The 72,089-nt window shown below is 35.3% G+C and overlaps 1 long non-coding RNA gene across 1 annotated transcript; it reads right to left on the bottom strand.

Annotated features, from left to right (window-relative positions):
* Positions 1-8,170: 8,170 nt before the first annotated feature.
* On the bottom strand, positions 8,171-45,245 carry LOC311599274. The gene is made up of 4 exons (XR_014779850.1): positions 45,188-45,245; positions 28,777-28,876; positions 9,735-9,795; positions 8,171-8,289 (listed from the first exon to the last, which is right to left on the bottom strand). It is a non-coding gene; the product is annotated as an uncharacterized lncRNA (long non-coding RNA).
* Between the last annotated feature and the right edge of the window lie 26,844 nt (positions 45,246-72,089).

Raw genomic sequence — 72,089 nt, forward strand, 5'->3', positions numbered from 1 at the left:
TCAGGTGATTGATTTTGCTTCTTCTCAAGTCTCAAATCTTGTTGAAGACCAAATAGTTCAGTTTCACAATTAAATTTGGTTGTCTTGGGTTTAGGATGTTTTTGTGTCTACATAGATGTTTTAAGTTGAGAGAAATGAGAAATGATACATATTGAGTTACATTAAGAATTTTAGACTCACAGAGATAAGAAAACATTTTCTTCAAGGTTGCCAAATACTAATAGCCAAAATACTATGAATGTAACATGAATGTAATTCCTGATAGTTCTGGGGTTCTTCTTGCTGTATGTAGTTTCTTTATATGTGTAGTAACGTAAATGTATATGTAAAATAAATAGTTAAAAATATATGATAAAAAAGTAACAATAAAACAATTGAGTTGGTTCTTTGAGAAAATCATTATAATTGACACATCCTTAGCCAAATTAACTAAGATAATTTGATACAAAATTAACAAAATTAATGATGTTAAAGTGGGGCAAACAGCAGAACAAGCCAATCCAGAGAATTATATGGACATACTTTAGTAACCTGTCTTTTACCACATTGGAGCACCTTAAACAAATATGTAATTTTCTTGAATATATATGGATTCCTGAATATATTTCTTTTCTACTTAATCACTTTACTGCCTAATATCAGCCTCTTCCCATCTTCTCTCCTATTGCCACCATCTTGCCCCTCTCCCCACTTCTCCCTCTCTTTCTCAGAGTAAAGGGGATCCCTAAGGGGTACCAACCCATACTGGCATCTCAAGTCACAATAAGACTAATTGAATTCTCTCCCATTGAGGGAGGAAATGCAGCCCAGATAAGGACAAGGGGTCCAAAATCTACAGAGTTAGAGGCAGCAGCTACTCGCATTATCAGGGGAACCGTATGCTGACCACACTGCATATCTGTTACATATTTGTAGAGGGTCTAGGTCTGGCCCATGCAAACTCTTTGGTTGGCTGTTCAGTCTCTGTAAGCACCCATGGACTCATGTTAATTTATTATCTAATATAGTTCTTACTGTGGTGTCCTCCTACTCCCTCAGTCTGTCTTCTCACCCTTCCACAAGACTCCATGAGCTCAGCCTATTGTTTGGCTGTGGGTCTCTGCATCTGTTTCCATCTGATCTTAGATGAAGTCACTCCGAAGGCATATGATAGGATCGCGCCCGAAAGCATAGCAGAGTGTTATTAATATTGTCATGGGTCGGTTCTCGCCTGTGCGGTGGGCCTCAAGTTGGGACCGTCACTGGTTTGCCATTGCCTCAATCCCCGTTCCGTCTTTATCCCTACATTTCTTGTAGACAGGGAAAGGTTCGTGTCAAAAGTTTTAGGGGTGCGTTGGTGCTGCCCTCCCTCCATTAGAAGTCTCACCTGGCTACAGGAGGTGGCAACTTGAGGCTCCAATATGCCCCTCTGCTAGAAATCTAGGCTAGGGTCATCCCCATAGACTCCTGGGAACCTCCCCTGTCCCAGAGAGTCTCCCCCACTATTGTTTATTATCTTTCCCTGTCCTTCCCTCCCTTTCCCTGCTCTCCCCATACCTGATCCCCACTCCTGTTACACTCTTCACACCCTTTTCCACCCAGTTCACTCTCTCTATCTACTTCAGATGTCTATTGTATTTCTTCTTTTGAATAATATTCAGGTATCCTCCTTGGGCTCTCCTTGGCTTCTTTAGGTTTGTGAATTGTGTAGCATGGTTATCCTCTACATTATGGCTAAAGTCAAATTACATGGAGAGAAACTCGCAGCAACAGAACTTTTCGTAATAGTCTCAAAAATTTAAAATATCTTGGGTTAACTCTAACCAAGCCAATAAAAGACCGCTATCATGAAATCTGTGAGACATTAGAGAGGAACACTGAAGAAATATCAGAACATTGAATGATCTCCTATGATCAGAGATTGGTAGGATTAATATATTAAAAATGGTCATGCTACGGAATGCCACTTAATGCAATCTACATCAAATTCCAACACAACTATTCACAGATCTTGAAAGGACAGTTTTCAGCTTTATATGAAGACAAAAGTACCACAGAACCTAAACTGACATTGAATAATAAAATAACTAGAGGTACCACCATCTCTGATCTCAGATTGCACGACAGATCTATAGTATTGAAATCCACTTAGTATTGGCATGAAAAACAGAAATATTAATCACTGCAATAGACTTGAAGACCTACACATAAATCTACACACATTCAGTCACATGATTTTTGATAAAGAAACCAGAAATACACACTATCTACATATATATGTACATATGGTATACATACACATCAACAATTAAAGAAAAAAGGCCATATTAAAAAGAGAGCAAGACGAATGTGCATGCAGGAAGGCCAGGAAGAAGGAAAAAGAAGACATACATGATATAGTTGTATTTTATAATTAAAATTGTTCTTATGTTCCCAAATACAACTTATGCTTATAGTATAGAAGTTTCTTAATGACAAAGGTATCTGGTTTGTATATTGGATGCTATACTGCAATGTTAAATACTTTACTGGGTAAAGCCCATCGGGAAGTGTTTAGGTACTAGACAGAGAAATTCAATTTATTTTTTCTTGACTTTCAAATTGAAATTTAGTTCTTTTGCATTTTTTCAAAAAGATATTGTTAGAAATTAGTGTCTCATGTACAGACGCTTGCTTTATCAGTATATGTACAAACTCACTGATTCAAGCACATGTGGTTTGTACCAACCACTTCCTCCGTGATTGTTCTTTCAATTTTCATGACCATACACAGGTAATTGAAAATTGTAGGATGAAATGACACAAATTTGGGTTGCACATGAACCTAGACTTAAGAGAAGTTCCAGCAGTAACTATATAATCAATATCAGAAATACTTCATGCATACTATCATTAACGGGATATTCATAATTATTATAATAGATGTGAACATACCCAGTGCTTGTTTTATAATTTTCAGAAGAAAAAGAAACAGTATTTAAATAAAATTAAATAAGCAAAGAGTACTCATGGAAAGGTCTATGCAAGTAGAAAGTATAGTTTGGATCAAAGAATCATCTTCTTAACTGTTCTAGAAAAATATCACATAAGTAGTAGAGACATTTTCCTCCTTTCTGTAGGATCATTTTTCACTTGATTGATGGTGATTTTGTTTTGTTTTTCTGTACAGAAGCTTTTAGTTTTACGTGGTCTTATTTTTTTAAATTGCTGGTTTCACTACCTCTGCTATGAGAGTCCTGTTGAGACAATTCTTTCTTATGTCAATGAGTTCAAGCATAACTCCCACTCTCTCCTGGTATTCAGGATCAGGTCTCAGTTCAAAGATCTCTAGTTTTAACCTTCTACATGTAACTACCATCACTATTAGCCGAAAATATTATGTTCTCTCAAGTGTGTATTTTTGGCTTCTACCACAAATTGGGTGGCTATAGATGCGTGGGATTTTATCTGCATCCTCAATTCTTTCTATTGATCAGTCCAGTTTTATGTCAGCCATTTTTATCACTATAGCTCTATAGCATAAGGTGAAGTCTGTGATGGTGGAGCCTCTGTTATTGTTTCTATAGTATAATTATAGCATAATATTGATTCATATATCCTGAATTTTGTGTTTCCATATGAATTTTAGTTTTTTTCAAATTCTTTAAAATATTAAATGGGAATTTTTATGGCCATTACACTGAATAGGAATATTGATTTTGATAGGATAGTCGTATCCTAATATTAATTCTACCAGCCCATGAGTATGGGAGGTCTTTCTATCTTTTGTTAGATTCTTAAATTTCATTCTTCAGTTTCTTAAAATTTACATTGGTAAAGTAGCCAAAGGCATAAAAAACTTATTTTTTTGCCATTCATTTTCTATCATAATCAATAAAATATAAATAATCTGATTGCCACTAAACTTTCTGCTTACTTGTAAGACACTTCCTTGCTGGATTAAAAATAATCACACTTTTCAACTCATGAATGAAAGAATGTGAAAAATTTGAATTCATATTCCCTGTCAATTCTTGTGTGAGGCATCAAGATTAATCTTGTCTGTTAGATTCTTTAGCACATTGTATAATCTCCAATATTTGCTTGATTATATAAAATGTATATATTGCTATAAGGTATTTGTTCTACCATGAACTATAAGGTTACTGTGAAATCTTTTATCGCAAGATATTTTATCCAGGACAAATTTTATTTTCTTTTATTTTTTTTAAGCAAAACCATTTTAATGTGATGATTGAAAAGATCAATTAGAAAAGATTGCCTTTTTCTTATTTTTAATTCATGTTCTCTTTTTTATTAATTGTTTTTACATGCATATGTATATGTATATTTCATTAAATATATTCCATTTTTTATTAATTTATTCATATTACATCTCAGTTGTTAGCCCATCCCTTGTATCCTCCCATTCCTCCTTCCCTCCCACTTCCCCCCCTACTCCCCTCCCCTATGTCTGTGACTGAGGGGGACCTCCTCCCCCTGTATATGATCATAGGGTATTGAGTCTCTTCTTGGTGACCTATTATCCTTCCTCTGAGTGCCACCAGGCGTCCCCATCCAGGGGACATGGTCAAATATGGGCACCAGAGTTTGTGTGAAAGTCAGATCTCTTTCTCCACTTAATGGTGGAGAATGTCCTGTCCATCGGCTAGTCTGGGTAGGGGTTGGCAGTTTACTGCCTATATTTTCCTTGGCTGGTGCCATAGTTTGAGGAGGACCCCAGGGCCCAGACCTGCCTGTAGTTTTTCAGGACCCTCTGGATCCTTCTATTTCCTCATTCTCCCAGGCTTCTCACACCTAAAGTCTCAATAGGATATCCTCCCCTCTGACCCACTTTCCTGGTAGGTAAAGTTTTTCATGGGGACATACCCCACGGTTTCAGCGCAGAATTCTACCAGTCCTTCAAAGAGGAGCTAATACCAATACTATTCAAGCTATTCTGAAAGATAGAAATGGATGGAATATTACCAAATTCATTCTATGAGGCCACAGTCACATTGATACCTAAACCCCACAAAGACCCAACAAAAAAAGAGAATTTCAGACCAATTTCTCTGATGAACATTGATTCAAAAATACTCAACAAAATTCTGGCAAAGCAAATACAACAGCATATCAAAGACATCATTCACCATGACCAGATAGGCTTCATTCCAGGCATGCAGGGATGGTTTAACATACGGAAATCCATCAATGTAATCCACCATATAAACAAACTGAAAGAGAAAAACCACATGATCATCTCTTTGGATGCAGAAAAAGTATTTGACAAAATCCAACACCCATTTATGTTTAAAGTTCTGGAGAGACCGGGAATACAAGGCACTTATCTAAACATAATAAAAGCTATATATAGCAAACCAATAGCCAACATTAAATTAAATGGAGAGATACTCAAGGAAATCCCTCTAAAATCGGGGACCAGACAAGGCTGCCCATTTACCCCATATCTCTTTAATACAGTTCTTGAAGTTCTAGCCAGAGCAATAAGACATCAAAAGGAGATCAAGGGGATCCAAACGGGAAAGGAAGAAGTCAAATATCCCTATTTGAGATGATATGATAGTGTAAATAAGTGACCCCCAAAATTCCACCAGAGAACTCCTACAGCTGATCAACACCTTCAGCAAATTGACAGGATACAAAATAAACTCAAAAAAGTCAGTAGCTTTCCTATATACAAATGACAAACAGGTAGAGGAAGAAATTAGGAAAATTACTCTATCCAGGACAAATTTTAACGTGAAAAAAAATCATGCTTTCTAATCTGAAAATGCATTCTACTAACACTAAGCAAGATTTGGACTGTGTATTTTATATCCAGTGTTTCAATCATTTGTTTTATATACAATGGTTTATAAAAAAAAGCATGTGTTAGTCTACTAACCAGTAATTTTAGTGATAATATTTGAGGTAATATTACAGATAATCCTTAATATCTTATTTTTTTCTTTTGAAAATCTCCCTATAAAAATCATCTTTAATGTATATAGTTCAAACTTGGCCTTAACTATATCAAATATAATATTACTATAGTTTTCATTAGACACACTGATTTAAAATATGGTTTGCAGAAGTTTAAAAGAAAAACTAATGTGATTATTTTAAATCTTTCACTGTCATTCATACATGTCTCTTCTATCTATGTAAATGAGTGTTAGATGTTAATGGATAATTGGACTATTATTAGTGATGAAATGAAATTAAAACAGATATTTTTAAAAGCTCATTTTTATTATTTCAAAAGTAGATTTACAATGAGACAAGTTAAGTCTTGGCAACACCCAGCCTAACTCAAAGAAGATAATGAGCATCAAAGAACCTCCGTATGGAGATGACTTCAAATGTGGTAAACAAGCCACTGGACAAAATGTCCTCATTTCTACCACAGACCAAATTCTGCCTAAAAATGGGCAAGCTTGGATGCATGCAAAGTCAACGGCCAAACTCTGCTAAGACAGGGTAAGCAAATCCTCAATACTTCCTGCCTCAAATATTTGCCTGTCAGATATATTGAGCCAGAAGGCTGAAGATGATGCTCCAACATTATAGAGAATTTTGGATGACTGTTCAAGCAGCAAACTGTCTTGGTCATCTTCTCATTTGGAAAGCTGCTAATGTGTCCCCACTATATACTCTGGTAATCAATTTTATTCCTTCTCAAGTCTCTGATGGGGTTGAAGACCAGATAGATTAGTTTTACAATTAAGGTTACTTGTTTAGGGGTTAAGATATTTTTAGGTCTAGATAGATGTTTTAAGTTGATAATGATGAGATATGATAGATATTGATTTCCATTCAGAGTTTTAGATACACCAAGATAGGAAAGAAGTTTACTTCAAGGCTGCCAAATACAAATAGCCAGAACACTGTGAATATAACATTTATATAATTCCTGATTGTTTCATAGTTATTCTTGCTGTAGGTAGCTTATTGTACATGTGTATAATAATATAAATGCACATGTAAAATATTTAATGAAAATTAATTTAAAAAGCTCTTCTTCTTGCATTATATCCCAAGTATAAATATCACTGGAAGAAGTTTTTTATTTTAGTATATATCTTTCTTACATACATTCAGTGATGATTCTAGTTAATTGTTATGCTTTCATCAATTTTCAAAAATTTGAATTTATGTTATATACTCCTCAGTATTTTATAACAAAAGCATAAACACAGAAGACAGACATCAAGCTTTTTTCTACGCAGGTCAGAAATTAATTTATACATTGCAGATACTTTATTAAGTCAAGGAGGCAGTTGTTGTGTCTGGAATTCCCAGTAAAGCAAGAAATTGTGATCAGTATTGAGAAACAATCATATAGATATGTGCTTAAGTGAAGCCTCTCTGGGTACAAACAGAGACACAGCCTGTGTCCTTTCTGAGTCATACCTGCTTCATCAGCTACCTAACTATTAGGAGAAATCTGAGCTAACAGCTACTTGACCCTTGCACTTACTTTATCCTTATTTACAAATACTGCCTCTGAATTATTTTCTGTCATATTTGGAGCCAAAGACGAGCCATCAACAGTGATGAATTTTCAGTGTTGTTCTTGGAGTAGCAGAGAGAGGGCTTTCAGTGCTCTTTTGTGGGCATCCTACCAATAATGAATGCCCTTCCAACATCAGATTACTAAAGTGAAATGTTTAAAAACCTCTCAGTATGTTACATAAATTTGGAACTGCCTACTGTTTTAGTCATTTGTGACATTTGAGAACCTGGCATGTAGACAGAACTCACACAGGTTACACCTGTGTCAAGCACCCTTAATTAATTGTCTTCATGGAAGTAAAATATAATAGATTTTACCTGATCTTTTATTACTACTGCTTTTGTATAAGAATTTCACTGGGGTAGTCAACACATCAACGGTATGTACTTTTAATTCACATTCATGAATGCTAAATTTTAAAACTTAAAAGAAAACTATTTAGTAGAAAGTTATTCTCTGGCTTAATTTATTCTACAAATGTATTTCTTATTTTCTATTTCTGAGAAGAAAGAAGGCATTGTTGGGGAAAACAGATGTTAATTAATCATATTTGAACAAGGTTTCTATTGTGTAGTTTGATTTCTGTTGAAAAGTACAAGTAAAGTCCAGGTAAGGTGAGGATGTGTAATGCAAACAGTGCTTATTGTTTGTGCCAATACTGAATACTTACAAAAACCATCTGAAGGCTTCAGTCTGTTTTCTGTTGGTAACATTTTATGGTTGATTAAAGCTGTCAGAACTTTATACAAATTAAATGCAGAGGCAGGTCATTTAGCAACAGAGAAGCATGTTCAGTCAGCCAGCTCTCAGCACTGCAGCAGAAGGCAAGAGCACTAATTATCTGAGTCCCTCCTGAAGCTTAAAAGTGCTGCTTTATTTTAAAACAACAACATTAAGTTTATATATGTATATTTTTATTTTATGATTACATATGTCATGTTAGCCTTAATTTGACTTTTAAATCTTGGTGTCAGAATCTATTATGAAAGAATTATGATTTTGGATAATTTCTTAATAATGAAACTAAAAACAATTTAACAAATGAGATAGTAAGCTTAAACAGATCAATCTCATTGAGGTATCATATCATTACGGAAATGTAAGTTACAAATTGTTAATAAATCCTTAATTTTTATTTTTCTCTCAAGAATTAAGTGTGTTTGCATGATAAAGAGTACTAAAAATCTACCCAGATCTACACAATGGACAGGGCATTCTTCACAGTTGAGTGGAGAGTGGGATCTGACTTTCACACGAACTCTGGTGCTCCATATTTGACCATGTCCCCTGGATGGGGAGGCCTGGTGGCACTCAGAGGAAGGATAGCAGGCTACCAAGAAGAGACTTGATACCCTATGAGCATATATGGGGGAGGAGGTCCACCTCAGTCACAGTCATAGGGGAGGGGAGTAAGGGGAAAATGGGAGGGAGGGAGGATTGTGATAACCATTGAGATGTAATATGAATAAATTAATAAAATATATTTAAAAAGAAATAAAAAGTTCACCTAACAGTCACGTATTTAAAAATTATAACATTAAAATGATTTTTTCTTATAGATTACTGTTTTTGAGTCAGAAGCACACTTTGATTTAGTAGACACTGAGTGTTTCTCCATCTGACATTGGGTAGTGTCTGACCCGTTCAGATCCACAGCTGCTGTAGACTGGAAAGAAGGTTGGGTGAGTAGAAGAGCTAGGTGGGCTTCCGGGATGTCATCCCTTCTGCTAAATTTCCAGTCACAGGTCACTACCCCCACCAACTACAGGACACGTTGCAAATGGAATCAATAAAGCAAACACAAACTGAAGGAAAAAAATTAAGAACACTAATAAGAAATATGAGAAGGTGTATTTTATGAGCAGAATACAATAGATGAAAGAAAGAATCTTAGGCAATGAAGATAACCTAAGAAAGTGATACCTTGGTCAAAAAAAAAAAAAAAAAACCCAAAAAACAAAAAACAAACAAAACAAGACAAAAACTGGTAAATCTAAGAAAACAGCCAAGACGACATTGAAATTCTTAGTCTTTATGCACCAAACACAAGGACACACAAAATCATAAAAGAAAAACACCACTGCAGGTTAAATACCATAGTGACCCTCACGGCTTGATAATGGAAAAGTTCAACAACCACCCTTTGCCAATAGACAGGTCATTTAGACAAACACAAAACTGAGAAATGCTGAAGCTAACTGACATATAAGTTAAATGAACTTTACAGAATATTTCACTGAAACATAAAAATACATACCTTCTCAGCAGGCCATGGAACTTTCTCCACAATTGGCTGCATACTTGGATACAAATCAAATCTGAACAGAAGCAGAAAAATGCACTCTAATTGCTGTATATTGGGAACAACAGATATAATAGAAAGCTCACAAGTTAATAAAATCTGTACAACTCACTACAATATGAAAAATGGGCCAAGACCACAATTAAAGAAGAAATTAAAAACGTTCTAGAATTAAATGAAAGTTAAAACACAACATACCCAAACTTATATAGGGCAATTTAAAAAGTTCTAAGAGGCAAATTCACTGCACTAAGTACTTACATTAAAAAACAAACAAACAAAAAGTAAGTAAAAATGGAGAGATCACTCTAGCATACCTGAAAATTGTAGAACAAAAAGAAGATATAACATCCCCAAGGAATAGATCACAACAAATAACCAGACTCAGAACTTACATCATTAAATTAAAAACAAACAAATTAAAAACTTGGTGCAATAAAATAATGAGCTTTTTTTTGAGAAATTGAAAAGATTAACACAACCAATTTAACAAAAGGTTGAAAGAGAAGATTCAAATTAATAAAATCAGAGAAGAAAAGTGGGATATAACAACAGACATTCAGAAACACAGAAATCATAAGCACTTACATTAAAAACCTGTAATCCACCAAATTGGAAACTCTAATGATAATTTTATCATTATATATTATCTACCAAAGTTAAGACTAGATAATTAATTTAAGCAGACATGTAACCTCTATTGAAATAAAAGCAGCAACTAAAGTTTGCCAATCAATCAAGGCTTGGGGCCAGATGTTCTTAGCTCAGAATTCTCCTGGACAGTCAAAGAAGACTTAATGCTGATACTGATGAAGTGTTTCCACAAAACAGAATCAAAAGGAACATTGAACAGGTCTTTTTATGAGGACATAATTACCCTATATCTGAAACCATATAAAGACCATGCAAAGAAAGAATTACAGACAAATTTCCTTTATGACTATCAACGCAAAATTTCTCATTAAAGTACTTGCAAACTGAATCCAAGTACATACCAAAAATATCATCTACCATGATCAAGTAAGCTTCATTCCAGAGAGTTCAGCATATGCAAATTAATAAAAAAAAACAGTTCAGCATACACACAAACTGAAAAAAAAAAACACATGATCATCTCACTAGATGCAGAATGGAGCTTTGGGAAAAAAATCCAACACCCCTTTAAATATCCTCTACATTAGGGATGCAAGGAACAGACTTGAAGATCATAAAGACAATTTACCACAAGCCATAGCCAAAGTCAATTTAAATGGAAAGAAACTTAAAGCAATTTCATTGAAATTAGGAATAAGACAAGATTGTTCACTATATCTATTCGATATAGTGTTAAAGTCTTAGCTAGAGCCATAAGATAATTACCAGGGGATACAAATAGAAAGAGAAAAATCAAAGTATTATTTTCAGACAATATGATAGCATACATGTGACCTTAAATATTTACTGGGAAACTCCTACAGCTGATAAATACTTATAGCAAAATATCTAGAGAAAATTAACTCTTAAAATCAGTAGCCTTTCTATATGCAAATAACAAATGACTTAGAGAGAAATCATGGAAGTAATACCTTTAACAATAACCTCAAAAATATGTTGAGGTAAATATTACCAAACATTTCAAAGTCTTATAGTATAAAAAACCTTTAAGATATTAACCAAAAATCTTGAATAAGGTAACAGTGTTGGGAAGATCTCCCACGCTCATAGATTTATAAGATTAATATAGTAAAACTGTCTGTCCTATCAAAAGCAGTCTACAAAGTCAATGCAATCCACATCAAAACTCAACACAACTTTCCACAGACTTTGAAATAAACGTTTTTAACTTCATATGGAAAAGCAAAAACCCAGAATAGTTAAAAACACTCCTGAACAATAAAAAACAGGTAGAATTCTAATCATCCCTCGTCTCAAATTCTACTATAGAGATATAAGAGTAAAAAGAGCACAATATTGTCTTGAAAAAAGATATATTAATCAAAGGAATGAAATTGAAGACTCAGATATAAGTACATACATATTTGATCACCTGATCTTTTTATTTTATAAAACAATCCAGAAATACACACTGGAAGAAAAGTGACACCTTCAATAAATATTGCTGGTTAATCTGTATATCTGCATGTGGAAGAATTCAATTTGATTCATAGTTATTACCATGTTTAAACTCAACTAAAACTGTATGTATCAAAGACTTTAACATAACAGCAGATACACTGAATCTGGAAGTAGAAAAACTGGAGAACAGTCTTGAATTCATGGATAAAGGAAAAACTTTTTGTACAGAACATTGATAACAGAAGCACCAAAATAAACAATTAACAAATGGATCATGATGAAACTGAGAAGCTTCTGTATGACAAATGACCCCATTATTCAGACAAAAAAAGCAGCCTATGGAATGGGAAAAGATTTTTACCAACTACATATCCAATATAAGGCTAATATCCAAGATATATAAGAAAACCATGAAAAATGGACAGCAAGATAACAAATAACCCAATTAAAAATGTGTACAGGTCTAAACAGAAAGTTATCAAAAGAAGGAATCTAAATGGCTGAGAAACACTTAAAGAAATGTTCAACATCTTTAGTCATCAGAGAAAAGTAAATGTAAACTACATTGAGATTTCATCTTACACCACATAGAGTGGCCAAGATCAATAATACAAATAACAGTTCATGCTGGGAAGGTTGTACATTAAAGAGAACACTCATCTGTTAGGTGGGCGTGAAAACTTGTAAAGCCACCATGAAAACCAGTGAAGTGGTTCCTCAAATAGATGAGCATTGATTTACTCCAATACCCACCTGTAACATTCTTGGGCATATAACCAAAAGATGTTTCATCCTACCACAGAGACATTTGTTCAACTCTGTTCATTGCTGCTCTACTCATAATAGCTAGAAATCTAAAGCAATTGAGGTGTTGTTCAGCAGTCAATGGATAAAGAAATGAGATACATGTACACCATGGATTACTCCTCAGTTGTTAAGAAAACCATTTAATTATGAATTTTTCAGGTAAATGGATAGAACTCAATAAAAATCATCCTGAGTGAGGTAGCCCAGACCCAGAAAGAGAAATATGGCATGGATTTGCTTGTATGTAGATATTAGCTGTTAATTCAATGTCAAGCAAGCTGCAATCCACAGAACAGCAGAGATTTAGTATAGAGTAAGTGTCTAGGTGGGCTGCTGTCAATTTCCATAGGCAAGGGACATAGGATAGCTATGGATGGATGGGGCAGCTGGAATTGGAGAATCAAGTTGAAGGATCTGGTAGAGAGTTACTGGAAAGGGAATAAGGGTAAGACTATTAAAATTAAGGATCATTTGTGTGGTTGTATGGAAATACAATACAGTTAAAGCTTCCTAAAGTATATTGGTGACCTCAATAAAAGCACAAAATAATTGTCAAGACAAAGCCCCAACTGGACGATCCTCATCACCAATTGAAGCTTCTAGTACTGAAAAGGAGTTACATTTTACTCAGTTGTTAGTCAAAGGAGTCCCATGGGAACCCTCAAACAACACAGGCTACAGGCAAGGTAGAAGTTACTCTTCACAAATGAATAGCAAAGCCCTATTGCTGATAAGAACACCTATAGAATTCATTGAATATGAGGAAGCCGAGCTGCTGCCTATCTACTTCTTTAATTTGATGGGCTAGTGTCCATGATACCAGAGGGTCCTCTGCATGCTACCAAAAGAGAAGCATAACCACCAACCCAACTACAACCATTTATTCTACAATGGTATCTTTCCAGCAAAGTATGCTAGTACAATGGTGGCATAATCCATATTGGATTAGTCCTCTAATGTCTGGTTGGATATAAGATTACTCCATGAGATGGAACCCATACTCTACATTACTTGTGTGGCCAAAAATCCTATACCAGATAGGCCAGGGACCTAAGGAAATAGCAAACACTGCTGTTCTGCTAAATGAATGTCGTGGCAAAATGACTCCCAATGACATTCTGCTAAACTCAGAGGTCAGTGGATTGCCCAGCCATCATCAGAGAACCTTCCTCCAGCAGAAGGTGGGAATAAATAAAAAGACCACAGCCAGACAATATGGAAAGAGTGAGAAACCTTGGAACTCTAAGCTGTAAATTGATGGATTCATCAAACCCTTCGCCTTAGTGCTCAGAATCTGTGGGAAAGGATGCTGAAATAGTAAAAGAACCAGAGGTATCACTAAATCAAGCCCCTTTAGACACAACATGGCTAGTGTTCATATCAGTTGATATAGGAATCAACAAGCAGTAGAACAATCAATACTTCTGTAAATAGGCTTATTACAAATTAACACATTAATCTATACATATTCAGCTGGAAGAGATTCTCAGGGGTTGTCTACATCATATCTATCTGTATAACCAATATCTATCTATCTATCTATCTATCTATCTATCTATCTATCTATCTATCTATCTATCTATGGGATTGATTTAAGTTTGAAGTAGAAAGAGCAGCTACTATGGTGGCTTTATTCTGTGGCTAGGGGAATCTGAACTTTGTAGGTGTAAAGAGTCTACTGAGCACAAGCCTTTGCATATTAATGAATATTTTTCCCGATTTTTGAGAACTGAAATGGATATATTGAGGCCTGATTCCTCAAATTGAGATCATATGTTTTAAGGTCTTGGTGTGATTTCCAAGCAACAATGTATTATAATATGGAACTGTGACTTTAAATAAAACCCTTTCTTCCCTAAAAACAAACAAACAAAAATCAAAGCACCACATCTTATTAAACTCCAGCTATAGGAAACCCAAAAGAAAGACAAAGTAAGCATTAACAATTAAAGAAGTTGATCCAGCAAAGTCCCATCTATTCAAGAACCACATCTCACTATAGAGCCACTCTCTATGGGCCTGTGGGGGCCATTTTCTTTCATGCCCCCACAGAAGCTAAGTGAATTAGGTATAGCTAGACAAGGCAACGATTCTTCGGCAAATGCAAAACTTGTACCTTTTCATTTCAAAGGGAATAATTTGTTTGCCATCTTTACATGCTAGCGTGGCTTCATCCTAAGAATAACTCGAGGTCCAAAGGCACTCTGAGTTCTGCTGTGCTGAATTTAATCTAGCCCTCAGAATTCCAAATGACATTATGCTAATGTCTTATGATATTAACAATTATGAACACTTTTCTATATAGTTTGGTACTATCCTCTTTTCATTTATTTCATTTATCAAGAGTTGTAAAAACACAGAGCTTCACAAATAAATTGCTTTGAAAAAATACCCATTATATTTTAGAAAATTTACATGACTCAATAATTTCTAAATATAGAAAAAAACAAAAACAATGTATGACTAAAGACAATGTGTTGATTACTCTCATTTACATTCTATAGAAGATGTGTATATGCTAACTTTATGGAGGTGAGTTTTGTTTGGGATGAGTTGGCAAGCAGAGTATCTATTTATATATTTATTTAGCACATGTCTGGAGTGTTTGGTGCCGATTAGATGGCTGTTTTAATAGGCAGCCGCACTTTTGTTAGGATGGTGTTCAAAAAGCAGAATGTCCATGCTCCAGGTACCCATGAATGCTTTTCCAAGGAGATAAAATATGCAATTCTGCGGTTTATGCTGAACTTTTCATGTGTACATCTGAAGGGCATTTATTATTTTGGTGACCTGAAATTGTTAAGATATAAGTAAACTCAAACAAATTTAGTGGAAGCTAATCCCCATTACTCATCCATTTATTTTATACACATTAATTCAGGTACCTTGCGGTGTGTTTTGAATCACTTCCCGTCTCCTCCCTGAGTGGGGTGCTGACAGCATGAGGATGCCTATAATAGGACCTTGCCTCAAGGAACTTGTGGTGCTAGGGCAAGACAGGAGTGATAAACACTACAAGTTCAGTTCATTCTTAAGCCAAACTCATTTCTGTACTCAAAGTTTAGGAGGACTTCCTTCCACTAACTGCTTCCACTAACTTCCATCCACTAATATGCTTGTCCTGCCCTAAAACAGAATCGAGGCCAAAATCTTTTATCTCTCATGACTTTATAAGAACTTCCTAAATGATCATATGGTGTACAATGTCAAATAATATAATCTGTTTTTTTCCTTTATTAATTTATTCTTGTTACATCTCAATGGTTATTCCATCCCTTGTATCCTCCCATTCTTCCCTCCCTCCCATTTTCCCCTTATTGCCCTCCCCTATGACTGTTCCTGAGGGGGATTACCTCTCCCTGTATATGCTCATAGGGTATCAAGTCTCTTCTTGGTAACCTGCTGTCCTTCCTCTGAGTGCCACCAGGTCTCCCCCTCCAGGAGACATGGTCAAAGGTGAGGTACCAGATTATGTGAGAAAGAAATATCCCACTCTCCACTCTACTGTGGAGAATGTTCTGTCCATTGGCTAGATCAGGGTAGGGGTTTAAGGTTTATCACCTGTATTGTCCTTGGCTGGTGCCTTAGTTTGAGCGGGACCCCTGAGCCCAAATCTGCCCATCATAATGTTCTACTTATAGGTCTCTAGGACCCTCTGGATCTTTCTACTTTGCCATTCTCCCATGCTTCTCTCATCTAGAGTCCCACTAGAATGTCCTCCCCTCTGTCTCAGTTTCCTGGTAAGTGAAAGCATTCCTGGGACATGCCCCTTGGGCTAGTATGCAGATATAAGTGCGTATATACCATTTGAGTCTTTCTGCTTCTGGGTTAACTCACTCATTATGATCATTTCTAGCTCAATCCATTTATCCACAAATTTTGGGAATTCCTTGTTTTTAATAGCTGAGTAGTATTCCATAGTGTATATGTACTACAGTTTCTTTATCCATTCTTCTACCGAGGGACACTTAGGCTGTTTCCATGTTCTGGCTATCATGAATAAGGCTGCTATGAACATGGTTGAGCAAATTTTCTTGTTGTGTGCTGGAGCATCTTTTGGGTATATTCCAAGGAGTAGAATAGCTGGGTCTTGAGGAAGCCCTATTCCCAGTTTTCTGAGATAGCACCAGATAGATTTTCAAAGTGGCTGTACTAGTTTGTATTCCAACCAGCAATGAAGGAGTGTTCCTCTCTCCCCACATCCTCGCCAGCATGTGGTGTTGCTTGAATTTTTTATCTTAGCCATTCTGATGGGTGTAAGATGGAATCTCAGAGTTGTTTTGATTTGCATTTCCCTGATGATTAAGGAGGTTGAGCATTTCTTTAAGTGTTTCTCAGCCATTTGATATTCCTCTGTTGAGAATTCTCTGTTTAGTTCCATGCCCCATTTCTCAATTGGGTTATTTGGTTTGGCTGTATTTAATTTCTTGAGTTCTTTATATGTTTTGGATATTAGACCTTTGTCAGATGTAGGGTTGGTGAAGATCTTTTCCCAGTTTGTAGACTGTCGTTTTGTTCTCTTGACAGTGTCTCCTGCCTTACAGAAGCTTCTCAGCCTCATGAGGTCCCATTTATTAATTGTTGACATTAATGTCTGGGCTGTTGGTGTTCTGTTCAGGAAGTTGTCTCCTGTGCCATTATGTTCCAGGCTCTTCTCCACTTTTTCTTCTAAGTGACTTAGTGTCTCTGGTTTTATGTTGAGGTCGTTAATTCACTTGGATTTGAGTTTTGTACAAGGTGACAAATATGGGTCCAGTTGCATTTTTTTACACATAGACATCCAGTTAGACCAGCACCATTTGTTGAAGATGCTATCCTTTTTCCATCGAATGGATTGGGCTTCTTTGTCGAAAATCAAGTGACCGTATGTGTGTGGATTCATATCTGGGTCTTCGATTCAATTCCACTGATCAACCAGCCTGTTGCTGTGCCAGTACCATGCTGTTTTAATTACTATTGCTTTATAGTACAGTTTGAGATCAGGTATGGAGACTCCTCTGGAGCACCTTTTATTGTACAAGATTGTTTTAGCTATTCTGGGTTTTTTGGTTTTCCATATGAAGTTCAGAATTGAACTTTCAATGTCTTTAAAAAATTATGTAGGTATTTTGATAGGGATTGCATTGAATCTTAGATTGCTTTTGGTAGGATGGCCATTTTTACTATGTTAATTCTCCCGATCCATGAGCAAGGAAGATCATTCCATCTTCTCATGTTATCTTCAATCTCTTTCTTTAGAGTTTTGAATTTTTTTCAAACAAGTCCTTCATTTGCTTAGTTAGAGTAACTCCTAAGTACTTTATATTGCTTGTGGCTAATGTGAAGGGTGTAGTTTTCCTAATTTCTTCCTCTGCAAGCTTATCATTTATGTATAGGAAGGCTACAGACTTGTTTGAGTTAATTTTGTATCCAGCCAATTTGCTGAAGGTGTTTATCAGCTGTAGGAGTTCTCTGGTGAAATTTTGAGGGTCACTTATGTAGACTATCATATCATCTGCAAATAGGGATAATTTGACTTCCTCCTTTCCCATTTGAATACCCTTGATCTCCTTTTGTTGTCTAATTGCTCTGGCTAGAACTTCGAGTACTATATTAAAGAGATATGGAGAGTGTGGGCAGCCTATAATCTGTTTTTTTAAAGGCTGTTTCTTGAACTTTATTATTAGGCATGTATATTAGTATAACAAGTTTACCTCATGATTAGTGAGATCTTTGAAAGTTCCAAATTGATTTTCTTATTTTCCCCTTTCTTCTGCAATATATGCATATATCTGTGATCTAATTCTATAAAACAGAAATATATATGTGTGTGTGTGTGTGTTTCCAATTTTACAGTATTTGTAAAGCATGTTTAGGAATAGTTTTGTATTTGATTTTAGTTATGAATTATGAAATTTTTTACTTAGCACCGCTCTCATAGAAAATCTTCTAAAGATCTGAGATATTAACTTAATATACTTATTTTTACTCCAAGGATAACATTTTTAGGAAAATTGGTGGCACTGCTTTTAAAACAGATAAACAAAACTATTAAATATTAAATTTAATCTGCCTTTGGAGGAGAATTTCATACTAGGCATCTTGTCAATCAGAACTGGAAGGTGTTAGAATGATTCTTGATTTAGGATTAAGTGATGTCCTTTCTGTTTTATGTGTACTAAGTTGGAGTTGAGGAAATCTTGTGATTGTTTTAGATTAATCAGGGCTTATTTTCAAAATATTAATTATGTGTGCATGCATGTGTGCAAGTGTGCATGCATGCATATGTGTGTGCATATGTGTATGTCTTTCCATGTATATGTATGAGAGTGTATGAATGAAGACAAGGTTTTGGTTTTCTTCTTCCACCATGTGGGTCCTAATTGTCTTAGCTAGGATTTCATTGTTGTGAAAAACATCATGATCAATGCAGCTCTTATAAAGGAAAATATTTAGTGCGGGATACCTTACAGTTTCAGAAATTTAGTTAATTATGATCATAGTAGGAAGCATGCGGTACATAGGAAGACATAGTAGTGTAGCTAGCAGCTGAGAGTTCTACATCTTGATCCACAGACTATGTCACTAGGCAGGTAGTTCTCCAACACGGATAAGAAAAAGTCGCATGAGGTCCCACCACTAATGGTTCTACTTTAGGCAAGCGATGACTGCTGAGGGATAAACTGATATAGTCAGTTTTCTTTATTATTGTGACTTATGGTGTATCTCCTATGCTCCGTTGAATGGGACTACACCAACTAAAATAGGGATATTTTTCTTAGTTATGGTTTGTAGAAAAGAAGAAGAAGAAGAAGATGGAGAAGAGGAGGAACAAAAATAAATTATTGTTTTGAAGTTGGGAAGAATATGAAGAGGTTCTTGAAGAGACAGAAGATGGTAACTGAGGTATATATAATCTAAATGTACTGTATTTATGTATGAATTAAACAAAGAATATATAATTTTAAAACTTCTTTTGTAGTATTGTAGTTACTAAAATGATTTACAATTAAAGTATAAACTTGTATTTTTAATTTATTGAAAGTATCTAAATATCGTTTGTTTAATAGATGTATCATTTGAAATTATTAGCTCTTTCATAAGATCTTATATTGCAATTGTAGAACTCAAGTATTGGCGAATTATTGGCAGATCAAATTACTTTTAAGAGAAAAAAATTAAAATAGACCAGTGCATGAGTTGAAATGCATACTTTTTTACATATCCAATTTCTATTGATTGAACCATAGCGGAATATTTTGTACTGAAACAAATTTTGCAGGAACATCACTGTGTGGAACTCTGCTGGGTAAAGTTGAAGTCTGACATCTCTGGATAACCATTTGCACTTGGTCTATCATGGTGGACTTCCTTTTCTCAGTGGATTTCTCACTCCACCTGACCTTGTAACCTCACATCTTGTAAGGAGCATCACAGAGCCCTCAGGGATGATTACAGGCCTGACCCTTTCCTAGGAAGAAAATAGTTTAGGAAACCCCATCCTATACTAAGGAAATCATAGCCTTGAGCAAATGACCTTTAATCTTACCCAGTAAGACCAGGAACCTGGCCTGGCACCCAGGCCATGGGCCTCACCTGAGCACCCTAAGCTGCTGCTCAGTATGAAACGGGACTTTAGGACGTTTGATTAGGTCTGCGTGTTCTTGTCTTGAAGTAGTCAGGACCTAGACCAGCCTAACAGACACAGAATCCAAGCCATCTTCCGAAAGCTGAACAACACTATATCAATAACCATTGCTATTTCAATAATTGAAGTTGAGGAGTTTACATAATGGTGAATTTTAAAGTTTATTGGCATAAGAGAGAGAGAGAGAGAGAGAGAGAGAGAGAGAGAGAGAGAGAGAGAGAGAGAGAGAGAGAGAGAGAGAACGCTTGAAAACAAGGCTAAAGAAACAAAGGCTACATCACTAATAAATTAAAACAGAAACTCCAACAACCACTAATTGTTATTTTGGAACTGAGTCAAAAATTCAAAGATCTCTTTCAGAAGTCAATCCTCTCTCTCCTGGCAGAGGAGATGACATCATAAAACATACTTGCATCTAGGAAGACACATTTACCTTCAAATTCTAGAAAAAGGGTGAATCAGATTTCTTGCTAAATTTTTTTGAGCCTATAAATAGGCAGACAGATATGGGAGGGCAATGAAAGGCTCAGAGCTCAGAATGAGCAGGTACATGAGTTACTAAAGTGCTTTCCTTGTAACTGCAAGGATCAGAGATATACTTATCTCACACTTTAAAAGCTGGGATTTTTTTTTAAGCACAGATTGTTGGCATGCACTAATTATCACAGTGCTGGGCATGCAAAGATAAGTAGATTCCTGGGTTTCACTGGCTGGTGTGTCTAGATAATTTGTGAAATTCTAGACTTTAACAAACTCTTTCTCAAAATAAGGATATTGACCAATGACCTACTGCTTGTGGCCTCATAAAACTACATGCTCAAACTCCTGTGTTTCTTTACTTTTTTGACTTTCTTAAACCACCCACCGTTCTTCAGGGACCCTCTAGCAGCTACAAGAGGCTCAGTAAGTGCATCTGCGATTGATCTTCTCAGACTCTTCCCCTGGGGACTCTCAAAACATTCACCTGGAGCCTTTCCATGAAGCAGAAGCCATTGCAGAAGACCAGATAATAGCCTTGCTTCTATTCTCAGTTCTTCTCTCTCAGTTCTCCCTAAAACATTGCACTCCATCTTCCTCTTCCGAGATCTCACAGCTGCTGTTTTTGACTGTATAGGAACGTACGAGGCCTAGGGTACTGTCCAAAACACCAAACAAGATACATAACCAACAACCTACCTAACTAACTGTCTAGGTTCCTAGATAAACAAAATATTGAGATTTAAGCATTTCATAGTTGACTTAATATCAGCCGAGATCTTGATTCCAGATCTGGAAGACAGCATGCAGGAGGGACTTCAGTAGACAAGGGATCTTCCTGAAGACAGCCTACCATTTTGCATGGATGTGATGGATGCATCTTGGAGAGGCATGACTCCAAATGGTTCATCTTCATGTTGCTTCTTGCAGCTGATACTCCTTATCATGTTTGCCATTGCTATATTCCTTATATATCTAGCATGGTATGATTATAGATGGGGAGACCCTCACTGCCTATGGTCTGGTGCCATTGTTTCCTGGAAGACAGTCCACTCATTCGGGCAATTTTCCTGCAGATCAATATGAAGATGAATTTTCATAAAATAATATTGTTTAAGTGAATTAATTTTACAGAATTTCTGAGTCCTAGGTTAAGATGTTTTTGTCAATAGCTCTGATGCAGAAAATCCTGAGGAACAATTTGAATTTCCAAAAAGTACATTTTTAATAGTTGAAATGGACACGTTTTGAGGTTAGTGAGCAATAACAATAAACCAATTAGCATTAGCTGACTTTCTCACTGAGGCTTGGCTGGTGATCGAGGTGATGACTAATTTCTTGTACCCATTTTTACCTCAGCTTCCTGATACAACTTAATAAAAGTTGTTAGTGAGTACATGTGCACCTTGAGGATTTAGTAGAAATCGTTTGTTTTTTTGTATAAAAGTTTAGATTTGTGATGATTTTAAGATTTTATATGATTACTCTTTAAGATAATTGATTCTGTTTTTATCTACAAATTGTAGCCTGCAAGCAAAAAAAGAATGCCTTAAAATTTACCTTGCTTGATTGCATTTTGTTAATTCATAACAAGTTGCTTAGTTACAAATGTATGTGAGTTCTTGAGAATAATTTGTTCCTCGCATTTGTTTTTCACCCATAATACCTAAAACATTTGATCATGTGAGGGTATTTGGGAACATACTTTGCACGAATACTCATTGTAATTCTTCACTTAAAGAAAAATGGAATGTGTAACCATATTGTTATTCTTATACTGCTTGAAAGGTTTTCTTGGGGCTTATAAGCTATGTGAGAAAAAATAAAGTTGTTGGAGCATTCTCATTGGAATTTTACTCCATCCACAAAATGGGTATATATGTAAAAATGGTTGGAGCTTGCTCCTTGGAGTTCTTCTGTATGTATATATGTATGTATGTATGTATGTATGTATGTATGTATGTATGTATATCTATGAAGTTATTGAAACTTGTTGGAACTTGTTTGTTGGAAGATATCTTGCTTCAATCACTAAATGTGTGTGTGTGCTCCTTTTCTTTTCTTCTTATAACTAGGTGGCCCCCAAATATTTCAAAGTGTCGAGTCTTTTTGCCAGTTACAATCAATACTGACCTCTAGTCACCAGGAGCCATCAGCTTTGGCCACCACCAACTCTATACACACCTTCTCACTCTGCTCTGACCTGTTGAAGTCAGCCATCAACATGGATCCACACACTCATTCAACACACAAGGTCCAGAAAGTCATATAAAAGCCCCATGTAACATTCTAAGTCCAGTTACCCTGTACTTATTGCATAAACATTAGAAACATCAAAGCCAAGACAATATGTCCTGTCCTCAAATCACCAATCCCATAGTAATGGTCCCAAATGAGAACAATCTAGATAAAATTCAAGACACAGAAACCAAAGGAACAGCTGTAAACATCTTCATAACATTTGATGAATACAAAAAAGACCCAAATGAACTCCTGAAAAACATTAAAGGGACAGGAATAAATTCCCAATTTTGGGTGGGTGGGGAGTAGACCAATAAACAGTGTAATTAAATAAAGATCACTATACAAGATATGAAGACAGAGTTCAATAGAAAGCAATACTGAAGAAATAAAAAGATATATTGAAACTTAGTAATTATATTTTCAGTATGCCAAATAAAAAGCATATCACAAAATCTCACCAACAGAATGGATGTGAAAACAAAAATGAAGACTCATCAGCTTAAAAATGAAAATAATTTAAACCATCATGAATGTAGTATTCAGGATATATGGAACACCATGAAAAGACTATGAGTAACAAGCAGGAGATGACATATAGAATTACAAACATACAGAATTCAACCCCCCCAAAAAAAACATAGAAGAAATTTTCCTATTCTGGAAGGAGATGCCCATCCAAGTTCAACAGACATATTATGGCATAGACAAGAACAGAAAATAAAGCCCTCACATCCCATCATTAAAACACTGACATAAAATAAAGGGCACTGAAAGATGCAAGGGAACATGTCCAAGTTGTGAGAAATGTAGGGCATCGTAAGATTTGAATTCTCAGTGAAAGCTTTAAACTATAGATCTTGGAGCCTTAGGATTCAAGTTCTGAAAGACCACAAATGCCAACCAGACTGTTTATCCAGGAAATCTATCAATAATAATTGAAGGATAAGGAGAACATTTTCATGACAAAAGCAGCCTAAAGGAATTTATGACCTCCAAGCTAGACCTACAAGGAATGTTGGAGATAACTCTGAATATTAATGCATTTATTCAAGCAAATACAGTGGTTAACTGATTTGAGTAAAGAAAAATATGCTTTATTCTTGTCAATATGGAAGAGTACCTTCCAAAAATAGTACCTTTAGAGCAAATGAATGGAAAATATTCTAAGGAAATAGGCTGAGAATACAAGAAATTGTCCCTGCTTATAATATCTGACAAGATAGAGTTCAGCACAAAATTAAGCAGAAGATATAAAGAGCTTCACTTCACTATGATCTAGGAAGCAGTGCACCAAAAGGTATTACAGTTCTAAATATATGCACACCAAATTCAATTGCACCTCATTTTGCTAAACAAATAGTACTAAGCATCAAGTCACAGACAGAAAGACAAAAGTAATAACTTTATTAATAATTTAAGAAGATTTTTACAATTTATTTGATCACATTCAGTTGTTTTCATGACTCTCTGAATATAGATTTACTCTTGCTACCTACCCAATTCCTGCTCTCCCGCCCATGTGTGTTTTAAATTCATCAAGTTCAATATGTGCTTTCTAAATACTCTTTGGTTTGGGAACCTTCACTGGAGTTTGGATATTCTTCTAAGGGTCACATCCTTTAAGAAGAATGAGAGAAAGAAAGAAAGAAAGAAAGAAAGAAAGAAAGAAAGAAAGAAAGAAAGGAGAAAGGAAAGAAAGGAAAGAAAGGAAAAAAAACCAAATCTTTTCCAGCAGCTGTCAATTACTTCTTGTACTTCAGCTAGGGATGGACTACATGTTTACATTCATACTTCCATACTTAGATTTTGTCAGGCTTGATATTCTACAGGCTTTGTGCACACTGTCACAATTATTGAGAAATCATAAGTGCAATTGCCCAGTTGTATTCAGAAGACACTGCTCCTTTAAAGTCACTCTCCATCTCTAGGTCTTACAACCATCCCATGGTGGTCTTTTGGGAAGAGAGTTGTGATACAGACATTCCTTTTGTTGGAGACTCTCTTATGCTCTGCATATTGAGCAACAGTGGGTCTCTTTGTTAATCGTTGTTATCTGGAAGAAGAAATTTCTCTGTTGAGAGTTGAGGGACATTAATCTATAAGTGTGAAACTATGTTATTACAGTCTTTTTACATAGTAGAGTGGTATTAGGTTCTCCTTTATGGTCAATGACTTATCTGTCCACATATTGGTTTGTCCACATGATGACATTTGAGTTTCATCTCACAGAGTTTTCCTTAAATCCAGTCATAAAATGGTTGGCTAATTTGATGTCATTCATGCCACTATTGTATCAGTGGCCATATTTTACCAGAACAGTTGTTGCTGTACCTCACAGAATTTAGAGGTCATTAAGACTAATGATTTCCTCTCTCTTCTGGTGGAATTAATAGCACATTCAGGCACTTTGAAAACTAACCAATGGTGTTAAAGCATATAGGTTATTAGGAACTTGACTTCACCATATTTTTACTCAAAAATATGTTATCTTCAGCAACAGGGTTTGGTTGCCAAGTTCTGGAGGCTAACAAAAACAGTCACAAATAATGTTTGATGGCCCATGGGATCTCCCTGGCTAGCAAATCCAACAGAGGTAAACCAATTACTAGTACTATATTTGTTCCTATGTGGTGTTTAATTGAGATTTAGCCATCATTACATTATAGGGTAATTACACATAACTCTTTAGATAAATATATATGCCTGTATTTAAGGAAGCTTCTATAGTAGTAGGTATAGTGACAATTTTGGTTTCTTTAAAAACCTAGTTATATTCTGTGAATGTGATTTGGTTTGGGTCTCAGGCGTGGGATATGGAGCTGTTTCAGATTGTCCACAGGCTCTGATTATGACTTGTCTTGTGATCTAGGAGGAGAATGATTTATGACAGCTGCAGATAGTCTGCATTTGGAATTTTGGGGACTCTTGAGAGGGTATACATTCAAGATGCCCAAGAGAGCCTGTAGGGACTGCTGCTCCTCCTGCCGCTGCCCCTGGTCCCTGCTGCTGCTTTTGCTATTGTTGTATTGCAATATTGCTGGATGTTTACTGGGTTGCTGGTTGCTGGTATGCTAAAGATGAAGATTGGATTTGCCCCAAGGTCTCAATGCTTCTAATCAGCAGCATGTAGTCTAAGGATATCTACATCCTCCTTCCCCACTGCTAACCTTCTTTCTTGCCTACCTAGTATTGGGGTATTAGGGCTGAGAATGGTGGTAAATATAGGAATCCAATAAAGTAGCCAAAAGCTTGGTTACAAGTATACCATATGACATTTTTTTTTCAAATGAATGTGGCATTGGTCGTCCCTCCCCACACTCCATTATTTACCTTCCCCTTTATTCTTACTCCACTTAAACATTACCATTTCATTAGTTATCCTTCTATCACCTCTGTGTGCCTTCCTCTTAAAGATTTCCCCATACTTCCTTACTTCCTTAGTCTCTCAGTATTCCAAATGAAACACCCACACCTAAACATTCAAAGCTAACTTCCACAAATGAGTTGTAGTATTGTTATGGTGGTTTCTTATTGCATTTAAGGGCTGTTTCATAAAAGAGAAAAATGAACAATGCTGTAAACCTGATCAAATAGTCACAGGAAGATGGCAGGCCCATGCAAGAGATTGAGCCTTCCATAATTTCAGCGTGGATAAGGTAGGGACTCATGATGTCCCACCTATAGGTGAGAAGGTATTGATATTTGATGGTTTTGAGGGAGGAAGATTAAATGATTAAATATTATTTGCAAGTGTGGCTTTCTGCAGATTACACAAGATCCTGTGGAATACCCCATACACATATACATGTAGGCTGCACTAATTTGATTTAGTGTGTTATCAAAAATAAGATGTCATGAGAGTGAGAAGAAGATGTGTTTGTGGGATGTGAAGCAAGAGGGAAGGCCAGTTAGGGTTGATATGAACAAGATATATTGTATATATGTATGAAACTGTCAAAGAATAAGTAAAAGAGTTCAAAATAAAACACACAAAAAAATAAAAAATATATACAAGATAATCAGCACCATAGTAGAGCTAATTAACAGACAGTTACAGAACATTTCACTGAAACAATACAAGGATTTATTCTCAGTTATCCAGGCAAATTTCTCTAAAATAGATCAGATATCATAACACAAATAGAACCTCAGTAAGTACCAAGACATTAAAATAACTCCCAGTATCCAGTCAGCCTGCAATGGAATAAAATTAGAACTCAACAACAAGAAACACTTTTTATTAAATACTTTTATTTTTACATATACATTTATATTTTTACACATATATAAATAAACTACCTACAGCAAGAAGAACCATGAAACAACCAGGAATTATATAAATGTTACATTATTAGTGTTTTGGCTATTTGTATTTGGCAGCCTTGAAGAAAACATCTTCCCTATCTTGGCGAGTCTAAAATTCTGAATGTAAATCATTATCTATCATATCTCATCATTATCAACTTAAAACATCTATCTAGACCTAAAAACATATTAAGGCCTAAACAACTAAGCTTAATTGTAAATTTAAAGTATATGGCCTTCAACACCATCAGAGACTTGAGAAGGAATAAAATTGATTACCTGAGTATACAGGGAGTGCAGGTTAGCAGCTTCCCAAATGAGAAGATGACAGAGACAGTTTGCTACCTGAGAAGTCATCCAAAATTCACACAAATTCACAGGGAGTAAGTAGCATACTGTTGGATGGTGGCTGTATCATTGATAAAATCAAGAATAAAAATTTAAAAGTTCTACAAATGAACAATAATAAAAGTACAATGTAACCAAGTCCACGAGACACAATTTCCAAGAAGGAAACACATAGTTCAAAGTTATTACATTAAAAAACTAAAGAGACCTCAATTTGTTGAGTTACTGATAATACCTTAAAAACATTGCCGAAACAAAATCAAATCAAACTTAAGGATCTTCAGAAAGAAATGGCTAAACGCAAGGAGGAAATAAATAAATAGAATAAAAAAATCAAATAAAACTATGACTTAAAAAATCAATGAAATATAGGATTATTTTTGTTGGTGTGTATGTTTGTTGGTGTGTCCAATTAGACCAGTTAAAAGTTTCAGAACTGATTGCAGAAGGGGACTCCTGGGATTCCAATCCTAACTCGGGAGCTATTGGCCATTTAAGGCTTTTGGAAAAGGGAAGGTGTCTTAGGGATCCTACTGTTGTGGCGAGGCAGAATGACTATGACAACTTTGATAAAAGAAACACTGAATTTGACCTATCTTACAGTTTGAAAGGTTTAGTCCATGGAGGGAAGGATGGGAAGGCAGGGAGGGAGGGAAGGATGCAGCATGCAAACAGATATCATACTGGAAGAACCAAGAGTTTTAATTCTTGATCTTCTTGCATTAGAAGGAGACTGTGTGCCACACTGGTTGTAGCAAGAGCATAGAAGAACTCAATTCTCACCACCACCGTAATACACTTTCTCCAAAAAGGGCACATTTACTCCAACAAGGTCACATTTCCTAATAGTGCTATACCCTATGGGCCTAGCACAGAGCACCATTTCCTTTAGTAATATGGCCATTAGTAAGTTTCCCATACCTAAGGAAATTTGGGTAGCACCAACTAGACTCTATCAATTAAAAATAAATACAGACATAAATAAAAATTAATAAAATTATGACATTAAATTGGAAAGGAGATGTGATTGGGATAAAGGTGTAAGTTTGTGAAGATATAATCAAGATATTCTATATGACCATTTTAAGGGCTTTGTGTATATTTCTTGTGCTTTTTTTTTGGTGTTTTATTTACCTTTACTTAATTGTTTGCTTTTTTGTTTTCTTTGTTTCTTTTCCACAGAGAAAAGGAGAAAGAAAGTGTGGAGGATGATCAATCAGGAGGTAAGAAAGACCTGGAAAGAGATGGGAGAAACAAATGATGAGCAGAATAGATTGTATGAATTTTCACTAAAAAGGAAATGTTTAAAGCATGCATAAAACTAAAAATGTGTTCATATTCTATAATATAGACTATTGGAAAATCAATCAGAATCTGAGGAATTTCTTGTGGCATATCATCTATCAACTAAACCAACACTGAGCTGGACAATTTAACAGACCAACAACAAACCACAATATTGAAATAGTAATAAAACATCTCTCTATTATTCAAGCTTCAATTCCAATATTTGGTGCCAAATTTCATTAGAACTTTATAGAACTTAAATCTGTGCTTCTTAAAGTATTGCATTTACCAGAAAGGAAAGGAATATTTCCAAATGCCTTCTCTGAAACAAGTATTACACTGATAAATCATATAGAGACAACAAAGAAAATTACAAAATAATCTATTTGATGAATTTAGAGGCAAAAATAATGAATAAAATACTTACAAATCAAAGCCAAAATCATATCAGAAAGATCATTTATCATGACCATATTATCTTGATTCTATAGATGCTAGAATGTACTCAATGTAATTTATCATATAATGGCCTCATATGCAGATATTAAATGCTCATCTCAATAGATGCAGAAAATACTGATAAAAATTTAACATGTATTTATGGTATGAACCCCTTGAGCACTTAGGAAGAGAATGAACATATCTGTACGCATCACAAAACTATAAACAGTATCACATATGTTGGAGAAAATAAATGGAATCATTTTATATCATCAGGAAAAAGAATGAGTGTCCACTTTGCCTAATCCTATTTAATGTAATACTCTTCCTGTTATAGTTAGAACAGTAAGACAAAAATAAAAATTAAAAGTAAGCAAATATGAAATGAACAATTAAAGTATCAGTACTTGAAAATGACATGATTCTATACATAAAGGATCCTAAATATTGTTTTAAAACCCATAAAGCTGATCAACACTTTCTTCCTTGTGCCAGGGTACAAAATAAATATTAGGAAAATGAGTGTCCTTCTGACATACCAATTTTAAACCGATTTAGAAACAAATTAGAGAAGCAATGCCAGTAAAATAGCTATAAAGTAGAAACAGAATGAGAATACACATAAAAACACCACAACACACACACACACACACACACACACACACACACACACACACACACACACACAATCTTGAAATAAATTTAACCAAGGAAAGGATGTGTCTCTAAATTTAAAACATTAACATAGTGAATGAAAAAAACCAAAGAAATAAAAAAAAAAAAAAAAGGAGACTTTTCTTACTCATAGATCTGTCGAATCAATAAGTGAAATTATTCACTGTCCAAAAGTAATGTAGAGAATCAACTTGAATCAAATTCCAGTTGATTTTTTTTTCATGAAAACAAAAAGTATATCTTAGAAATATTGTAAAATATGTGAAAATATCACATGATCTTGAGCATAGGAAAGATGTGGAGAAAAGGGAATACTCCTCGATTTCTGGTGAGAGTGCAAACTTGTTCAACCACTTTGGAATTCAATCCAGTGCTTTCTCGGAAAATTGGGAACAGCTCTACCTCAAGGCCCGCTATACCACTCACAGGCATATACCCAAAAGGTGCCCCACCACACAACAAAGACATTTGCTCAACTATGTTTGTAGCAGATTTATTCATAATAGCCAGGACCTGGAAACAACCCAGAAGTCCCTGTGGTACATTTATGTAATAGAATACTACTCAGCTATTAAAAACAAGGAAATCTTGAAACTTGCAGGCAAATGGATGAAGCTAGAAAAGAACATCCTAAGTGGAGTAACCCAGTCCCAGAAGGACACACTTGGTGTATACTCACTTATAAGCAGATATTACCCATATAATACAGGATAACCATACTACAATCCATAAACCCTGGCGAGGATGCTTAATTCTTATTCAGAAGGGCAAATAAAATAGACACTGGAAATGGTTGAAGAGAGAGAGCAGGAAGGGAGCCCACCATAGATGTCCTCTGAAAGACTCTATCCAGCAGCAGATCAAAGCAGAAGCCAGATCTCACAGTCAAACTTTGAGCAGAGCACAGGGAGACCTACGGAAGTGTGGGGGGATAGAAGGACCCAGAGAGAGTAAGAACTCCATAGGAAGCCCAACAGATTCAACAAATCTGGGCCCAGAGTCCTGACAGAGGCTGATGCACCAAACAAGGACCAGGCATGGAGAGGATCTAACCCCCTCCTCTGATCTCAGATGTAGCCCATAGGCCATTCAGTCTTCCTATGGATCCTCTACTAAAGGGAGCAAGGGATGTCTCTGCCACGGACTCTGTTGCCTGCACTTTGATCAGTCCTCCCTGGAGGGGTCCCTTACCAGGCCACAGTGGAAGAGGATGCAGGCAGTCCCCGATGAGATTTTAGAGCCCTGGGTCAGAGGAATACTCCCTGTCTTTGATGGCTATGTAAGGGGAATAGGAGGAGATAGGGAGGGAGGGTAGGACTGGCCGAAGAGGGAGAGGGCTATGACTAGGATATAAAGTAAATAAATTTTAAAAGCAAATTTAGGTTAAAAATAAAGAATAAAAAATTTGAAACTTAGAGCTCATATATGCAAAGATTTCATCTTACCATTGAAAAAATAAATGTCTTTGTGATATGCCAAAGATTCAGTCAAGTAAAGTTTTAAACTTCATAAAATCATGTGCACATCACACCAGAGGGATCTCACCTATGAGAAGACTGAAAGGAATGGAAATAGGAAAATTCGTACTTTGCAAGTCAAACTTGGTGCCAGTAAGTGATGCTAATAAGCTTGTAGTGATGATTATTTGTCTAATGTGGAAAGACATTTTTATTACAAAATTTAGGTACTTGACTAGTCAAAAGAGTTATGGTTTTTCATTACTCTACTAAATGATCTAGAAATTAAAATTTTATGCAATATATAATGATAGGATTTAAAATAGGTATACAAACTTAGAAAAATTAAAATCAATGCATTTTATCACTTATGTGAAACATAAGTAAAATTATTAACACTTAATGAGAAATATAACACTAAAATCTGTTATGATGGGTTTCCCCTTTCAATTAATCTAATCTGTATAATTCCTCAGAGATGTGCCTGTATCTTTGTCTCCTGTGTGATTCTAGATTTTCTTAAACTGACAATCAATATTAAACATATACTCTTTCAATAAATATTAATGTGATTCTCTGGAGAGAGCCTTTTTTCATACTGCTCTCTGTAGTTACAACACTGATAAAGCTTTGCAGGGGATTGGAAAAGGAAGAACAATAAGCGTTTAAGAACATGCAATATATTTCAAAGGGTTTTAAAAATGTGTAAAGAAAACCTAGGGTAGACAGTCATAATAAGAATATTATTTTGTCTAAGTGCCACCGACAAAATGATATTCTTGTTATGACTGTCTAGAGGAAGGATAGGAGGCTACCAAAAGGAGACTTGATACCCTACGATCATATAGAGGAGGAGAAGGTCCCTCTCAGTCACAATCATAGGGGAAGGGAATAGGGTGAAAGAGGGAGGGTGGGAGGAATGGGAGGATACAAGGGATGGGATGGCAATTTAGATGTATTATGAATAAATTAATTAAAAGTAATTAATTAAAAGCCATATGCCTACCTAAAAGAAGGAAATTGGTTATAGAATCTACTATAGTTAGAGAATCTCATGAAGCAGCATAAAATTTTTAGTTATAGCAATACTTAAAACAGCTTTAAATTTGAAAATTGTGTATAAGGTCATGATTCAAAATAAGACTGACATCCTAAACTCCTGAGTATTAATAAGTAATACTCTAAGCACAGTGTACTAATGAATTATTTGTTGTGGAGGAGTAAAGTTATCTTTTGCTACAATATCTCTGAAATTCCCAAGCTACTGTTACTCTATGTCATGAAGCTTCACTGGGGATGTTTTTTGTAAAAAATTGGAATTTTGTTTCTTGGTTTTTATTTCCATAAAATGTCATAGACTAATCTTGCATAAAAGCATATTCTGAAGATATGTGAATCTGAAAAAAATTCATCATTTTATCAAAGTACTTTCATTACTCATGCAATTAAGTGGCAGTTAAAATAAATCTTTGAGGTCCTTAAAACACCATCATGCCTTGGTGCTTTTACTCTTTGATGAGATTAAACTGCTGAGGAATAGAACAATTACAAGAATAGTTTCTCCAGCTCCCATCTGATTCTGCAGTCATTTAGATTTAGAGTGATTGGTGAAAACTATCTCCATTTGGAATAACATTGTTTGAGTGAACATTATTTGATATTTCTTTATATATTAATAAGAGAAACAGTGAAGAATTATGTTTTACCTACTCAAGAAATGAGCACTGGCAGAAACTTTGGAAGTTTTCTGCCAGGGGAAATTCTTCAAGTTCTAAAACTTATTGACTTACTGAATTATTTGGATTAGTATAGACTGTTTGACACTCAATTTAAATTCTTGGATTTAATAAAATATTACACAATAGCATCTATCTATATGTCATCTATTTTTCTATTCATCTGTTTGATGAGATTATTTCAGCTCTCGACATTTAAAATCTTATTATCACCATGAACATTGCATTACATTCTTCTTATATAAATTGAGTTTTATAATAAATTGTCAAACTGTCTTCCAACTGTCTACTCTTCCAATTTCTATAATTCTTCAATATTTGGCATTGTGAATATTTGTACTTTAGGCATTCTAACATGTTTTCTACAGACAGATGATGTTAAGTATATTTTCAAATTCTTTTCTTTTTTTTTTAAAAGAAGCTGTTTACATGCTTTTTCTGTTTCTCTCTCTCTCTCTCTCTCTCTCTCTCTCTCTCTCTCTCTCTCTCTAACTAATGCTTTGAGGATATCGTATGATTTGTTTTGATCATACACTGTACTCCTACAACCCTTCTCACATCTACTCTTAATGCACAAAATGACTCTTTGTCATTTATCTTTGAGTCCAATTTATGCTGCCTGTATGTAACAGATATGTAACTTGTCACTGGAGTTTAGGAAACTCACCAGGAACTACTCTTAAAGAAAACTGTCTCTTTGCTTTCCAGCATCTGTCTACTGTCAATAGCTTCTCACCTAGAAGGGGGAATTTCATGCCCACAAACACTGTCCAAGCTGGAGTTTGTTGTGGCTTGAGATTGCACAGGTCTGGTATATGCTGTAGTGACAACTGTGAGTTGCTATCATCAATTGCCCTGTTGTGTTCAGAAAACAATTTCTTTGTAGTTAGAAATCTTTGCCTCTGGTTCTTACATTCTTTTCAAAGTCTCTTCCACAATAATATATAGCCTTTGGAGTAGGGTGTGATAAAAATGATGTACTCATGTATAAGAACTCTACAGTCTCTTATTCTCTATAACTTGACCAGTTGTTTGGTATCTGTGTTGATTGACATCAGCTGCAAATAGATGCCTCTGTGATGAGGGTTGAGAGAGGCATAAATTTATGTGTAGAAAGACAAGCCATGTTCATTTAAAAGAATCATAGGAGTTTCTCTTCTGGCATCCAAGATTAATCTTAACTCTTTGCCAGATGATGATAGAAGGAATGCGTTTCTTCTTGTGCAGCAGGACTTAAATCTACTAGAATGTGGTTGTTTACTCACACAATGTTTGCTTCACAACTGCACTCATGAACAAACTGTGTTTGAACTGTAGTTACTGTGGCTCATAGGTTTCACAAGAGGGCAAGTATGGCCATTACTCCGTCCTTTGTTGGCATGTGTGGCACCTTCCAAAGCACAAAAGGTAGACAGTGAATGAGGCTGGAATGTCAGTGCAAGCTTGATATCTCCATATTCTCAAGTATGTGATGTTTTCAACCACAGGATCTTACTCTCAAGGTCTCAAGAGTAACTAAAAATGTTGGCAATCACCAGTAATGTTTGGGGATTTATGGCATCTCTCTGGCCACAAACTCCAAAAGAGGTTAACCAATTTCTGGCAAAAAGAAAAACAACAATGAAACAACAACAAAAACCCAAAAAGAAAACAAAACAACAAAACCCAAACAGCACCAACTTTTGTTTATCATCTGGTGATGTTTATCAGCGGTGTTGCTCATCGGTTGTAGGTTAACGCCATTTAAAATTAGTTATCTCCAGTGTTGTCTTCTATATTTACAGGTACACAGTTTATATGTAGGACTAAATTAAGTTATTTTTAAAGATGCCAAATCTATAAGTTTTAACTGTGTGTGACACCAATTATTTTAGTAATATCCCCCACCACCTCCTGCACCCCAAGTCTCCCTTTTCTGTTGATTTTGCATGCCTTAGTATTTGTTGAAGGATGTTTATAGGCTCAGAGAATAATTATCATTTCTGATATATTTCTTCTAATTCATTTGAGTGATTCTCTAAAGTATTAATCAAATACAGCTCTCCTTATACAATTTCTCTATATATCCAGTGAGAGCTTGTATCTATTTGTGCTCTTTTAAAACTCAGTTTATCTCTGTTAAACAGTAAGCATTTAATCTCTCTAAGATACTCACAACTGAGCAATTCTTGCCCAGTACAGCTTTACAATATAAAAAAAGAGTAGTGCTTTTGATGTCTTTAGGCTGACACTGACTGAGAGATTTATTGCCTTTTGCCCCATTGGTAAACCCAACCTTTTACATGACCACTTTGAAGTAGTTATTTCTTAGTGGCAGGGCTAAATATTATCCCCAATATCTGCCAAGAATTATTCTCACCACAGCTAATTACTAGCTGCATTGATCTCCATGCAGAGAATGGATGCTCACAAATGGGCACCTTCAAAAAAGGTAAGACAGATCTGGCACAGCAAAGACAATTGCCTTTAAAAAAATTTTTTTTAATTAATTTATTCATATTACATCTCAATTGTTAGCCAATCCCATGTATGCTCCCATTCCTCCCTTCCTCCCACTTCCCCCCTACTCCCCTCCCCTCCCCTATGTCTGTGTCTGAGGGGGACCTCCTCCCCCTGTATATGCTCATAGGGTATCAAGTCTCTCCTTGGTGACCTATTATCCTTCCTCTGAGTGCCACCAGGCATCTCCATCCAAGGGACATGTTCAAATACGAGGCACCAGAGTTTGTGTGAAAGTTAGATCTCCTTCTGAGAAGCCTGGGAGAAAGAGGAAATAGAAGGATCCAGCGGGTCCTGGAAAACTACAGGCGAGTCTGGGCCCTGGGGTCCTCCGCAAACTATGGCAACAGCCAAGGAAAAAATAGGCAATAAACCTCGAACCCCTACCCAGACTAGCCGATGGACAGGACAATTGCCTTTAATATATGTTACACTCCTATGCAATTGCCAGAAATTTGCCTTCTAAAAATTATCAGTAGTCTACCACTAAAAAATATTTTGATCATTTTCTACTGCTTTTTTTGAGATGTTCAAAAATCTACCTTGGTTTTCAATTTTTACATGATGTTTCAGGCCTTATTTAATTAGGGGGTGTAATGATAAGTATTCAGAGTAAACAGATCTTTGAGTCTCCAAATTCGAAACAGGTAAAGCTCTTACAACTCATATTGACTGAATAATTATTTATATATTAGATACTGGTGTTTTAAAAGAAAAACTACCCAAGTTTACTCAAAACTAAAGTAAAAAGAGAACTCCATATGCCCAATACCCATATTCATTAATTATCTGGATTCCAACACATTCTTTTCATCATTTTTTTCCTAATTATTTAAAGGGATGACTCTATGCTATTCAACTCCTACACAATTCTACTCACATTTCTCAAAATCATAAAACATTTCCTTCATTTGAACAATTTTCTTATCACATTAATTTGGAAATATTAACAATGGTTCTCTGATAAATTTTATATCAAATCATGTTCAATTTGAAATGTGTCAAAATTATCTAAATAGCCACAGGGGTTTAGGTTAAAAGTAGACTTTAATGTTTCCTGGGTCTCTGTTGCTTTACAACCAACCTATTCAACCCTATTTTCTTCAGTTATATTCTCTTAAAGTAGTAAACAATTTATCTGACCAGTGGAGGTGACCATACTCTTGGTGTCTCATTTTGAAGGCAATTAAATTGATGTAGGGACAGTTTTTCCTTAAAGGCTCAAGATTTTTCCTATGTTTTACTTCTAGGTTCAATATGTTTTGCTGAGAACAGGACATTTTACTGCTTTCTTTTTATCCTTACTACCTTATAACACTGCAACCAAGACATAACCATGGGAAAATCTCAGTTGGACCCTTCGAGCTTTGCAATACTCGCATTTCCCTGAAGTTGAGAAAAATGCATCTGGAGTGTCTCATTAAAAGGTGTGAGTTTTATATGCCAAGGACAATGTTAGAACTCTTTGGATGCCATGGAAATGTATTCGGTTGGATGTCTCAGGGCTTCCTTTTGTACAGAAGGAAATTGGTGGTCAGGAGGCACATGTAACATCCTGACCCTAGCTCTGAAATGTGTGCAGGGATCTGTAATTGAGATAGAGTCTGGCCAATGTTATTAGTGAGTAGGATGCGGTCTTTCCAAGAACTCTCAAGAAGGGTGGTATCTCCCAAGGCTGATACTTCTGAGTTAGGGAACTGGTGCCCACACACTCTCCACCCAAGTTCTCTGCATGGCCCGTGCCTCTATGTTGAATGGAGGACAGTTTAGTTCTTATATGATGCAAAGTGTTGATTTCTCACTCTGAATCCAACCCACATGTGCATAGTGATGGCTAGTGTGAGAGACAACCAGAGCCCACTGGCCTCACAGCCTGGCTGCTTCTCTGTCTTTCTTTTTAGGGAGTAGCCATACCTGTTTGATGATACCTACTCCTAATAGTTGCAAATATCTAGTTATTTCACTTTTAATAATGGTGTAATTGGGCCTGGATTCTAATCAGAAGAATCTGATTCTTCTTTTAGCCTGTCCTCAACGCTGCATTCAGTTGTTGTTGTTTTTTTTCTTCTGGTAGAAACAATTATTTCTTAGAAATGGAAAATTATATTATTTTTAATTTGGCATTCCATCAATAGTTATTATAAACTTCTACAAAGTTTCCTTTTCTTTATTTGTTGTGGATCATGCAAAATATATATGTGGCGACTGTAGCTAATTAAATCACTTTGTGCCATTTAAAAAAAGTAGGTGCCTTGAAATTTATCCAAAATTAAACATTATACTTTGTTGTGATTTTGCTATTATCTTTAAAGTTTTATAAAAGTATGATAATAGCTAATACTCACTCTATATATTCACAGTGACTATTTTCTGCAGCACCTTGCCAATTATTTACATTTTAATGCTTTGCCTCATTCTCCCAAGTATCACAGAGATTATATTTTCACCTGTTTTATAAACGAAGAGCTTGAATTTTCTAAATGGCTTCACAGTCATGATGCGGTGGAGAAGGAGCTCCAGTTCCAGCATTAAATGCTCGGTTCTCCATCCATCACTGCATTTTTCTTGTTGCTGTGACAAAAATAACTGATGGCAACAACCCAAGGAAGGCAGAATTTGTTTGGGATCAAAATGAGTGGGTTCAGAGCATCATAACCAGGAAGGTGTGACAGTTAGCGTGGTTGGAACAGTAACAGCAGGATGCTGAACTGGCTGGTCACGTTGCACTCACAACAGAGATACATGCATACTCGTGCTCAGTCTGTTCTCTAGGATTTACTTAGATTAGAACCCTAGGCCAGGGGATTGCCACTTACACTCAGAGTTTAGTCTTCCTTACTCAATCTTCTGTGGAAACTCAGAAGTGGGTGCCTTCTATATGACTTAAAATCTAGGCAATTAAGAAGAAAGATTAAACATCGCACTCAAATACACTATTTGCATGACTGTATCCTCTTGTTAATATAAATTTATAAATTTCTGGAGAATATAAGCAGTGTAGGAAACATTTTATTCCTAGTCTTCAGTGAGATGCTTGATGCAAAAGCACTCAACATATGCTGAAAATTGAACTAATATTTGATAAAGCTAAAAAATAATAATCCTCATTTATATGAAACCTACTATACAGTGAGGGATTTTTTTTATATTATTGGCACAAAGAGTAATGTAAGCATTGTAAGTTGCAAAATCTAAATGTGATAATAATAAATATTAAAATAACTGTTTGGTTAGAGGATAACCATTAGAGAAGAAAAACATGAAACAATTAAGTGACTTATAATTAACATTTTTCAGTTCACATATTGACATGAGACTTTCCATGTTCTTTAAAATGAAAATTTTCATTTATTAAAAATTTCTTTTATTATAGTTGTTGTATAACCAGGCTTGGTGATATGCTAAATTATAGTCTCGGCTTTAAGAGAATGCTTATGCTCCGTAAAAAAAAAAAAAAAAAAAAAAAATCACAAAATAGTCATAAGTAAATGGAAATGCACAGGGAAAGGCCACAATAGATTTATCCATTGAACTTCTGGAAGGGGTAGCCAGTAGCTTCAGTGATAAGAATTCATAATGTTCTTATTGACAAGGCTGCTGCTGAGGAAAAATGGAAGTGGTGGTTCTATGCAGCCTCCGGCCTTCCAGGCACCAATAGAGACATGAATATCAAAATGTCCCCTTGCTCTGAGCAGTAGTCAGTGATATCCTGTCTGAAAAGAGATTAAGTAACTCAAAGAGGTAAATTTCCTGTAACTCTGAAAATTTTTATTCATCTGCCCTTCTGCATCTCTCTTAAAATTATATCACTAATAAGGTGACTCCCCTACGAAAAAAAGCTTTGTGACACCTGCGACATTGACATATGGGTTTCTTCTATAAGTTCTGAATTGAGATTACTATGGGAGGAAAGAGAAGAGAACATTTCTTAGACATAGAATCACACACACAAGGTTACAATCTGCATGAATTAATATATACTAACATATTTAAGAAATAGTACATTTTGTCCTACAAAAAGTGCAAGAAAGGAAGGAAAAATGTTTAAGCCAGAGTGATAACTTTGGAGTTGACAGTGACTTGTGGGCAGCAAGAAAAGAAGTCTTAGCTAACAGGATTCAGCTCACAAGTCAAATAAGCACGCTGAATCTCTAGTAGGAGTGGATATGGAAAATATAAGGCAATAGATAGTGAAGCGTCTAGGACCTGTGATTTAATTATATTGTAACCTACTGCCATTAACATTTGAATTAGGAAAGTCCTTTTTATCCCGAGTCACTGCCCTTTCTAGTAACCTTTGGCTCCTCTGTATTTATTCAGATAGCAGAACAGATTTTGCTTCTGATAATTTAAAAAAGGATATCTGCAAGTAAAGTTTTTATCTTAAATAAAATGTTGCCTGTTATTACTGTTGTTTAACTAAACTGGCATATCATCAAGCTGCATATTAAATGACCATGCTCATACACTAGACACAGTAAGCTTCACCAGCCTTAATCAGAAAAGGCCCTCTTGGCAGATAATCATGGGGAGGTGAATGCAGACGTTTACGGTGCCCATGGTGCTAAGAATAGGTGCCAGTTGAGAGCCAAGCCTAAACAAGTTATTTAAATATCCTATAAGGTTCATAAGCCATTGTTTAAAAAAAGCATGGGAAGTACATAGTAGATAGAAGATAGGGTGAGGGGCTGAAAAATACCACCTGCTACACTTAATACAACTATTAGAATCATTAAATCAAAGAAATTATGGTAACTGAGCCCACAAAGACTAGCCCTGTCAACAATGAGTCAGAATAGGTAGGAGCTCATGGAGGCCTACCTTTGATGTATCAATATCGGCTACTGTCTATATACCCACTACTGTGGTATAGTTACCATGCGTCTACTAGTTACCAACAGATAGGACAAATCCGGGTTAAATATAACTGGTCACAAAACAAGTAGACATGAACATGAGAGAGAGAGAGAGAGAGAGAGAGAGAGAGAGAGAGAGAGAGAGACAGAGAGAGAGAGAGACAGAGAGAGAGAGAGACAGAGAGAGAGAGAGAGAGAGAGAGAGAGAGAGACAGAGAGAGAGAGACAGAGAGAGAGAGAGAGAGAGAGAGAGAGAGAGAGAGACAGACAGACAGACAGACAGACAGACAGAGAGACAGACAGAGAGAGAGACACAGAGAGAGAGACAGAGAGACAGAGAGAGAGACAGAGAGACAGAGAGAGAGGGGAGAGATGGCATGAATAGGGGTGATAGGGAGATAGGAGAAGGTGGCAGGGATGAGAGGGGTTATATCTATATCTGCAGTGGAGCAGGTGGAGGCATAGCCAGAAAGGACCAGATCTAAATGAAACATTATGTAAGTTTGTTTCATAGTAGAAATTACTGTCCAATCTGAATTATACTTAGTATACTCAGTAATGTGCATTCTCCTAAAAGGGCTTTCATTTTAATAATGACATTATATATCAGATATGAAGTAAACATCTTGTTCAAAAGTATCAATTTAAGTGATTAATAAATGAAGAGTTTATTAATTCATGAACAGTTCATAAGTGACCAGATCCACACTCAAACTCTTGTGTATCTGACTATAAGGGATGAGTTCTTAAGCATTGTTCTTCAGGACGATATGCTAGGATTATGAATTCCATTTTATACATCAATCTCATACAATATACAGAAAAGTATGTTCATAAGGGATTGAATTTAATATTCATTATTTGTTTCTCTGTTCCATCTCTGGATACATAGAACTGTTCATACAGACACAGCTCAACATATATATATATGTGTGTGTGTGTGTGTGTGTGTGTGTGTGTGTGTGTGTGTGTATCAAAGTAGCCTAGTTATTATAATGCAGGGAGTCAAGAACTTCATTTTCATCATAATATGCTTATAATGGAATGCTGTATATAGTGTAGTCTCATTGAACCTGCAGATTGAGACAGGAGGACAAAAAATTCAAAATCAACTCAAACAACTTAGAAAGTTCCTGTTTAAATAAATAAATAAGTAAATAAATAGTAAATAATAGTATAATGAAGCCTGAATCTATCTTGTAGCTCTGTGTTTTGTCTCTTGCCCAGTATGTACAGTGTCCTGGATATGATTGCCTGAATCCTAACAAACAGTTACATAAATGACACAAGTAATATCCTAATAAACTTTTCCTCATTCTTTTGTTATGTCAAATCATTTCCCACATTTTCTATTTCTTTATGGCAAATGTCAATCTTTTCCATCTTAGGCAGTATCCCCTTGAAGTAAGTTGATTTCCTGGGAAAGGCACAGGGTGGGCGGCAGTAAAGTTTACCACACATGGTATGCTGTGCATTCTCCTCTGGCATGACCAGTGACAAATTATAGACTGTGGGGTATATCTTAAAATATTGTCTACTAAAGAGACCACAAATTTTGCTTTTACTGTGTGAATATATTTGTAAAAGATATTTTAATGACCTGTTTTGTGAAGATAATATTGGTGCCAGGAGGAGAACTGAGTATATATGGCCCACTGTAATGAATGTAACTTTTCCCCAGGTTCTTTTGCTAAGTTTCATTGATAGTTTTTGTTTAATGAGTTAAAATGTTATTTTGGTATTGTGTGTGTGTGTGTGTGTGTGTGTGTGTGTGTGTGTGTGTATGTGTGTGTGCTTGTGTCCATCAAATAATTTTATTCAAATAATTTTAAGCCATAATATATTTGTGTTAGGATGATTTATACCTTTTTTTCAGCACACATGTTGGAACTCTGTGAGGAGGTTATACATATTTTAGCCATATTTAACAAGCCAGAGAGAAATGTCAAACTCTATTTGGAAAAGGTAAAAATATCTTCATAAATCTAGTCCAAAGCCTGAAAATCTTATTCTGTTGACCACCAGGCTGCAGAAACAGCTTTTATAAATATGTTCCTTGGAGACTCCAGAATTGGAACCAAGATGTTCTGATTAAAAGTGAAATGAAATTTAAATGAGATGAAATGTACTCTAAAATTTATAGTCTTTAATATTTCTAGGATACTTAGCATGTGAACAGTGGCCGAGGGAAAGCCTAATTCATCTGCGGGGATACTCAACCCAAAACGGTTGCCAGACTTACTTCTCATCTTCTTATGGTTCTGTGTGGGATCAAAGGTAGACTTGGTCTCTCAGAGACAGTCCTTTTTGTAGATCAAGAGTCAGAATATTGATACCTTACTGGGGAGGGCCCATGATTAATTTCAACTCTTTCCTTGTGAAGCAAAAGGTTCTCTGTATGTAATGGTGCCACAGTACACATTTTTAAAATAGCAATAAAAATGACCCCATGATAACGCTTTTGCCATCATCAGAGAAGGACAGCAAGAAACAAAAGCATTCTCCACAGTTGTGTGGAGAGGGAGGATTGACTCTGACATGAACTCTGGTGCTCCATATTAGACAACCTCCCCTTGGTAGGGAGGCCTGATGGCACTCAAGGAAAGAATAAGGAGGCTACCAAGATGAGACTTGATAGCCTATCACCATATAGTGGTGGAGGAGGTCCTCTTCGGTCTTAGACATAGGGGAGGGGAATACGGTGAAAGCAGGAGGGAGGGAGGAATGGGACGATACAAGTGATGGGATAACAATTGAGTTGCAATCTGAATAAATTAAGAAAATTAAAATTAAAATTTAAAAAGCATGAAGCAAACAAAACAAACAAACAAATGCAATTTAAAGTTGATGAGAAAGATTCTCCAGTGATAAAGCTAGATTTACAGTCTTTTTTTCACAATCTCTGCCAACATAAGAGAGATACAGAGTTTCCTGCAAATAATGTACATGAATAAAGCTACATTTGGAAATCAATGCAAAGAAAAGGTATATATTTTAGTTGAAGGCTTGGAAAGCTTGTCTGGAACATATAAGCAGAATGAAAGTAAAAATTATTTCACCAAAAAAGCTCTGTTAAGCATGAAATACAGTAAACAGAAAACTAGAAAACAGTTGGAAGAGGTTTCGAAAAGCCCAGACCCTGGTTCATTGTAAGCTTCAAACTCTTTGACAGTACCATGTTTAACTTACTAATTATCTGAATTTCCTCTTTTGTATAACTATAGTGAAATTATTCATTTCAAAGTGCTTTATAGAGTTAATTTGTGTTTTAAATGAAAATATTGGTGAATATTTTCATTTCACATTTTAGTTAACTGATAAAATTTAATGTAACATATATTTTGAAATACACGCACATGGTGTTGGTTATGGTTATGGTTCTGTGGCTGTGAAAAGACACATTTATCAAGGCAATTCATACAAGACAACATTTATTTGGGCCTTGCTTCAGAGGGTTAGTCCGTCGTCATTCTTGGCTGAGAGCACCATGTAGGCAGACATGGTGCTGAAGAAGCAGCTAAAAGCAATATGCTGACCAACAGTCAGCAAGAATCAGCAAGAGACACTGGGTCTGCCATGAGCTTCTGAAACCTCAAAGCCCATTCGTAGTGACTGATTTTTCAACAAGGCCATAACTCCAGACCCTTTCCAAACAGTTCATCAACTGGGGAGTAAGCATGCAAGTACAGTGAGGGCCAGCCTCATTCCAGCCACCAAAGTGTGTTCTCTAAACCTAACCATATAGTAAAGACATTGTCTTAGGCGTGTTTCAGTGGTAAGAACATGTAATCTCTATTCTATTAACATTGTAAAAGAATGGAATATAGTATTATTAATTACTGTCACATATCTACTAGGTCTCTTGAAATTCTATATCTATACGAAAGGAAATAAATTAAAGTTTTTCAATCTTTGGATAATATTTTTCCAGCCCCTACAATTACTCTGACCATTGATGTCTACTATTCTCTTAGTGTTTTATTATGAATGAGTTGAACTTTTCTTCATCCCATATATAAAATTAAACTCAATTCAAATGCATTAAAGACTTAAATAGATGTTTAAGATGTTAAAAATACCATTTATACTAAGTATTGTTTATCTAATCTTAACTTGTAATTGTTTTAATAATGAATAACCATTTAGAAGGGACACATTAGCATATTTGGGAAGATTAACTCATCATAGAGGTATGTAATATCTTTTAGTGATGTTGTAATATTTAACAAATTGCATGACTTGGTGTCCAGCTAAATTTGAATATAGCTGAACACTGAAACCACTTTAGTGTAAATATGTCATAATATTTACTGTATATCTTTATGTTATTCAGCCAGTTTTACCCCATCCCTGTCCCCCTCATGGAATAATACTTTTATTTTTCTGTACTTCCAGGACATTTTCTGGATGTTATTTACTTATCTGGCTAGAAAGAATATCTTGTATTTATGCTAGATTCTATGGCAGGAGATATGGTTTGAGCAGTCTTACCAAGAAGTCATAGGAGTGATGTATAAGCTTTTTGGCAAGCCTAGTCAGAAAGAAATAACCAGGGCTTTTGGATGAAAGTACTGGAAAATAGAAACAGTTTTACCTGTGGGTGTTGGAAACCAAGCTGTTAGATTTTGATCCAGAGTTGGCAGGGTGAGCCTGTGAAATAAGGGACAAATTAAACCAATATAGAAATGTGAAACAAAATAGCAAAGATATGGGAGAGAAAGAACAATTTTCATTTCTCTAAAGTGTCTCTGAGCCTAGAGATGGGTGACTAGATTTGATATATACATACCCTTTCAGTTATTGGAGCCATTAAATTTTGTGCTTAACTAACACCTATCCTCCACAAAAGTAATGGATAATTGTCATCTGAAAAACAATAAAAATCTTTCCCTATTGTTAGGAACTACAGAATTGTACAAAGACAGTGGGGTACTAGGTGAGAGAGAGAGAGGATAGATGTGAAAAATAGATATTTTATTTTTTATTTTAATATTGTTTTACATATGCATTTTATTCAAGGTCTCTCTGTCATTGTGGTAATGTGGCAGATGGAACAGTAGATCCTGTAGACTCAGGTGGCTGAGCTCTGTGGTGGCTTACTTATGGCTAGAAGTCAATGCTTACTTGTTGGGAGCCCAAATGCCTTTCATCCTCATTATGAACATAGAGTTAATAAGAAGAAAGCTAATTTTATTTTAAAATATTCAAAGACATTTAAATTTATTTTAAAATCAAGGTCATGCTAAATTACTTTTTCTGTGTTCTAGTCAGTAAAATTACATATTAGAGCTATTGTCAAGAAAAAAGACAATAACTATACAAAGCATGGAAACAACATTGCACTGTTCATGAAACAGGAGAGAGCCTGATACACCTATGGTGACTAGAGGGCCCATAATATAAATTAAACTAACAATTATGTATCTTTCATTCAAGAATACCTATAAAAAATAATATCCCTTATCATTTGTTTCCAAACACATGATAAATATTTTGAAACCTCTAATGATACCTGTTTCTTCACCCAGTGTTAGTGCCACTGTCATTTTGGCAAATAGTAGCCAATATTAAAAAGGTAAACAGTGAATCATTAGGCAAGTGAAAAATTAATTCCTCAATCTAGGACTGTTGGATTTGAATAAAGTCTGTATATATATATATATCTCACAGGGTAACTGAATAGGAAATGGTCAATTGAGTATATTCCCAGGGAGAAATTATTTTAGCAAAATATACTATTGAAAGTACATGTAGAACATATACATATATATGTTGTATCAATAAACAATTCAGCTTTAACCACCATAAAATTTATCATTAATATGGCAAATATATTTCTGTAAATTATTTAAAAAATTGGGAAAATAACCATAATACAAACTTAAAGGATTTTTATAGAAAGAGAGGTCTTAGACATCTTACAATTAGTGACATAGGCATTGGTAGTGATTAGTACTTACTAATTCTTATTGTTATTAGCATGAATATTACTTAGTAAAGTTGCCATGTATAATCTGTAGCTACTTTTGTTTGAGTACCGATTCCAAACTATTAGGCTGTGTATGAGTGCACTTGAATCACTTTTCTGTGAACTCAGATTTTCTTAATTCCAATACATTTATTTTCTTAAGGAATCATCAAAAACACTTTGATAAGCCAAATTAGACAAGTGAAGATTTCAACTGCCTAGGAATATATTTTCTTTAAAGAATAAATTGATAAAAATTGCTGGGCAATTTGGGTTTTGTTTTTTGTCAAAATTTTAATGTGTGCAACATTGTTTGAGGCATAAGATGACCTAGAAGACAGGTTTACTTCTTCTTGTCCTTTGATCGCTGCCTCAAGGGTCCTGAAGTACAACTGAAACATAATTTTCTAATCTATTCAGATCTCTTGTGTATCTTTAAGGATGCTTCAAGAAAGAGATTTTAGTGTCTGATATCGTTCTGTTTAACACTACAATTGCTGCAAAGTTATATAAGAAGTGCAAGCTAGAATACTGCATTTGTTTGGGGTTTATTAAGGACTTCTACCATTCTAACATCCGTCAAGTTGGGTTTGACACTTGTTTAGCTATTTAACTCCAAAATCCCTTCCTTAAGTATATTTCTGGTACTTCATTTTTTTTGAATGTTCAAATGACTTACAAACTGCTGCTACTTCATACACTTGTTAGAAAATAGGAACTAATGTGCAAAGGATTCAGTTTAGATCTTCTGTAGACTGAATTTTGCCCATGGATGCAGCCCATAATCTTTCAAGGAGTTTACACATTTTATTGTTTATTGTACTCAACAGCTCCCTTTGGCTTGAAACCCACTTCAAATCAGAGCACCTTGAATCTAGGTGGTAGGATTTAGATTTGTAATCTGTATGAACCTGTAAGAACCTGTGGCTATTTGAAATTGTCTCTGGAAATTTCTGGAGAAGTCCTTGGAGTTCATGCTTATTATTCCCAGAAAGATGAAGAGGTTAAAACTCCTTGATCTTGGGTTTAGGAATGTATCTCAGTAGAACATTCTTTTTCTTTTATTGATATTTACTTTTTAGCCCTTTGAGTACAGAAGGTTTTTGGAAGTAGAAATCTTATTTTACTTCAGTGTGAATTTTATTTTTAAAATATGTCTTGTCTTCTTTTTATTTTATATTTCTTCCTGTCTTCTGGTTTTGTGATGGCAGCTGTTGAGTTGTAGTTTTCTCTCCTTTTACTACAAATGATTCAGACTGACCTAGATTGGAGTTTTATCTGCAGGTAGGCAGACAGGCAGGAAGTAATTAGAGATCTGACTGTATTAAAAACTACTTATATCTGAATATGATTTACTGCATTTTTCCGATAAAGGTTTCTCTCTGGTCTCTGGTGAGGTTGTAATTACCACATCATCTCCAAACTTCAACAGCTTAGATATGGAATTTGCAAGCATGCATGCTGTGCAAGCACAAATTTGATGCCTATGTTTAGACTTTTTATGACCATGTTGCAAATTCTAAGGCAGCATTTCTGCAGTGGAAAGTGAAGATGTAGTATGGAGAGATGAAGCAAGAAAAAGCAGATGTGATTTTTACACTAATGCTTTACTTAATCAGCAAAAGGAACAGAAATAATTTCATTCCTATGAAGCAAGCTAACAAAGAAAAATTAACATGCATTAGCTGATTATTTGCTACTATGCCATGGGCTAAGAATGAACTACATATCTTCCATTGAGTCTACTAATAGGAAGTATTATTTATTTACTTACATACTGTGATTCTGGGCTCCTGTGACTTACTAATGGATTTTCAACTAAAAACTTTTATTAAAACTGTGTAAAATGAAATATAAGTTAGGCATATAACAACGCTGGTGGTTTCAGTAAGATTGGCTCTCATAGGGGCCCTTGAATGCTTAAAGTATGATGCTATTTGAAAACTTCAGGAGGTGTGGCTTTGGGGGAGGAAATGTATCACTTTTAAACACTTTGAGATTTAAAAGCCCAAGCCAGCTCCACTGCCTCTCTCTTCCTGCTGCCTTGGGCTGCAGATGTAGAACTCTCAGCTTCTTCTCCAGGACTGTGTCTGCCTGCATCCTGTTAAGCTCCATAGTATGATGAGAGTGGACAAAACCTTTGAAGGTATAAGCTATAAGCTCTCCCCTATAAGTGTTGCTTAGTCATGGTTTCTCTTCACAGTAATAGAACATTGACTAAGACAACACAATGCTAGAGAAGTACCCTGATTGAGCAATATGTTTCCACATATTGTAAATAATAATAAACACATTTAAACATTGTTGAAATTATATTTATAAAAAAGTGTTTGCTTCTCTCACTTTATTTCTTACCTTGGCTTTCACACAAACAATTGAGACTCTTTTTTAAAAATTGTATTTATTTAAGTAATTTATTCAGGTTACATCTCAATTGTTATCCCCTCACTTGTATCTTCCTGCTCCCCCTCCCTCCCTCTTTCATCCTATTCCCCTCCCCTAGGTTTGGGACAGAAGGGGACATCCTGCCCCACCGTATGATCACAAACTATCAGATCTCATCCAAGTAGACTGTTTATTTGTTTAAAAATAAGCTTCATAATAATAATCTTGAGCAGTTTAAATCTGTTCAAAGCCTTCTATGCTTTCCTTCCTTACTCCCAGCAAGCATCCCAGAAATACTTGCACTTTGTTCGTTCTTTGGCTCTAGCTCCTTTCTTCTGATCTTCCTTGGACCTCTCCCTCCTCACTCATCCCACTCAACCTACACTGGCATGAAATCCATCCCTGTTGCATCCTCTGCTCATCTGTTGGCTATAAGCTGCTTTATGACATAACAGGGAAAATTAGGGGGCACTGTTTGCACAACATTGAGACTGGAAAACAGAATCTCCAATACTTAGGCCTACACAAATAACAAGTTTGATTATTTTGCTAGAAGTCCTCTAAGGCACCACTGTATTCCTGTGCCAGTAGGGAATACACCTATCACAGCAATATTTGTGAAAAGAAACATTCTTCTATAACAAAAAGATCTACATGGATTTTTTTCTTTTTTCCTTGTTTCTGTTAAGATTGAACTCAGTTTTTTTGTACTTGCTAGGGACATGCTACCACTGAGCCACACATCGAAATGTATATGAGAATTTCAACATCAAATGTTTATGAAATGTTAAAATAATATCAAAACATATACTAAACAGCATCAAAGATAACCGAAGTGTAAAATATAATAAAGCTCGTTAACAATAAAAGATGTTATAAAGGTTCTCATTTTCCTTTTTTTATCCTGCTTTAACCTCAATACCAGACTTCATATTTGATTCTTTGTGGTAGGTCTTTAATTACATTGCCCAAGTACCAACCTCATTATCAACAACCACAATAATTCCTTACTTCCTTCAAAGATTATTGACTCACAACTGAACGTCTTAACTTGCAATTCATAATCACTAGGTTTAAAGAGAAACTCTATTGTCTCTTATACATATAAATACCCTCAGTTTTGCTAAGGTTCATGGGCTTGGATGACAGAAGGATCACAGGAGAAAGACAAGTATGGGCGGAGAAGAAGGAAGAGGCCAAGATGGGTTAGCATGGAGAGCCACATGGCTGGAAGGAACTGAGTCTGACACGTGACATGGAGAGACATAGCTCCTATATAAACCACAGGCAAGTGTTTTGGGGTTGTGGATGGGAAGTAACCCAGACAGGAATGACTAAAGCAGATGGCATGAAATGGGGGCTGAGAAATAAGGATACAGCATAGGGAGTTTATATCTGGCCAGCCCTGTGTGTAATAAGGCTTATTTAAAACACAACAGTTGCCTGTGGATTTATTGATATTGATATTAACATTTAATGTAGTGAGTGAATAATAATCACTGTAATATTTACAATATTTTAATAATAAACATTATTAGCCATTTATATTTTCTGCAAAAACAGACACAATTACAACTGATGGATAGGCCTACAGATAGGCAACTCTAAACAAGGTGTTTTCAATGACAGTACTTGGGGTGTTTAGTGGTGATGGAATAATGACAGTATTATATCTACAGAGTTATGAGCTACTAAGAGTGTAAATGTGAAGTTAAATGTGAAGTAAGTAAATTGTGTAACACTAGTGATTGGCTTTGAAGAACAGAAAAGTCCAGAGATAAAGAAAATAGAGCAGTATTGTCCTTGGCTGGTGCCATAGTTTGAGCGGGACCCCTGGGCCCAAATTTGCCTATCATAATGTTCTTCTTGTAGGTTTCTAGGCCCTCTGGATCCTTCTACTTTGCCATTCTCCCTTGCTTCTCTCATCTAGAGTCCCAGTAGGATGTCCTCTACTCTGTCCCAGTTTCCTGGTAAGTGAAGACTTTCATGGGACATGCCTCTTGGGCTAGGATGCTGATATAAGTGATTATATACCATTTGACTCTTTCTGCTTCTGGGTTAACTCACTCATTATGATCATTTCTAATTCATAAACTTCAAACCCCTACCCAGATCTAGCCAATGGACAGGACATTCTCCACAGTTGAGTGGAGAGTGGGGTATGACTTTCACACATATTCTGGTGTCTCATATTTGACCACGTCCCCTGGATGGGGAGACCTGGTGGCACTCAGAGGAAGTATAGCAGGCTACCAAGAAGAGACTTGATACCCTATGGGCATATACAGGGGGAGGAGGTCCCCCTCAGTCACAGTCATAAGGGAGGGGAGTAAGGGGAAAATGGGAGGGAGGGAAGAATGGGAGGATACAAGGGACAGGATAACCATTGAGATGTAATATGAATAAATTAATAAAAAATTCTAAAAATTTTAACTAAAAATAAAAAAGGGAAAAAGAAAAAAAAAAGAAAATAGGCCAGAAAATTAATAGGTCAAAAGAAGAAATAAGGCCCCTCTGGCTAAGGTAGAATAAAAAGGGAAGGAAGTAAAGAGCTATAATAAGAAAACCTAAGAACAATAAAAATAAAAAGTGTCAGCATTAGTAGAAAAATGGAAAGGAGAAACAGGACAGAGAGATAATTTGAGACAGAAAAAGACAAAGAGAAAGAGATAGTGATGGAGACACACAGAAAGGAAGAGAATAGAGAGAGACAGAGTCAGAGATAGAGACACACAAAGACAGACACACAGAGACAGACAGACAGAGAAGATAAAATTACAGAAAACTCTCCTTTGTTTTGCCACCAGTCTCTGGACTTCCAGAGTATGTGGTTCATAGAGATACTATATAGATAGGTGTCTTATATAGAAGTATAGAGACTATATTGTCGTTGAGTCACAAAATACCTATTCAGCTGTATGATAAAGATGCGACCTCTTGGTTATTTTATTGAAAAATCTTTTGTTTTTTTGCGTCATAACAAATGAATTTATGTTATTAATAGCTTTTTGAGTTGTTTATAATTACTGTCCTGAAAACAAATTCTTTGTTATATCATTAAAAATCTTTAAGATATTACACATACAATACCATAGTATATGGAGCTGATTTTAATTCTTCCCTTCTTATTTATACTTTATTCTTTTTTTTCCTGGTTAATCTGGCTACACCTTATATTTTTAATAGATGTAGCTAGGGTAGATAAGCTCTTCCAGCCCTGGTTATAGAAGACAGTATTTGTTGTTCACCACATTGAGTTTAATATTTGCTGATATCGTGCAAAGTATATTTTTTTCTATAATTGTGTCTTGGGGAACTAAGTTTTTACTTAGTTTAAAACCTGTGCCATGATAATCGATTTTCATCCTTCAAACTGATAACACATTTATCTATTTGTGTGTGTGTGTGTGTGTGTGTGTGTGTGTGTGTGTGTGTGTGTGTGTGTATGTACAAGGGAGATTCTGTACTTTCCTCTCCTTGTAGTATTTTTATAACAGGGTTGAGACTCACTTGGAACTCAAGACATGCTAAATTGCTTGAGCAATCTCTTTTTTCATGTACCTGTGATATATACATGTATGTATACATGTCCATGTGTGTGTGTGCTTACGTGCATGTGTGTGCAGGGGTTATTGGGATATACACACTTCTGCCAGAACGTGATGTACTCAGGTGGCTTCTTCTATTGTTCACCCATTAACTTTTTTAAAGCAGGGATTCTCTTTGATATGGAGCTCACTGACCATGGCTACATCAGCTGTCCTGCCAAGCCACTGCGATAAGTTTTTCTTTCATGACTTAGATATGGGAATATAATCGTGTGGACCACAGTAGCTATTTTTCGGAGTAGATACTGGCAATCCAAACTCATGTCAAGTCCCCATGCTTGCGGAGCAAACATTTTATTGACTGAGCCATCTTTGCAGCACTGTCAATTTATCCTGAAGAAAATAGTGACAAATTAAGTGTATTATACTGCTTAGATTCAGCTGCTTGAAAGGAGATAGTAATTAAAATAACATGATAGTAACAAAAACACAGAGACTATTGAAATAAAAGAGGCAGTGTAGAAGTAAAAACTTACAAATATAATCAATTGCTTTCCACAGAGTTTCCGGAATACATAATTGGCAGAGAAAAATCTTTTCTAAAAATAGTGCTGGGAAAACTAGATATCCACATACAAAAGGCTGAATTGTACACTTAACATATAATTTATCAAAGTCAACTTTAACAGGTTAAAGTTAACATATGGGACTAGAACATTTCAACTTTCTATAAGAAAATACTGAAGAAAAGTGTTAATAACGTGTGTGTGTGTTGTGTAATGTTGTTTTGAAGTCACAGGAATGAAAGTCCAAACTTAGTCATTAGACTACAATAAACTAAAAAACATTAGCACATAATATAAAATAAAATATTGAAATGCAGCCTATGAAATTTCATGCCTGACAAATGCTAAGGTTAAAATATACAAGAACAGCAGGCCAAACACAAATAACATCATCACGCCAAGATCTTCAACTCACATGTCTTCAAAATGCACAGATGGCTCCTCAGTGGCTTAAAAAATGTTCAAAGTCAATAGACATCTGGGAATTGCAAATAGTACACCTTACCACTGTGAGCATGGGCTTCTCAAAACAAAAGCCAAAATACAAGCTCTGATGTGGAGGGCTTGAAATGTACTTATACACCACTCATAAATATGTAAAATGGTACAAATTATATATTTTATTTTTAAAATGCTAAAATATAATTTACATAAAATTTGGCACTATACATATACACAGACACTACAGCAATTAATGAAAAAGGGGGCAACAAATTTGAAACTGGGAGTTTAATAAATTGCTCTCCTTTTAAAATAAAGGATGTAGTAATAGTCACTTTTTATACCAGCATATACATAAAATAGACTAAATCAATGATAAAGAAGGTAGATTTTATGTTTAATGTCATATAACAATACAAATAACAACACTAATATAACCAGTTTCCTAATCTCTCGCTATTTTGTAATTAATAGTAAAATATCCTGCTCAAGAAAAACCTGGAAAGTATTGTATACAGGTAGTATTTTCCCCAATTCTTCCCTTTATTTTTCTCTCTAAAAAATTAAAATAAGATTTATCTCCCAGCAATCCCATTTAAAATAAAACTTTAATGATGATAGCCTGCTAATACAAATTCAAATCTCAATTGCTTATCTTCATCATACTTGAATTTTTTTAGTTCTTTTACTTGAAAGTAAAAGTTAGAATTTGGTAAAGTAATATGAAAAAAACTCAAGTATTCTACTTATACTTTGGCCAATTTTATACTAGTCAGTATACTATTATCAAAACCAAGAAGATAGATAGATGGGTCCATAGTTAAGAATATTGGCTGTTCTTCCACAGGATACAGATTCCTTGGCTCAGAACCATCTGTAACTTCAGCCCCAGCATATCCAATACTCCCTTCTGCTCACATGTGAGCACAGACAAAGATGCAAGTAAACTACAGAAACACTCTCAGAGAGGGGGGGAGGGGGAGGAAGGTAGGAAGGGAGAGAAATTTTATGTATAATTTTAAAAATCAGGGATTTGAAGCACTGCTTACTAAACAATGTATCTTATTTGGAATTTGTAGGTTTTACATACACTAATTGGATTAAAGGTGCTATGACATAACATTGCGTGTGTGCGCGTGTGTGTGCGTGCGTGTGTGTGTGTGTGTGTGTGTGTGTGTGTGTGTGTGATCTATTTATTTGTTGAAGAAACATTTGTATGGTTTCTGGTTTGGGTCCATAAAAATTAAAACCTAAAATTGTTTATTTATATTTGTAAGTGAAAATACATTCATCTATGGTTCATAAGTTGATGAGTTGAGTTTCATGAGGTACAAATGTGTTTCATTTTGTAAGAAACTGTTCCATTTTTCACAAAATGATATCTTGCATTCATTATGCAACATTGCAATTTATAATTTATTTTATTATGTTTACATGTGAGTGAGTGTGTATTTGTGTGTGTGTGTGTGTGTGTGTGTGTGTGTGTGTGTGTGTGTGTGTGTCTGTCTGTCTGGGTGTGTGTGTTGGTACCCAATGAGGCCAGAAAATAGTGTTGGATTCCCTGGAAGTAGAGTTATACGCAGTGTTAAGCCAGCTGACATGGGTACTAGGAAGCAAATGGTGGTCTTCAGCAAGAGCAGCAAGTGCTCTAAACCACAAAGCCATCTCTCCATCTCCTCAGTAGCAACTTATATTGTATTAATTCTATTGTGCGAGACAGTATAAAATAATATCTTTATTTTTATAAGACACAGGGCACAGGTGATCAAGATTAGATAGAACACACAGTACTGAGAGAATCAGATTCCATGTGGATCAAAGCGTGGCAGAGAGATTTCACCTGGCATTTCTCATCCTTTCCCCCTCAAGTAACAGGTAGAATTAGAAAAGGGGGAGTGAGTAAACAAGATTTGTTTTAAAGAATCATTTCCTTTATATTTTGATATTATAATATAATTATATCATTTTCCCATTCAAATTCTCCCACACACTACTCCTTATTCTTTCAAATTCATGCCTTCATTTCTACATTAATTGTTGTTTCATACAGGCAACTAACGAATACTAAAGCAGAAAGATTTTAGCAGCCAGAGATATCTATCTGTACAGCAGCTGTCTTTTAGCATCCAGCAGGTGGCTTGGGTTCCATGTCAGGCAGGTTGGTTCAGATGTTGCATTCTTCTGGATAAGAACAAACAGGCCTTAAGATCAAAGGTCCCAAGACCTCCATTTCTAGCTCAGAGCACTGAGGGTGAGGCCTGAGGACAGGGGTGCTAGGCTATGTTCTGGGTCTTACCCAGGGAGATATTATTGTTTAGCTCTTTTTACAATGAGATTGCTGGTATCAGATGGCAGCAGACACTTGGGACCTCCTCAAGCCTGTGATGATACCAAAGTGTTACAGTCATTTTGCTGTGCTAAGCATGGCAGAGGAAATAGGCAGAAGCCCAAGACCAGCCAGAAGGGAGATCAAGTAAGACTCAGGCCAGGCAACCCTTCACTGGTGGTCAGCACTGAGCTAGCAGCAGTGATGAACTAGCTCCAGTGGATGTTAAGGCAATTCTGACATCACAGCCTGACCACTGAGTGTCCAGCTGCAATTCCTCCCCAGAAGAAACTGAATTTCAGAAGGCCACAGTGGGGGAATGGTGAACATGGGAGAGAGAGCAAACAAACCAGCCAACCAGATTTTACTTTTAAACCTTGGGCAGTAGGGAGGGGTTTGTGGGTTAATGTGTCTGATTCAGTGAGACTTAGGGGGACCAGGATACTTAATGTATATGCAATGGGACAATACCTCATTTACATGCAGTAGCAAACTTCCCTTCCTATCACAAGAAGGGAAACACAGTACTTAATTATCCTCCTGGTGGGGGAGGACCTACATACAATTAAAGGTCATTTGCTTAAGGCTAGGATATCCTTAGCATAGGGTTGGTTACTTCTAGGAATCCTCAGGTGTTTGCTAAACTAGTTCTTATAAGGAAAGAGTCTGGCCTATAATCTTCCCTGAGGGCTGTGTGATGCTACTTAGAGTATCCATGTTTACCACATCTGATAGACCGAGAACCCCGCTGAGAAACGGAAGTCTAACATCATACATAGACCAAGCATAAGTGGCTATGCGGAGATGTCAGACTTCAATCTTATCCATCAGAGTCCCACACACAGCATTAGCCATAAATAACAGTGCTTCATGTAGAACTTAAGTGGCGATGATCGCATGTACAAAATCAAGCATGGATGGAAAAGGGGCTCATGAAGTCCTTCCCTCTAGCTGAGGAGCTATTGACATTTGATGGCATTTGATGGAGGATTGGTTTTCCTCAAAGATGTGGGCCCTGAGATACTACCAATGATACAGTAGATAGTCTGAAACGGCCACAATAGTTTAACATTCCTCCTGTATTGGGGCTGAGGAACTTGGATGTTCAAATATCTGGCAATACCTTGATCTAAAACACAAAGAACTTTTTATTTTCTTAATAATAAGAATAAGTTTTCATCTTAACCCCTAAACAACTAAGGTTAATTGTAAATGTAAACTATCTGGTCTTCAACCCTGTCAGAGACTTGAGAAGGAATAAAATTAATTACCTGAGTAAACAGGAAGTGCAGGTTAGCAGCTTCCAAAGTGATGTTTTTAGGTCTAGATAGATGTCTTAAGTTGATAGAGATGAGATATGATAGATATTGATTTACATTCAGAATTTTAGCCTCACCAAAATAAGAAAGATGTTTTCCTCAAGGTTGTCAAATACAAATAGCCAAACACTAAGAATGTAAGATTTATACAATTCCTCATTGTTTTGTGGTTCTTTTTGTTGTTTATAATATATATATATATACATATATATATATATATATATGGAATAGTGTAAGTATATATATATAATTTAAAAATTAAAGAAAGAATAAGTTTTCAAATTTTATTTTCAAATTCACCTTTAGTATTACTCTTTGGAAATTACATTTTTATGGGCTTCCCTTTATGTCTCTAATTAAATGCAATTTGATGAGCAAGTCCAATAACCTAGACCACAATATATGAAGCAACAAACCAGTTTACAATGAATATAGTATACTTCCACATACCTCCCACTATGCTTCTCATGTTGAATTATTTTATTGTGCCATTTAAATCTTTTACACTTAGTGTTTTTACAGATTAATTGTCTTTGTAGCTTGTTTTTTATTATGTGCTCTAATATTGTGACTAATTATTTAGGGATCCCTCCTCCAGTTTTCTATTTAATTTTCCCAAATGATTCTTAGAAGAAATATGAATTTCACATTGAAAAGATTCAAGGGATGTTGTAAATCTTACTGATAATTTATGCTGTCTTCATGCATTTTGGCTTCATATTTATTCTGATCTACTTGAGGACAAATTAATTTGGAATAATATCATGAAGATTTATAACATGTTCTTTGCTTTAGATATCACCTATTTGTTTTACAGAAAAGAACAGTTTTAAGTTTTTACTTCACTTTTACCCACCTGAATAAACTAATGTTTTCTACCTAAAGGTTATTTTCAATGTTCCAAGTAAAAAGTTCATTCATCGAAGTAATTTTATATCATGTCTGCATTTGTTTAGATCAATAATATTTTATTACATGTTGCATTTCTTAACTCTTCCAGAACTCTAAAATACATTCAAATTGTTATAAATTGGGTGAATCCAAATCTCTTTTAATATAATTGATTCAAATCAATTGACATTACATCCTAAAATATTAATGTGTGAAGGCCATGCCTACTGTGGGTAACCTCTTAAAAGCATAGAAAACTGAAATGCATAAAAAAAAATACAAGTTTCTGGCTGCTTAGTTTTGTGTACCGATGGGTAGAATTTCTTGGTTATGGATGTAAGCATATGCATGGCTGATGCCTTATTTGCTGCTCCTTCTTTGCCCTCTTCTATACTGTCTGCTTGTGATCATCTTTGCATTTCTCACCAGAGCATGTGCTTAACCCACCAGCTGCTCATAGCCTCCTTGCTTTTAATGACAGGGCAAAGCAGTGTCCCTTTCTCACTTAGACATATTAATCACTTCATTGTCTCCAGTAATCTCTATCTTTGTCTGGATCTATTTGATTTTAATATCCAGTTTCAAGATAGATCAGTTCAGATACCTTATTTTGCCTGTTGAATAAAAGTAGGTTAAGATTTCTAATTTGTTCTTGTTCTCCAGACCAAAAAAAAAAATACTTTCAATATTTCTGCCAAAAACTTCACATGGGAAAACTAGCAAGTTATAATAGAATAGAATAGCTTAGTGCTATCCTGCTTTTCTTCAGGGTTCTAGAAAAGCAGTGGCCTGCACTGTTACTGCAAATAGATGTACAAAATAAGAAGCTTTATTTATGAAAAGGGATAAATAGCAAGCTCTCATTATTGCAAAAGCCTCTACTACCAGAAGCAGAACAACTCCCCTCCCCTCACTTCTTGTTATGCTTGATTTTTAACTTCAAATAAATGGAAACACAGACTATTAGGCTCAGAACATAATTTCATCATTCTTAGGTCACTTGAGGAAAGCACCTTCCTACTTTGATGGATCTGACTACTTTTACAGTGTTTTAGCATGGGACTCAATAAATCATATCCACCCTGAAAATCTATGCAATTCTTATGTAACTGGTGTTGCATGTGTTGTTTCTGCCCTACATGGTAACCAGGAGTCATGCCCTATTCATTTGCTTTGTTATATTTACCCCAAATCTTGCTTAGATTTTCTTTTAAAAAGAAGTTTTTGAATGCTTGGTCTTTAGTGTAGCCTTACTGGTGAAGATTAATAATTTTGAGAATGAAATTTGTATCAGTGAAAGATTCTTGATTCGTTTCTGTTTCAGTTCTAGCCTTCCATTTCCTTCTTTGAGTTCTTGGCTTGCCTTCTTTCTTTGGGCTGTGACCTGGAATATGTAACCAAATTAACCTTTTCTCCCATAAGTTTTTTGGTCATGGTGTTTTATCACAACAATAGAAAGAACAACTACCAAAAACACCCCACTAACATCACATCACATATATGCAATTCCATAATATAGTTCAGAATTTCAAAGACATATGCCTTTGAGATACGTGATTAGTATTACTAACTTATTATACTTATACACATATATATTTTTTAATTGTATAATGTAATTTTTATTAAAGCAAGATTTAAACCAGAGTCAGTGTGTGTGTGTGTGTGTGTGTGTGTGTGTGTGTGTGTGTGTCTCTGTGTGTGTGTGTAACATACAAATAAATCAAAATGAGTCATAATGTAACCAATCTTCACAAAATAAACAAGTTCATTCACTTGCCTCCAGACCAATAACTATGATGTTGCCAACGTTCAAGAAAGTCTCATTAAAAGTACCTACTGCTACAGCAAGTTTATTCTTGTGAACATATGGAAGGGCTAGTTTTTTCAGGATTATCTTTGTGATATTTATTCAGTTTGCTGTATTAATGCCACATCTTTATCATACAACTCAATTAAGGTATTTCACTGCATGAGAAATCTCAGATAGATGTATCTCTACTCTACTTCTTATAATCTTAGGTTGTTTTCACTTTTTTATAAAAATAGTGAAAATAGTGATGCATTACATAACTTAGACATTGCTTTTGGTAAATAAGTGCATGTTTGACTTGACATGATATCTGAGAATGGAATGCTGATACTATAATATACATTTATTTAACTCTACTGTTTACTAAGAAGGAATTACATAGTTTTTCAAAATGGACACAGTAATATTCATTTATATTATCTAAGAAATTGTGTTGCTACACATCCTTGCCAATATTTGCTAATTTTTATTCTAAATTTAAATTGTCTTGGTGTTGTGTTGTATAATGTCATTTGATTCTAATTAGTGTATGCCCGATGACTAATAAAGCAGAGCAGACATTCACATAATTATTTATACATGAGCTGATTTGTGAGAGCTCTTTTGAACTCCTTTTTGTTTATTTTCTTATTGCCTTGACCAATTTCATTGAGCTATACTTTATTTCATCCATAATGAACCTTTATCAGATATGTGTATTGCCAATCATTTTTCAGTCTTTGTTCAAATGCCTTACTCCCAAGACAAGATCTTTGAAGAACTTAATTTTGATCTAGTATGTCTATAATAATGTATTATAATAGATATTTATTGATTTAATTTATGAATTAAGAATATGACTCCACCTAAATCCATATTACCTCTGCTCCTAGAGTAGAGTGAACAGTCATAAATCCAGAGATGACTTCTCCTTCATGAACATGAACTCCTCATATTCTGCTCTGTGCAGTGCATGAAGTCTTCATCTGAAAATTGTGAACTTTATTTAACTCAGAACACAGAGATTTTGAAAATTTGGTTTCCATACCAATCACCAATGCTTCATTTTTTTCTGAACTCCTGTGACATCACTAAAAGTTCTGCTGCCTCGCTTTGTCTATAATCTCAGACAAGACATCTCAGAGTTCCTACACTATGTATTTAAACGGTATTTTCTTCTAAATACTCAGTATGGAAAATAATTTTTTGCTAAAATTTTATGTGTAGTTTATATATTTCCATCCCCATTATTCCATGCTATTCTTGACTATCCAAATAAACACATACATCAATAGAAGGTTTATAATATATCTTAGTGTGTGTGTCTATGCGTGTGTGTGTGTCTATGTGTGTGTGTGTGTCTATGTGTGTGTGTGTGTCTATGTGTGTGTGTGTGTGTGTCTGCTTGCATGCTTACAGTCCCATCACACACTCACTTCAACATCCTTCTTTCCCAGAGCCTCTAGACATTATTTTTAGTTAAATTTCACAATCCATTTATGTAACTCCTGAGTGAAATAATACATACTAGTATGATTCACGTATTTTTTTAAAAATTAACTGAAAAATATATTTTAAATCTGTTCAAACTTTTCAAGAAACTCTTAAAAAGTAACATTGCAACATATTACCCATATTTGGTAATATTATTTCTTCTTGAATGAGTTGCTTCCAAGGTAGATGGTACTATTTTTAGTCAAATGTTCTCTGTATTAGACTGTGAGTATATTTTATTAAATATTCTGTTATTGGGGTGGCATTCAATTGTGAATGATGCTAGTAGCTCTAACTTGAATGATAAAAACATTAAAAGAACAAACTTGATAAATATAAAATTTCCAAGCCATTAAATTTCTTTCCTTCCTTGACACCCTTAACTGTGCCATTCTCACTTCTGATGTGTGAAGTGGCGATGCTGCATGTTCTCGCACGGAGCTGAATACTTACCCAACTCTCTCTGAAACACTTAATGATCAGAAAGAGGTGAAAATAACTTCAAATTTTGAGAACATGGTAGAATTATGTTGATGTATAAGTTTTTTCATTTTAATTTAATGGCATATTTTTATATTAGGTATAAATAAATATTAACTTGTATATAAAATCTAAGAAACATCACCATGGACAAGCAATTAAATATTATCTAAGAAAAGTCAAATATTTCAGGATTAACGAGAATTATTATTATTATAAAATACTTTGGAATGTAAATAGATCAAATCATTATGGAAATCACTATAGAAGGTCCTCATGAAGGTAATAATAAAAATGAAATTCTGTAAAAAATATTTGGTTTTCTATTAATATGTATAGAGGAAATGCTATTTTCCCATGTATAATACCAGTTAAATTGTGAATATATACTTCTTAACAGACACTGAACTATGCCAGATAAAAACAATATACAACATTAATAGAAAAATTCAAAAATGTATATTGATGCTAGGTAGCAAATGTTGGTTACATAAACAATTCAGCCTGAATTTATTTAATTTTCCACAAATATGATAAAACCAAGTGATATTTTCCAGTATAAAAATATAGGATGCCATTAATATCTATAACACAAAATTAATACAAATGAGAATATAAATAAAGTGTTGAAGATAAAATTTAGAGGCAAAACATTAAGGAAAAGAAAGCACAACTAATTAGTAGACATGATACACTAAATTTCACTGAATTTGTCAGCAGACAATATTGTAAGTCTTAGTCACATATCCTCAAAAATTTAAATTTCAAGATAGTAAAATGCTTCAGAAATATATTTGAGTCCTCTTACATTCCTAGTGACAATATGTTTGATCACCTAGGTGAAATACAACAACTCTCTGAAAGGTATAAACAAACACAAACTAAGCAAAGAAACCAAACAAATTGTATAGCTTTATCTGTTTCATTTAGAAATTGTAACATAATCATACAATTTCTCTGTTCCCTGTTCAGACTCTCCAATATATTTCTTCTTGTTCTCCTTTAAATTCATGAAGGGAGGAAGTGGGGATGAGGGAGGAAGTGGGGATGAGGGAGGAAGTGGGGATGAGGGAGGAAGTGGGGATGAGGGAGGAAGTGGGGATGAGGGAGGGAATGGGGATGAGGGAGGGAGTGGGGATGAGGGAGGGAGTGGGGATGAGGGAGGGAGTGGGGATGAGGGAGGGAGTGGGGATGAGGGAGGGAATGGGGATGAGGGAGGGAGTGGGGATGAGGGAGGGAGTGGGGATGAGGGAGGGAGTGGAGAATAGGAGGGGATGGGGGAGGGGGCAACAATGAGGACATGAAAAACTCAAACTGCAGAACAAGCAGGTAATTTTTATTGCCAATCCTAATACATGGGAATAGCGCCGAGACTGGCTGAGAAATAAGTTTGTGCGCATAGACAGTGCTTCTTGTTGGCTACAGAATCCTGGTGATTTAGGATTGGATGCCATTCTCCGTATGGCACGAATGAAGATTTACAGATGTCTTTTTTTTTTCTGCTCATACAAAGAGCAGAGAACCAGGCTAAATTGTTCTGTGCATCCACACACCTAATATATTTATAATTTTAGGACTGTATAATGCTTGTGAGAAAGTATATGTTTTCAGAATGAAAGAACTGGACACTGATGCTGGATCTGACCTGACAGGAGTCATTCCTCTCAGTATGCTGGACACTGACATCCTGCATCCTTCATGTTTCAGCACCAAACGCTTCAGTTGGTGTTCCTCATCAGATTGGTCCATCATTTTAGACTGTCTTAAACAGGAATTTAATTAAGCCTGGAATTTCCTAACATTTAGAAACTGGACCACAAATGCTATTCCTAGCTTGTTTATCCATTTTCCCCAATTTTATTTGGGCTTATACAAAAAGTATCATTTGTCCCAAATCATCCAGAAGAAATGTTAGGAGTATGACATCTCATTTCCCTTAAGGGGGATTTGGTAGGGCTGATAGATGTTTATTTTCATTGGGAGTTGAGCTTAGGGCTCGGGGATCTCTCTCTCTCTCTCTCTCTCTCTCTCTCTCTCTCTCTCTCTCTCTCTCTCTCTCTCTCTGTTTTTGAGACAGGGTTTCTCTGTGTATCCTTGGCTGTCCTGAACTCACTTTGTAGAGCAGACTGGCCCTGAATTCACAGTGATGCACCTGCCTTTACCTCCCTAGTGCTAGGATTAAAGGCATGTACCATGCCCAATGGTCTCTCTTTTCCTTTATCTTTTATTCTAAAGTTTGGAGATAGGGATTAAAAGGAAAGAAGAAAAGAAATATATAGGGATTATAGGATATGATACCCTATGAGCATATACAGGGGAAGGAAATCCCCCTCAGGAACTGTCATAGGGGAGGGGAATAAGGGGAAAATGGGAGGGAGGGAAGAATGGGAGGATACAAGGGATGGGATAACCACTGAGATGGAACAAGAACAAATTAATAAAATAATATATATCTTGGAAAAAAAGAAATGGTCAGGTTATGAATAAAAGCTTTAGGAAATCCTTATTAAAAATTCAACTCCTAAAAGGGTAAAAAAAAAAAAAGTGGATTAGTGAATGTACTCTGTAACTTAATGCTTTAATAGTTATTCACAAAGTTAATTTTAATACACTGGAATAGAATTCTGTATATACATACAAAATGTTTAATTTTATATAAATAGGTATATAATTCAAATTTAAGATTATTCTTCATACGTCTTATATATATTTTAGTCTAATGTGCAGTATTATACCCATACAACTCAATTATAATACAAGATTTACTTCCAATACTTTGAAAGTGCTATTGTAGCCTGTTTAGGACAAGCAAGTTATATAAGATAAGTGTTAGTTGATCAAATAATGGTCATATCAATTACTGATCTACTTTTATCACAAGAATATACCTCCTAGGTATTATAGATAGATATGATTCTATAGAAAGATAAGGTAAAATAGTTAGATAAGGTCTTCAAAAACCTCAGAGACATACAGAATGTGGCATTTAAATATGTTTTTAATATTTAAAGACTTATTAAAAATGAGACAGGTTAATTCCTGACAATACCCAGCCTACGTCCAAGAAGATGATGAGCATCAAAGAACCTCCTTATGGAGATGGCTTCAAATGTGGAAAACAAACCACTAGGCAAAATGTTCTTGTTCCTACCACAGACATAACTCTGGCTAAAAATGAGCAAGCTTGGATGAAGGCAGTTGACAGCCAAACTCTCCCAAGACAGGGTAAGTCCTCAATAGTTCCTACCTCACAAATTTGTCTGTCAGATATATTGGGCAAGAAGACTGAAGATGATGTTCCAACATTATAGAGAGTTTTGGGTGACTGCTCAGGTAAAAAATGTTCTCTGTCGTCTTTTTATTTGAGAAGCTGCTAACCTGTACTCCCTGTTTACTCAGGTAATATAATTTTCAAGTCTCTGATGGGGTTGAATACCAGATAGCTTAATTTTATAATTAAGTTTATTTTTTAGGGTTTAAGATGTTTTTAGGTTTAAATGTTTTAAGTTGATAGGAAAGATACTTTCTTCAAGGCTGACAAATACAAATAGCCAAAACACTATGGATGTAACACTTATATAATTCCTGATTGTGGCATGATTCTTCTTGTTGTATGTAGTTTATTATATATATGTGTAATAATAGGAATGCATATGTAAAAAATTGAAAAACATATTTAATAAAAAATTATATTTATTTAAAATATAATTACCAATTAACAGCCTCCCAGAAGAGAAAGTAAAACAAAACAAAACAAAAAAACCAATAAAACAAAACAAAAAACAGATTAACATTTTGTACGTAGAACATTTCCAAGAAATATATTTTATAATTCAAGATTAAATGTACTTAACAAAATACTAACTTTTTTGTAATAGTGCACAAATTGTACTAACTACATCCATTTCCAGTATTCTGGGCAGAAAACAGGTATGTATTGCACATGTCTTGTGCATGTCTTGAAGACACAACCCTGCATGGTGTTTATTATTCCTGCTTTCTCTAATGCTTACCTGTGAGCACAAGGACTTCATTCCTCTACAGTTAGAGACATGTGCAAATTTTACAGTTAGCATCAACCTTGATAGTGAGAAATTAGTTTTATCTCTAAGATTAGAAACAAGTCAATAATATCTCCCCTCATTACTCACATCCAATATAAGATTAGAATTCCAAGAAAAAGAAAGAAGGTAAGATACTCAGATTTATACTCAGATTTGTAATTATGAAGAGAATTGACATTGTTTTTAAATAATTTGACTTTGAATGATAAAATTTTTAAAAACCCAATATCACTGCTAAAACAAAATATCAATTATATGAAGATATCAAGAAGCAAGTTAGTATACAAATCCCAGTGTTTTCTCATATGACAGTACTGATCAATTAGGATTCTAAGTTCAAAACACAAAGGGTGAGAAAATCCCAGAGTAACTTCTTTTTCTATTATCCCTTCTGGAAATGAAATCATAATGTGTCTCCTTTCAGAGTACAGGGTACACTAACAACTTATAAGTGTCATGGACTTTTCATATTGTTAAACCCCCTGTAACGCCTGCGCTCCTTTCCAATTCACTTTCTCAGTGGATCCAGAACACACAGAAGAAACACAGCACACTTTGTCAGTAAAGAAGATGTGTGCACCGAGATCCTGGTATCTTTGTATCTTGTGTGTAAGGTCACATATTACATTGTCCTAGTTTAACTTAACTATGTTTGGCAAAGAGGGTAACAGTGGCCCTTAAGCCTAAACAGTCAAATTCTTGGCCTTCGTTGTTTTCCTTTATGACAAACTGCTTTTCTTCAACGCACTTAATTAAAATCCTGCTTTAAGCTACAAAAAAAATTACCTATTCACATTGCCCTTTAGCTATTCATTATTCATTATTTAAATAGTCAAAATTGATCAAAACAATTCCTGTCATTTAAAAAGTGGCTTGATAGTAGTAATGACTTTGGCCTTCTGTGGTATGCTGATTGTACAACTAAAGTGTGAACTGACACCTGCAGGCCATTTTCCTTCCTATCTTTGGAGTAAATATGGAACCTCAAAGCTGTTTTTCCTTGCTAGTCAATTACCACTGTGACAGTTGTTGAAATACTTAATGCTTCTACACCATTCCTGGGCAAACAAACATTCCTTTCATTGGGCAGAAATGCCCAAGTCCTAAGGTATTAAGTGTGCAGATGGTTTGTTCAGTTACAGAAAAAAAAAGTTTAGAAGACCACACTATTCAGAAAAGGGTATTATTTTAAACACCCTGAGAAGGCACACATTTTGTTTGTATTTCTGGTGATTTTGAGGTAAATTCCCCAGGTTTGCTTAATTTAGCTCCTGATTTGGACTTTGTGTTTTTATCCTTTTTTATTGTGATTATTGTAGAGTTGTATTACTTTTTACTGAGTTTTCCCAATTATCTTATTTTAGAAAGATATAAGAACTGCCTCCTTATAATACCAATCCTTATTAAAAAATATTCTAGTCTGGTGTGGTAAGATGCCCCTCACCCCAACCACTGGAGAGGCTGTGAAACGATTTCTTAGACACAGGACTTACAAACCAATTTGAACAAAAGAGCCAGACCCCACCTCTTACAAAATAATACTCTAAAACAAAAAAATCAATCAAGTGTGATAGTGCTTGTTTTCATCTTAGCTTTTATAAGGCATAGACAGGAGAATTCTGAACTCAAGGTCACAATGGACCACAGCAAGATGCTGTCTCATGAAGAAGGTAAAATAAATAAAATATGAAACTTGGTATTCATCATTGTAGTATTTTTTTGTTTTCTTCTATTGTATAACTTCTCACAGTCAATAGCACCATGTCTGTAGGCCACTCCTTATGACCCATCTCTAGCTTCCTTTAAAATCCAGCAGGTGTAAAAAACATGGAAACTCATTCATGGAGATAATAGTAATGATACCTAAAACTTACTGAATATTTTTAGGTGGCCATAGGTCATGTTATTTCTTTTCAGGGCATTTGTCAAGTGTAGATATTCATTTTTCTATGCTCTGAAGATAAAGAAGTGACAGTGAAGGTCAGATAAATAGATCAGAGTACCACAAGCAACTGTTGAAACATTTTGGTAACTCTGCCTATGCCTCTACATGGCAAATTCCTCAGCAGGAGGCGGCACATTACTTATCCACACCCTGGGAAAGATGCTATTTTCTGCTTTTCTTTCCCATTTGTAGAAAGGTTTTGAATTTCCAAGTTCAAACGAAACATGTAATTGTAATTTTATAATTTAGATTTCAACTTTGATTTCCAGAACTTTCCTTCTTAGTCTAGAATAAGAAAGTTTAATTGTCACCTTATCTGGTTGAGTTTAAGGACCTATTCTTACTTCTTTTTTACTTTAAAATGAGTGTTATTATACTATTAGAGTGTTCCTGTTAGATTATTTGAGGTACTGTAGCCCAGACTCCTGGAGCAACATCTGTCCCATATGAAAATTTTTATTAAAATGCAACTATCTATATGTAAATTTTACAACATCCATATGTAAAAATTACATATCTTTATGTAAATATATATGTGCACTGTTGGAATTTAGCTTTACTGTTTAGAGGCTCTGGACTTTTTTCAAAAAGGGGGAGTGTGCACATTTGACCATGTCCCCTGGAGGGGGACACCTGGGGGCACTCAGAGGAAGGACAACAGGTTACCAAGAAGAGACTTGATACCCTATGAGCATATACAAGGGGAGTTTAACCCCCTCAGGAACAGTCATAGGGGAGGGGAATAAGGGGAAAATGGGAGGGAGGCAAGAATCGGAGGATACAAGGGATGGGATAACCATTGAGATGTAACAAGAATAAAATAATAAAACAAAAACAAAAACAAAAACAAACACAAAACAAAACAAAAAGGGGGAGTGTGGAGATTGAATTACAGGCTGAATTTCAATTTTTAAAATTTGTATATATTATACAATGTATATTAATAATTTCATCTATATTACTCCATCACACTCATAAAACCATGTCTTTATTAAACTCTCCCACAACTCCAAATAGTAATGTCTGTATGCTGATAGGTGTTTGACTATATACAGGAGTGTGCACACCTGTCATTTGGGATGTCTATGAAGGACAGTGTCTTGCCTTCCCTCAGCAGGTCTCTTCCCTTGAGACTTACTCCATGACAAGGATTTCATGCTTGGTACTGTAAATCTTCATCAAAAGCAATTGTCTGGAGAAATCAGATCTTAAAAGTGGGGAAAAATTACTGTTGATGTTATGCTATCAGTGGTTCTCAACTTGTGACTTGGGACCATTTCAGGGTGGCATATTTGATAATTGCAATTAACAGCAATAGCAGAATTAAAGATATGATGTAGCAATGGAATAATTTCATGGTTGGGGGTCACTACAACTATAGCAATCACTGTGCTAAATGGTCACATTGCCATATTGCTGTTTGAATGCTTAATGTTTATAGACATAGACTTGTGCTGCTGTCAATTTTGGTTGGAGAAGCTTCTTTTTTGTAGTAAGTGATTCATAATTGATCAAGATACCTGATGTAAGTAACACTGAGCTCTCATTTGTAGATAGGGCATATACACCGATTATCCAGTAATAAGGTTCAGGAAACTTCTCACAAGATGAGGAGAGTGCTAGTAGGTGCTGGCTGTTGGTTGGTGAGGAGATCTGTGAAATAGCTACCACTGGACACAATACAGCTGTGGCATTACTCATAACAGCTTTCTTTATGTGCACAAGATCCAGAGAAAAATCAAGACAGTCAAAATTTGGCAAAGATGTAGGGGGTAGGAGATGGGGAACTAAGGCTTTCCTTTTACTCATGGAGCCCACTTTGCTTTTCTAAGATGAATATTGGTCATCCTATCTGAGACCAGATCTTTTTTTTTTATTCCTGAGAAATGATTTTAATTGAAGATTTATACAAATATAAGGAAAACAGTTGTCTATTTTCCTTGGGCATAACCTGGATTCTAAGAAGTAGCCCAAATGCAGGAATCTAAGTGTGATGTGAAGAATTCTATTTAAATTGTATAGATTGAGGCCATTAACAGTGCTGTGCTTTCCTTGTCAAGAGTAAAATGGGTATTTAAGAACACAATTAGAATGAGTTAGTCTTCTCTCAATAATTTCCACACAATTGGAAACATAGTTTGGATTGAGCATTCTAAGACTGGTAATCTCTCACCAGGGATCAGTAGTAGAGAATAGAAACACAGAGAATGAGGCTAATGACGGTCTCATTTCTTTATTTCACACTGGAAGAAAACCACTATGAAAACAAAGTGAATGTGGAAAGTTTTCTTCTCCTCTGACCCCTTCTGCACTAGGGAATTTCACTGCAGTAGACTGTTGAATTCTATACATACTATATTAGGTTGGTCTGTCAGGCTGTGTGGTCTGAAATTAGCTTATTTCATTTCCCAAGCTGTCCACAGTCCTGTTAAATACCACAACAAAGTTCGACACCTAAACAGACAATAAGCCAAACAGTCTTCAGTGGAGGACTGTGGTGGCCATCTGACCTAAGCCACATTCTTGAGGGGAAGCAACATCACGTGGGTACACTTGTGTTGGGGAGGAAAACATGCCTCTGCCAACATGCTTGTCCACATAGTGTGATGCCCTTGAGAATATGGAAGTCCTGAGAAGGGGAACAAGTATTTTTCAAAACAAAAATAACGTGTATTTTATTTCTTTGACTTGAGAATAAGAGAGAGTGATTTATATTCTTACAGCATAGTCTGAGTCATTCCAAGGTGAAGGCAAGTCTGAAGTATTCCATATTTTCAATAGTGAATAACAATTAATTAAACAATTTGTAAAAACACAAAGAACAATCTTGGATTTAAATAAATATAGTATAACAGACTGAAATTAAAAGAAAATTTCAGGACCTAAAGAACATTGTTTGATATGTTTAGAAATCTGTCATTATATACCTTGGGCAAAAGAAATGAAAATAATATTAAAAGGGAGACTAAATACTAGAGACGATGTATTATAAAAGGGAAGAATATTTATTTCCTCAACTACCTCTATTTTCTTAGGCAGTCTTAGAATAAAACATCAAACATATAAGAGTAGGAAAACAAGCAAGCAAACAAAAAAACACTCTTGAATGCCATTTCAGAACATTTCTTTCTTCTTTAAATCACATGAGATTCCAGAAACAAGATAACTAAAAACAAAGCTGACCTATTAAAATAAAAGAACCCTTATTCAGTTTTACTTTTGTCCTCCCAAATTACAGAGGTTGGTTTGCAAGTTTCAGATATGTTGTAAGGTATAAGGGAACTGAATTGTAAGGAGGGGCAGACCTGCAGTAGCATTGCTCCTTTCACCTCCCACTAGCCAGGCAAGGATACCTGAATTCTCTGTAACTATTGCAGTGTACATTAAGTTTTTTAATATGAATATTATGGATATATTAAAGTTAGAGAAATCACGATAAAATCACCAAGAAGACTTTCAAAGTAATAACACGGAAACAAGTGGAATAGTGAGAAATTTTTAAAAATATTTTTAATACACAAGTTAGATATAATTCAAATTATTCCAACACGGGACGACTGAGTGGAAATTGGTGTGTCTCTCTGTGTGTGTATATAACTATCTGCAACAGCTATGGAAATATCACAAATAAAATTATTCTTTTTCTGCATTTGCTAGAATGAAGAAAAGATTTATATCTTCAGACTAATATGTATGCTAATGTGTGTTCTCTATATTAAAGCAAATATTTTCTTGGATATTAAAAAAAGAAACTTGTCATTTAGCATTTAAGGTTTTACATGATTGAAGAACTCATTAAAAGTAAAAATAATCACATTTCCTCAAACCCAAGTGATTCCTTTGTGTAAGTAAAAATGCCCCAAACTGATTTTATGGAGGATTAGCATATATAAGTGTTCAAGAACAATCCTTCCCCATGACGAGAACACTCACAGTCAAGGTCTCCCACCTTTGAAAATTAACATGAACTCTGCTATGTTTTGAAAACTGCTATTAGCAGGAAGTCACAAAGAGCAGGGCAAATATTAGAGAAAATTTGAGATAATTTATTTGACTACAGATTACTGGAAATCAGGGCAGTGCTCTTAATATGTTCAGCGCATTGTAATGGTTTCTCTCAGTTTAGGAAGAACAAATAGACTGTTCAATTCACAGTGCACTCTATGTTGGCCAACATAATTTGTATGCTAAATTTATGTGTCTATGTTTTATAGAGACTGAACATTAGCCTCGAAGATGAGTTTCAAAGTGTTTTTTTTCCCACTTTCAATGCCTAGGAA

The sequence above is a fragment of the Acomys minous genome (genome assembly GCF_964271855.1).
Source record: "Acomys minous genome assembly, chromosome: 6".
NCBI lineage: Eukaryota > Metazoa > Chordata > Mammalia > Rodentia > Muridae > Acomys > Acomys minous.